Below are 72,089 nucleotides of genomic sequence, written 5' to 3'. Positions count from 1 at the left end.
TCTTGATAAAATGGAATCATCTAATCCATGAATACTGTATATCTCTCCAATTTATATAAATATTTAAAAAATTTTGTCTGAAATGTAAGAATGTTTTCCAGAATATATTAACTATGCTATTAGCACCCTTGTTTTCTACTGCTTTATCCAAGAAATGCCATCTGTAGTTAATTAAAAGGAAACCCTCAGTACCATTTTAAAATCTAATGCAATGAGGACTCTGTCATATATGATAAGCTTCTATGCTGATAAAAGCAGTGCATAGCTAATACTTGAATTCAGTTCCAGGTTATCTTGGCTCCACATAACTTTGTGGCCTCTTCCAAACCCTTGTGTAATGGATCCACTTGAGTTCAGCTCCCTGATTCTTAGAACACGTTTGTGTGACTTTGTGTTGTATGATCCAGGGCAAATCACTTTCTCTGTTACTTGTTTCTCAACTCTGAAGTGGTGAGAGGGTGGTAAGGTTGTCTGATTTCAAAGATATAATGAGGTAATGTCTAGGCACAGTTGGCGAGTTGGCTCAGTCACACAGGTAACTGTGTTGGAACACAGCCATCAGTAGAGACCACCTGTTGCGCTGATTCTCCTTCCGTCCTCCCCTTCAGCCTGCCAAGCCCTTTCCTGCTTTAGAGACTTCTATTCCCTTTGCCAAATTTTTAACTACTTCCAGGGAAAATACTTCATCTTTCCTATCATAACTGAAATACTTCTCCTTGGCAAGTCCTTCCAATCATTTCATCCAAAGGAGAGGCACCCATTTGCGGTCTCCATAACTTTTTTTTGTTCCCATAACTTTTTGTTGTTCCCTCCAAATCAATCATCATGTTTTTTGAAACATTTTTCTTTCATTTTTTTTGGTTTCCCTTTGTGTATTTGTTTTTCGTGTCTAATGTAAAGATTAGACACTGTGCTATTCTCTGTTCACTAATATTTCTAACTAGTATGGTAGAGGGCCTGTCTCATGTAGATATTCAGTTAATATTCATGAAGTAAATTAATTTTCAATAAGAAATAGGATAGTTCTCCTTTTACAAGTTTTTGATAGTGGTGCCTGAGCAGAATTTTCACGTTTTAAAATCAAGTGCTAAGTCCCATCTGGCAGTTCTTATTTTGAAATCTCACCAGAGTTGGAGATAAGAAAAATGGAAATATAGTTGTTCATATTCTTCAGAGAAACTTGCAACTGAGACGTGACTCTGAGGAGGTTTTGAAGGTGGCAGCTATCATCACCAAAAGGGTCCTCTTCTGCAGAACTAACTCTTTGAAAACAGTTCTTAGAAAATCATGGTTTCTGTTTGTTTCAGGGTTTGGAGTCATTATTTATTCATTCAACACACACATAATCATTTTGTTCTGTGAGGGCTAAGCACTCTTGAGAGCTTAGACAACAACTGAACAAAACAATTCATGTTACACAGCGATAGAATGACATAGATGTTTTTTAAAAGAATATTGAAGAGTTCCCAAGCAAAGATTTTAAGGAGGTGGTCCATCTACTGAAATTCTTTCTCTGTGCCTTTCCTTCAAAGACTCCCTGTGTGTTCTGCTACCTAGGCTAAGTCATAGTCCTGGTAGAGTCTGTATTTTCCCACTTCTGTCTTGTTCTTTTCACTGGCTTCCTCTATCCAGAAAAGATTTTTTCTCTTCCCACTTCTCTGCCATCATCCTCGTTGAGCAATGATCAGGGGTTGACTGACTTCCCACAAAACCCTCTCTCGTCCTGTGCTCCTTCGGGCATCATCTAGAGATTAGTCAGAACTGTATTTGTTCCTGAGCATGTCACTCAAATACTTAAAATTCTTTAAAAACTCCTCTTTTTTCTGGTGATAAAAGACAGAAGATTCACGTAGCCCTGTGCCACCCACCACTGGCCGCCCCCCAGCTTCACCTCATGACCTGTCATTTGCCAGTTGCCTGTCTTTCAAGTTCTCAACCATATCATGGTTTTTCCTTCTTCAGAGACATACCATATGCTCTTCCTCTGCCTGAAAGGCTTCTCACACCCAGCCAGCCACTATCTTACACGATCCCTACTCATCCTAAAAAGTTAGCTCACAATTCACCTTCTAAGAAACCCTCACTGTCATCCCTACCTATCCTTGGGGTACAGGCGTGTTTTATTACGTGAGCTCAAAGCACACTGAATTTCTCTTTCGTAGCATTGTATTGGAGCATTGCTTCATTAGTAATTCACTGTCTGTCTTACCTTCTGTAATATTAAAGAGAACAAGGACAGTTGTTTCTTCGCTTCTAGAATTCCACTACTTAGTATAATTTTTGCATAGAGTAGATATTTAATAAATGCTTGTGGAAGGATGACCTATATATTTTTATTTGCAAAATGAATGTTTATTTAGAAAGAGAAAAGAAATAGGTTAAACATTTTAAAAACTGACAAATACCAAATAACACAAAATACAGAAAAATAATGGAACATTTTGTTATCAGCTACCTCACATACTACTATAATATTTCTCCCCTGTACATTCTATGTCCTCTTTGGTTGTCTCTAAACATGAACATTTTGTATTTATGGATAGAAAAGAAAATGAATTTAGTCCTTCATCTAGCTTAATGAATTTTTTTTTAACTTTTGCTAACTGGGAAATATAAAACATACACTTTCACACATAAATGTACTCATTTCTATCAGTTTAGGTTTTTAAACATGGAAATTTGATAAATTTTAGTCAGTTAATACCCCTCAAAAACATTTCATACATATACAATTATGTATGTTACATTATCAAATATATCTTTGAAATGAAGATACTTTACTTTTGACTCTTGTTTTCAAATTTGCCTGCTTCGTAATTGGAAGACTTTTTCAAAACTAACTTTATGTATTGCATATCTCACATCTAGCTTCTCTTTGATCTTCAGACTTCTAGATGGGGATTCCAGAGTACAGGACTGTAGGGTAATATGGCCTCTGACCACAAGGCTGGTGAATCAGCCTAGTGGTGGTACGAGTATTTCCTAAAATCCTTCATATCGCATGTTACAGTTAATAATAACTTTACATGGGGCGCCTGGGTGGCTCAGTGGGTTAGAGTCTCTGCCTTCGGCTCGGGTCATGATCTCAGGGTCCTGGGATCGAGCCCCACATCGGGCTCTCTGCTCAGTGGGGAGCCTGCTTCCTCCTCTCTCTCTGCCTGCCTCTCTGCCTACTTGTGATCTCTGTCTGTCAAATAAATAAATTAAATATTTAAAAAAATAATAATAACTTTACATGGTCGTGATCTTGAGCCCCATAAATATATCCCCTTCACTCTGACTTAAATCTGTTCTCCACTCAATTTCCTCATAGCCAAATTCATAAAAATGACCTTCATACCAGCGCGGTGCTATCTTAAAGGAAGGGAAGACAGGAAATAAATAATGCTCAATAGATAATTTTCAAATTATCTTTTTAAAATTTTATTTTAATTTTATTTTTACTTGAGTATAGTTGACCTACAATGTCACATTAGTTTCTAGAAGCCTGTATTTATTTCCCACTTCAAACCTTTTAAATACATGGCCGTGGGAAAGCATTGGATTGACCTCTCAATGACTTTTGGAGCTGAAACCTAAATTTCATTAGCTTTATGATAAGCCTGCCTGCTCTGAGCTATTGTATATAATTTCTTGACATCTCACTCAAATGTTAAGAAACTAGCCCAAGATTTTTTTTACCTAGAATTTCCCTTTGGGGTAGGTAGATTTTACTACTTTATTTTTTAAAATCTTTTAAATTTAAAAAAAGATTTTATTTATTTGATAGAGGGACAGCGAGAGAGGGAACACAAGTAGTGGGAGGGGGAAAGGGAGCAGCAGGCCTCCCACTAGGCAGGGAGCCAGCCCCGAGGCAATGTGGGGCTCGATCCCAGGATCCTGGGACGCTTACCTGACAGAGCCACCCAGGCGCCCCTAGATTTTACTACTTTCATTGGTTTCCCTTTTTTGCTGGGGACCCAAATGCAGGGGGAGAATGAGCCCTTCCTAATTGTTTTATTAACTTATTTTTCTCTAAGTCTTCCTTCTCAACCTGTCCTCGTTTTTTTTCTACTTTCCTTTCTTCCTCTTTGATTTTACCAAGAACAAGACTCCTCATTTCCATGCTGCTTTTCAACCCCACGTTTCCAGGGGCATCCGATCTCCTGAATTAGGGTGGTGGGTGGGTTCCCTACTCTTCTATCCTGGGATGCAAAGTGAGTGATCATCCTAAAGCCTCAAGCTCTTAAGCCTACAGAAAGCACTTGGCAAGTACAAGGAAGCAATTCCAGGGGAGAAATGACAGCTTTTGTAGGGGGAATGGGCTTCATGATGGCCCTCAGTGCGTGGGGGTGCTTTGCTGTCTTATTCACAGCCTTGGAAATGTGCCTGGTGAAGTTGTTGATGTTTCACACAGTGGCAGTGACAAGGTAACTGTCTAATCTCAGAGCCTTCACCATAAGTCTCCGTGGGTCTTGTGTTTCTTTCCTTCATTTATTCTTTTTTTGTTTTTATTGTTTAAGATTTTTTCCTCTGTTTTTGTAAAAGATCTCAGCCCCTCAATTTCTTATCATGTCTTTGTTACGATTTTTTTCATCTTTATACTTTCTGTAGTATGTTGTTTTTTTTTTTTTTTTAGAGAATTTTTTTTTAAAGATTTTATTTATTTATTTGACAGACAGAGATCACAAGTAGCAGAGAGGCAGGCAGAGAGAGAGAGAGAGGAGGAAGCAGGCTCCGTGCTGAGCAGAGAGCCCGATGCGGGACTCGATCCCAGGACCCTGAGATCATGACCTGAGCCGAAGGCAGCGGCTTAACCCAATGAGCCACCCAGGTGCCCCTGTAGTATGTTTTTTTGTTGTTGTTGTGTCCCATTAGCCAACATATAGTAATCATTAGTTTTTGATGTAGTGTTCAGTGATTCGTTAGCTGCGTATAACACCACACGTGTCACCCAGTTAACCTGTCCCCCATTCCCCTTTCTTCTGTGACCCTCGTTTTGGTTCCCAGAGTCCAGAGTCTCTCATGGTTTGTCTCCCTCTCCCATTTCTCCCCATTCAGTTGTCCCTCCCTTCCTCTGGGATCCTCTGCGCTATTCCTTATGTTTCACATATAAGTGAAACCATATGGTAATTGTCTTTCTCTGCTTGATTTATTTCACTTAGCATAATCCCCTCCAGTCCCATCCATGTTGATGCAAATGGTAGGTATTCATTCTGATGGCTGAGTAATACTCCGTTGTATATATGGACCACATCTTCTTTATCCAGTCCTCTGTTGAGGGACATCTCGGCTCCTTCCACAGTTGGGCTATCGTGGACATTGCTGCAATTAACTCTGGGCTGCATGTGCCCCTTCTTTTCAGGACATCTGTATCATTGGGGTAAATACCTAGTGCAATTGCTGGGTCATAGGGTAGCTCTTTATTTTTAACGTCTTGAGGAACCTCCGTCCTGTCTTCCAGTTTTCATCAGGATTTTGCTAGCCAGATTTAGCAAATTAGGAAATGTTCCCTGTTTGTCTACTTTGTGAAAATTGAATTCTGTAGGCTGAATGTCTGCATCCTCCCCATATTCATGTGTTAAGTCCTAAGGTTTGGTTGTGAGCCTTGGGAGGTGACTAGGTCTTGAGGACGGAACCCTCAGGAATGTGACTAGTGCCCTGATAAAAGAGACCACCGAGAAACCTCTTCCAAAAAGTAAGAACGTAGTGGAAAGATGACCTTGTGGGCATCAGGAAGGAGGCCCTCCCAGACACAGCATCTGCCACCATCTTGAACTTGGACTTCCCAGTTTCCAGAACTATGAGAAGCAGATTTCTCCTCTTTACAAGCACACAGTCTGGCATCTTGATAGAGCAGCCCAAGCAGACAAAAACACTGAAGGATGAGTTTTCACTTAGAAACTCTATCTTCACAAGCATACAGCGGGTGCTCCATAAGCCGGGATAGATGTGAATTAACGGCAACTACCTCTGCTGTCTTCAGCCATTTCACGCCACTTGTGTGCCTTTACATTTGTGTGGTCAGCTTCTCCGAATTTCACAGCTAATTCCGTGGACTTCCTCCCAGCAGGCAATTCCCTAATTACTTGGACCATATAGTCTAAGTGGATGATACGACATGCTGAACTGTTCTCTTTGCCGTAGACTTCTGACTTTTGTGCGAGAAAAAGGAGCATCATTCTAATGTACAATTTCAGAGATGATGTGTAGTCAACCTGAGGGAAGTTGTGTATGCCTGAGTGTGTGTGTGTGTGTGTGTGTGTGTGTGCATGCATGTGTTTGATTATATATTGTTCTAATGTCCACAGGACGGACTGGGTGATAAATGTTGCCATTTCATCATGAGCTCGGCCCCATATATTCCACAGACATGAACGTAACTTGCCCGACTAGGATCCAGAGGTGTCGTGAAAACTTCTTATAGATGGGGTATAAAAAGGGCTGCCCTTTATTATGGAACGGACAGCTTTTTCCCTGAACCTTTCTCAGGTTTCCAGACAAGGAAGCCCGTATTCATAGAGAATATAGCAGGAGAGTGTGTGATGTGCCCCCCATTCCTCCCAAGCACCTTTGTGTCAGGGCTATCGCAGATGAAGTCCCGGCAGAGGTAACTGATACATTAATGAGGGGTTGAGCAGATGCAGAATTGCGAGCAAAGAGGATGATTTTAGAATTTCTAGTGTATGTTTGGAAAAGGAAAACTTCCAGACAAATATGCTATTTTTGCATTAGAAACAGGTTTTATTATTGAAGTATCATCATATAGTATGTACTGCCATGAAGAACATGTAAATAGGCAAAAGTAGGCAAGCTTATTTAATTCATAAAGTCAAGTATTTGGCAAACCTAGTATTTTTGGAAAAGGATTATGCCATCTTTTCCAGGGTTCCTTATCAGCACTTTACATAAATAGGGTGAGACCGTATGTTTATACTTTGCCTTAGATATCATTAATAAAAATCTAGTCACTTAAAAATGGATGATATATTATTTGTGGCTCTTTGATTTTTCACAATGAAGATATATATATAAATGTATATATATATATATTTATCTGGATTGTAAATTCTATAAATTCTTACAATTATTTTTTATTATTTATAATGCTGTGCATGTGGTAAGTACTAAGCAAATATTTGAAAACTTGAATCCCATCGGGCAGATTTTCCTATGCAAAATTCAGAGTTTTATTCTTAGTTACTTATTATTTTGACCATGACCTTCTTACCCACTAAACCAACATTTAGAAACAGAGAACAAGGATTGCAAATGTTTTCTGGATAGAGCCAGATAATAAACAATTCAGGCTTACTCAACTCGGTTGTTGTAGCATGACATCACCTATAGATGATATGTAAACTAATGGGTGTGGCTGTGTTTTCAGTAATTTTATTAACAAAAGCAAGGGATGTGCTATATTTGGTCATTATTTGACACTTAGCAGATTACATAGTCACCTAAATAAAGCTCAAGCCCATTCAGTTACAAAAATACGTTCCCCTTTTCTTCCCCCTTACCAGATTCAGGTTCTAATTTAATTAACAGCACTTGCTGGATGTTTTCGTTAGGGATAATGAAGTTGTGCACCAATTTAGGCTCACTGTTCCCACTTTTATATATTCCACATCGGACATCTGCAGAAATAGAACTTTTACGTTCTGGTTATAATTAATTTATTACACAAAGCAAGTTTCTTCAACTTTATTACAGATTCACAGTCTGTGGAATAAAACTTATTAGCAGCTCTCCTTACAGAATGGAAACAGAGCATACTAGTTTGCTTAAACTTGAGGAAAACATCAGTTTTGTATCAGCTTGTCAATTGCACCCATTGACCCCCCCTTCATCTGAGCCACATAATTTATTTTGGAAACTCTGTTGTTTCTGTTTCACTGAATTCTCATTTCTTAGATCCACTGCCATAGGGTAGCACCTTTTAATAAAGTTTCATTCCAAAAATGCCACACATGATGAAAAATAGTACAGAAAATAACAAAAAAGGAAGAATTCAATGGCAGTCAGTGATTCCTATACTCCTGGGCAAGACTCTCGGTTAGTCTTCTATGTGGCAGAAATGGTGACACCCGTTACATTTCTTAAAAGGATTCTGATCACCATTATTCACCCCACTTTTGTAAAAATGTCATTTTTAATGGAGATTTCGTTTGCTAAGCATTCTTTTTTTTTTTTTTTCATTAACATATAATGTATTATTTGCTCCAGGGGTACAGGTCTGTGAATCGTCAGGCTTACACATTTCATGTTTGCTAAGCGTTCTAATAAGTTATTAAAATAAGGACATTTTTCTTAATGATGTGTGATAGGAATTTTTGTCCTTTTCATCATTAATAATCATAACAATTAAATTTAATTAATTTACTTTTTAACTCCTGTGTAGTTCATAGCATTATATTGTTTCACGTGTATGATATAATGATTCAACAGTTCTCTACCTGACGCGGGGCCCGTCACAGTAAGTGCACGCTTAATCGCCTTCCCTGTTGCAGCCATTCCTCCCTCCACCTCTCCTTCGGGAACCAGCAGTTTGTTCTCTGTGGTTGTCTGCTTTTTGGTTTGTTCCTTTTTCCTTTTCTTTTTTTAGATTTTATTTGTTTATTTGATAGACAGAGATCACAAGCAGGCAGAGAGGCAGGTAGAGAGAGAGAGAGAGGAGGAGGAAGCAGGCTCCCCGCTGAGCAGAGAGCCCGATGCGGGGCTCGATCCCAGGACCCTGGGATCATGACCTGAGCCGAAGGCAGAGGCTTTAACCCACTGAGCCACCCAGGCACCCTGGTTTGTCCCTTTTTAACTTGTTCATTTGTTTTGTCCCTTGAATTCCACATGGGACTGAAATCATATGGTATTGTTCTTTTTGTGGCTGATTGCATTTAGCATTATACTCTCTAGAGCCATCCATGTCGTTGCAAATGTGCAGAAATGGTGACACCTGTTACATTTCTTAAAAGGATTCTGATCACCATTATTCACCCCACTTTTGTAAAAATGTTCTTCATGGTTCTTTCATGGTTGTTCTTTCATGGTTGAGTAATAGTCCAGTGTGTTTGTGTGTGTGTGTGTGTGTACAAATGCCACTTCTTTATCCATCCATTGATCCATGGACACTTGGGTTGCTTCTATAATTTAGCCATTTTAAATAATACTGCAATGAACCAAGTTAGGCTCGAATTACTATTTTCATATCCCTTGGGTAAATACGCAGTAGTGGCATTATTGGGACTGGATCATATGGGAATTCTATTTCTAATATTTTTAAGAAACTACATTTTGTTTTCCACAGTGGCTGCACCAGTTTGCCCAAGGGTTTACAAGGGTTCCTTTTTTCTGCACAGCTTGGCCAGTATTTGTTGTTTGTTATGTTTTTGATTTTAGCCATTCTGATAAGTATGAAGTTATATCTCATTCTGGTTTTGATTTCTGTTTCCCGGATAACTAGTAATATTGAGCATCTTTTCCTATATCTGCTGGCCAACTGTATGTCTTCTTTGGAGAAATGTCTACCATGTTTTCTACCAATTTTTTATTTGGATTATTTGGTGGGTTTTTTGGTGTTGTGTAAGTTCTTTATGTATTATGGATACTCACTCTTTATCAGATTCATCATTCGTAGATATCTTCTCCCACTCAGTAGATTCTCTTTTTTGTTGAAGGTGTCCTTCACTGTGCACAAGCTTTTTATTTCGATATAGTTCCAGTTGTTTATTTTTATTTTTGTTTCCCTTGCCTCAGGAGGCACATCTAAAAAAATATATCCAAGGCTCCTCTCAGAGATATTGCTGCCTGTGCCCTGTGATTTTTATGGTTTCCTGTCTCACATTTAAGTTTTCAATCCATTTTGAGTTTACTTTTGTATATGGTGTGAGAGTTTTGTCCAGTTTCATTCTTTTGCACGTAGCTGTCCAGTTTTCCCACCAATTTTGGAAGAATTATCTCCCCTCCATTGAATATTCTTGTCTCCCTGTGGAAGATTAATTTACCATACAACCATGGATTTATTTCTGGGCTCTCTATTCCCTTCCTTTGATTTTTGTGTCTGTTTTTGTGCCAGAACCGTACTTTTCTTGATTATTACAATTTTGTAGTATGTCTTGATATTTGGGATTATGATACCTCCAGTTTTGTTCTTTTTCAAGATTGCTTTAACTATTCAGGGTCTTTGTGGTCCATACAAATTTTATGATCATTTGGTCTATTATTATGGAAAATGTTTTTGGCATTTTGATAGGGATTGCATTAAATTGGTGATTGCTTTGGGAAATAGGGTCATTTTAACAATCTCGATTCTTGCAATCCATGAACATGGAATATCTTTCATTTTTTTGTATCATCTTCAATTTCTTTCATCAGTTTTTTATAATTTTCAGAGAACAGATCTTTTCACCTTCTTGGTTAAGTTTATTCCTAGGTATTCTTTTCAGTACAATAGTAAGTGGGATTGTTTTCTTAATTTCTCTTTCTGCTACTTTATTTACAGTGCATAGAAATGCAATGGGTTTTTGTATATGGATTTTTTTAAAAAGATTTTATTTATTTATTTCACAGACAGAGATCACAAGTAGGCAGAGAGGCAGGCGGAGGGTGGGGGGAGGCAGGCTCCCTGCCAAGCAGAGAGCTCGATGTGGGGCTCAATCCCAGGACCCTGAGATCATGACCTGAGCCGAAGGCAGAGGCTTTAACCCACTGAGCCACCCAGGCACCCCAATGTATATGGATTTTGTATCCTGTGACCTGATGAAACTCATTTATCTAGTAGATTTTTGGTGGAGTCTTTTGGGTTTTCTATATATGACATCATGTCATCTGTAATTAGTGAAAATGTTACTTCTTCCTTACCAATTTGAATGCCTTTTATTTCTTTTTTGTCTGATTGCACTGGCTAGGACTTCCAGTATTATGTTGAATGAAAATGATGAGAGTGGACATCCCTTGTCTTAGTCCTAATCTTAGGGGAAACACTTTCAGTTTTTCACTACTGAGTATAATGTTAGTTGTGAGTTTTTCATATCTAGTCTTTATTATGTTGAGGTGTGTTCCCTCTAACCCTACTTTGTTGCGGTTTTTTTGTTTTGTTTTGTTTTTTAATCATAAATGGATGTTGTCAGATGCTTTTCCTAAATCTATTAAAATAATCAAATGGTTTTTATCCTTTCTCTTTTTCATGTGATGTATCATGTTGATTGATTTGCAAATATTAAACCTAAGAATAAACTCACTTGATCATGGCAAACAATTTTCTTAAATGCATTGCTAGAATTGGGTTGCTCATATTTTGTTGAGGATATTGGCATATATGTTCATTAGAGATACTGACCTACCATTCTCTTTTTTGGGGTAATGTCTTATTCTGATATTGGTGTCAGGATAATGCTGGCTTCATTGAATGAATTTGGAAGCTTTCTTTCCTTTTCTATTTTTTTGAATAATTTGTGAGGAATAGGTATTTACTGTTCTCTAAGTGTTTAGTAGAATTCACCTATAAAGCCATCCGTTCCTGGACTTTTATATCGGGGAGATTTTGATTACTAATCCAAATTCATCGATGACAACAGTCTGTTCTAATTTTCTATTTCTTCCTACTTCAGTTTTGGGAGGTTGTTTCTTTGAATTTATACATTTCTTCTAGGTTTTCCAATTTGTTGGCACATAATTTTTCATAATATTCTTTTAAAATCCTTTATGATCATTATATTCTTATTCTCTTAGGAATCCTTATAATTTCTGTGTTGCTGGTTGTTACTTCTTTTCTTTCATTTCTGATTTTATGTGAGTTCTCTCTCTCTCTCTCTCTGTCTCCGTTTGATGAGTTTGGCTAAAGGTTTATCAGTTTTATTGATCTTCCAAGAGAAACAGCTCCTGGTTTTATTGATCTTTTCTATTGTTTTTGTAGTTTTTATTTCATTTTTTTCTGATCTAATCTTTATTTCCTTCCTTTTACTGGTTTTATTTTTGTTAATTGTTTAGTTCCTTTGGTGTAAAGTTAGATTGTTTGAGATTTTTCTTTCTTCTTGAGGTAGGCCTATATTGTTACATGCTTCCTTCTTAGAACAGTTTTTACTGTATCCCAGAGTTTTTACTACATTCACTGTTTTCATTTTCATTTGTCTACATGTATTTCTTTTTATTTCCTCTTTGTTTGTTTTTTTTTGTTGTTGTTGTTGTTGATTTATTCATTTTTTGGTAGCATGTTGTTTAACCTCCATGTATTTGTGTTCTTTCCCAGTTTTTGTTGTAGTTATTGTTTTTCTTGTGGTTGATTTGTAGTTTCTTAGCATTGTAGTTGAACAATATGCATGGTATGTCCTCGATCTTTTGAATTTGTTGAGACATGCTTTGTGTCCTAATGCATGTTGTATCCTGGAAAATGTTCCACATACACTTGAAAACTAATGTGTATTCTGCTGGCTTAGGTTGGAATATTCTCAAGATATCTGTTAGATCCATCTGGTACAATGTGTCATTCAAAGTCACTGTTTGCTTACTGATTTTCTGCATTGTTGTCCTTTTTTTTTTTTTTTTTTTTAAGATTTTACTTATTTGACAGAGAGAGACACAGCTGGAGTGGGAACACAAGCAGGGGCTGTGGGAGAGGGAGAAGCAGGCTTCCTGTGGAGCAGGGAGCTTGTTGTGGGGCTCTCCCCCAGGACCCTGGGATCATGACCTGAGCCAAAGGCAGATGCTTAATGACCGCCACACAGGCATCCCTTGATTTTCTGTTTAGATGATCTACCCATTGATGTACGTGAAGTGTTAAAGTTCTCTACTATTACTGTATTATTATCAGTTACTTCCTTTATATTCATTATTAGTGCTTTATGTATTTGTGTATTTCTATGTTAGGTGCATAAATACTTACAATTACTATATCTTCTTGTTGGATTACTCCCTTTATGATTATATAGTGTTCTTCTTTGTCTCTTGTTAAAGTCTTTGTTTTGAAGTCTATTTTGTCCAATATACGTATTGCTACCCTGGCTTTTTTTTTTTTTTTCCACTTCGCTTTGCATGGTGAATGTTTTTCATCCCTTTACTTCTAAACCACATGTGTCCTTAGGTCTGTAATAAGACTCTTATAGGCAGCATATAGATGAGTCTTGCTTTGTCACACTTCGTCTTTCAATGGAGCATTTGGTCTATTTACATTCAAAGTTATTATTGATAGGTATGTACTTATTGCCATTTTGTCACTTGTTTTATGGTTGGTTTGTTGCTCTTCTTTGTTTCTTCCTTTGCGCTCTACCCTCAGTTTGCTGGCTTTCTTAGGTGATGGACTTAGATTCCTCTCTCTATTTTTTTTGCATATATATTATTACTTTTCTGGTTTGTGGTTACCATTCGATTTATATATAATATGCATATGCAGTCTATATTAAGTTGATAGTCACTCAAGTTTGATACCATTCTTTATTCTCTCCCCACCCCACATTTTAGGTATATGTTTTTACACTTTACATCTTTTTTAAAAAGATTTTATCGGGGCACCTGGGTGGCTCAGTGGGTTAAGCCGCTGCCTTCGGCTCAGGTCATGATCTCAGGATCCTGGGATCGAGTCCCGCATCGGGCTCTCTGCTCAGCAGGGAGCCTGCTTCCTCCTCTCTCTCTCTCTGCCTACTTGTGATCTCTCTCTGTCAAATAAATAAATAAAATCTTAAAAAAAAAAAAAAGATTTTATCTATTTATTTGAGATGGGGAGAGAGAGAGAGCATGAGAAAGGGGAGGGTCAGAGGGAGAAACGGACTCCCTGCTGAGCAAGGAGCCCAATGCAGGACTTGATCCTGGGACTCCAGGATCATGACATGAGCCGAATGCAGTCACTTAACCAACTGAGTCACCGAGGCACCCACTTTATATCTTTTTATTATGTAACTCTTTTGACTGAGTTTTACAGATATACTTTATTTTGTTGCTTTTGTTCTTTCTACTCTCCTTACTCCTATTTATGGTCTTTCCTTTCCAAAGACTCCCTTTTAAGCTGGTTTAGTGCTGATGAATTCCTTTAATTTGAAAGGTAGAATATTCTTGTTGCAAGTGTTCTTTAATTTCAATGTTTTGAATATATTATGTCACTCCCTTCTGGCATGCAACATTTCTGCTAAAAAAAAAAAAAAAAATCTGATGCCTATGGGGTTTCCCTTTTATGTAACTGTTTTCTTTTCTCTTGTTGATTTTAAAATTCTCTTTATTCATTACTCTTTGTCATTTGAATTACCATGGGTCTTGGAGTGGACCTCCTTTGATTGACTTTTTTGTGAGGCTCTCTGTGCCTCCTTAATTTAGATTTCCATTTCCTCCCCCAGATTTGGGCAGTTTTCAGCTGTTACTTCTTCAAATGAATTTTCTGCCCCCTTTTCTCTCTCTCCTTCTGGAATTCCTACAGTACAAATGTTACTATGCTTGATAGTGCTGAATTTCTTTACTTTCTGTTATTATTTTTTCTCTTTCCTGTTCAGGTTGATTGTTTTCCCTTAGCCTATCCTCTATTTCACTTATCTGTTCATTGTTTCTTCTATTTTACTCTTTTACTTACTTTCACTTACTGAGTTCTTTATCTCTGATTGGCTTTTTTTATGTTTTTTATGTTTCTTCTCTCTCTGTTGAGAGTCTCATTGAGGTCTTCCACTCTTTTCTCAAGCCCAGTGAGTATCTCTGACCATTACTTCAAATTTTTCTATCAGGAATATTGCTTAACCCCATTTTTTGTAGCTTTCTAGCTGTGATCTTGTCCTGGTCTTTCATTCAGGGCATTTCCCTCTGTCTGCTCATTTTGTCTAACTCTCTGTGTCTGCTTCTGTGTGTTAAGAATGTCAGTTATATCTTCTGCTCTTTAATGACCTTTTGAAGAAGAGTTCCTATAATGTCCTGCAGTGCAGTATCCTGTCCTCTGTTCATCAGGACCAGCACTTCAGGGGTGTTTTCTATGTGTTGTGTGCACTCTGTGGTTGTGGCTGAGTTGCTTTTGCCTTTAGTCCAGTTGTCTGCACTTTCTCTCTTTTTTTTCATTGTAGGAAAAGTTTCATCCCTTCTTATTAGTGAACCAGTTTGGGGCTTGACTTGAGTCAGACCAGGGCTTTGCCAGAAATGCAGTAGCAGGGAACTACATTGTGCTTTTCCTGTCTTTGGGCCTTAAGGTAGAACCAGTGTCTGTGAGAAGCCCACTAGTAGGCCTACAGTTGAACTGGTATGTATGGTTATCTTCCCCTCTCCCTGGGGCAGGAGTCATCTGAAGTGGTGCTGGCTTTCAGGGCTGCTGGCACAGTGTCTGGCCTGGAGCACCGCTTTGATAGACTCTGTTCAAGGGTATTTGCTAGGGAATCCACAGGATAATGTGAGGACAGGGCAGGTGGTGTCATCAAGGTCAGCACTGGTCTGCTGTGAAGGGAACCTGTATCCACCTGGGAACACTCCTGCCTAGGCCACCAGGTTGGATGTGGCAGATCCGTAGAAGTGCCCAGGGGCTGGGCACACAGAGAGTGTGGAGCTATGCTGACTCCCAGAGATGTCCTATAGCTCGGCTGAGGGGTAGGAGATGGAAATGGCACCTTCTAGCTCATCTTTTCTTAAGTCTCCCGATGATCTTTGCAAGTACATACTTTGAAATTCGTAAATAAATCTTCCTCCCATATACCTCAGGCATTTTCCAAACCATTGCTTCTGTGCTATATCTGTTTGTTGTGCTGTCTCTTCAAAAGCTGGCATTCTGGGGACTCTGTCCTCTGGGCTCTCCCAGAGCCACGCCTGCTGATTTTTAAAATTGTTTATGTTAAGCTCCACTGATTTTTAGGCCTCTCTGGTTTCCAAAGCCAAATGTTATATTGATTTGTCTTCACTGTGTGGTTACCCCATGCCTGGGGTGCCTGGTAAGGGTATCTGGTCCTCTCTCCATGCCCACTCAACCCTTCCTCCCGTGAACAGTCCCAAGGGTCCATTTGTCTCTTAATGGCATCTTCACCCTATCTACCCTCTTCAGTGTGGCCTCTTTTCTATGTTTAGCTGTGGAGGCTCTGTTCTGCCCATTTTGGGGTCATTTTCTGGGTTATTTATACTGATGTGGATATTTACCCAGTTGTATCTATGGGAAAATGCAAGCTTAAGAGCCTCCTATTCCACCATCTTCCCTGGAAGTCCTTAATAATTTTATATACATTACTAAACCCATCTTTCTACTAAATGAACCATCATGATTCTGTTATATTGTCAGATTTTTTATTACTATTAGTACTGGCATTTAAAAACATAAAATAGAGTTAAAATATGAAATACAAACCTTAATCCATAAAGTACATTGTCTTAGAAAAATCGAACTACTTGTACATGAGCCAGCTGTTTATACGAACATGATAATTTTTTTTATAACCCAGAAGATGCTCTTTATACTATAGTTATATGTTTCATAGGCAAATTATTTGTTTGCTATGAGAAAAGCAGTTCAAACAGTTTAACATATTGAACTGAGTGATCCATTAAGAAAAAAATTTTTTTTGAGAAGCAAGGGATAGGTATCAACAAAATGGCCAAATAAGAGATATGTAGCGTGTGTCTTCCCCTTAACAATAATAATTTGGCATCCATCTTTAGAAAAATGTGCTTTCATGGAAGCTTTGGGACCCAGATAGAAGACTATGAAATGCTGGTGTAGTCTAAGACCAAAGAGAGCCATTTTGAGCAGACAGCTTGAAACCAAGCAACTGACTCGTGTATTGGTCCAGCTACAGAAAAGAAAGAACTGTTCTTCCTGACAACTCCACTGCAGCCTCATTTGGATTTGGGTCTGTCACCAACACCATTACACCAAGGGACCAAGGAGGAGTCATTTCTACCTAAACATCAGGTAATGGACATAGGGTCCTTAGTACTGGCTGTGGGCTCTGAAATGCCCCCAAACCTGACTTTAGCATACCACCCCCCGGCTGTGGTCTGGAAACTCTTGGAGGTAAGCCCCCAAACTCGAGGAGAGTTTAAATTCTGAAAGGACCCTGTCATTGGGCTCTAGCCTGTTCCAACCACAGTCCTGGTGGCACAGGAACCCGGCAGGAGACATTCCTATCTGTGCCCTTGGAGATCCTGAAGGGGCCCTATGATAGGCATCACCCCTTCCCAGCCGGAGTGCCATAACTGGCCTGCTGGCATAGGAACCAGGCAAGAACAGTTTCTATCTACATTACTGGAGGTTTTGAAAAGTCCCTCTCTGTGCCTCCAGTTTCTTCATAGCCATAGTCTGCCAGTAGTCCTGAGGGTCGAGGGTCCTAGCTGGGGATACTTCCAGCTGCAGCCCCAGAGATCCTGAAGACTACTTTACTCAGCTCTAACTCGATCACAGGTGCAATCCCCCAGCAGACCTGTCAGCCCCAGGACCCATTTGGAAGTACTTTGTCTACCCTCATGGAGATCGCGAAAGGGCCCTCTATTTGCCACTAGCCCTTCCATGTCTTGGTCAGGGAACAATCCAGCTCTCCCATGGATCTGGAAGGAGACACACCCATCTGTGCCTCAAAAGTCAGGTCTGTAGACCTCACACTCGGCCTTGGAAACTGAAACAACCCTGGGACACGGTCCCTATCCTTGACTGTGATCCAGGGCCTTTATTGCCCATCCAGTGTCAAGGCCATGAACCTGGCAAAAGCCATACTATCTTAACATCTAGTAATAGGCCCACTGTCTGAGAACCCTGAAAACATCAGTGCCACCCTACTGAACAAGGCAATGGGGGCAGTCCCATCTACCCAGTGACCAGATGGGATCTGAGTCCCTCATAACATGCCCACTAACTGCAGACCCCACTCCAGACCCATCTACAGCCTCCTCACATTTTCTGATCCAGCTTGACTATGATTCCAGAGATAATTGGATTCACCCAGGGAACAGACAGGAGAATGTCATTACCTGCTGAAATCAGTGTAAAGACTAGAAGAGGTGTCTCCACTCTTTCAAATGCACAAGGTAGAATAGAGCCCCAAAATAAATGCCCCCAGGTGGGTTCAGTTAATATCTTACAGGGGAGCCTGGATTACTTGGGAAAATATAGCTTTTTCAGTAACTGATTTGAGAAAACTGGATATTCACATGCAAAATAATGAAATTCAATCCCTCTCTTACACCACTCACATAAATTAACTTGAAACGGGCTAAAGACTTAAATCTAAGACTTGCACCCATAAACCTCTCAGAAGAAAACAGAAAAAAGCTCCTTAACATTGGCATTGACAATAATTTTGGGGGGTATGACATAAAAAAAAAACCCACAAAAAAGTAAAAATAAGCTAGTGGGACTACATCATCCTAAAACCTCGACAGCAAAAGAAAGTCAACAAGATGAAGAGAGACAATCTGGAATGAGAGGCTTCTAAGAGAATTAAATAAAATAAATCAGGCAGGAAAAGATAAATATGGTATGATCTCATTTATATGTAGAATCTGAAAAAAAATGCCAAACTCCTAGAAACAGAGAGGAATAGTGGTTTCCAGGGGTTGATGGTTGAGGGAAAAGAGGTGATATTGGTCAAAGGGTACAGACTTCCAGTTATATTGGATGAATATTGGAATCTAATATTCACTATTGTGATTATAGTTAATAATACTATGTTATATGATTGAAAGTTGCCAAGAAAATAGATTCTAACCACACACACATAATTTGTAATCATGTGGGTTAATAGATGTATTAACTAACATTATTGTGTTACTCATTTGTAATGTATACATGTAACAAACCATCATGTTGAGTACCTTAAACTTATACAATGGTATATATCAGTTATATTTCAGTAAAGCTTGGAAAAATAAGAATACGTCATTTTCATTTTTTTCATCATTTTCATTTTTACCTGTAAAGGAATATTCATTGAATAATTGTATCCAAAAATTGATATTAAAATTATTTTTATTATAAATATAAGATTCAATAACAGTGACAAAATTTTAACATATGAACTAAAGGACAGGCTTAAGAATATCTAGAAAGTATATTTCCAGCACTAACATCTAACTCACAAGTATGGAGAATCTCGATCTATTTATAATTCTGGATTTTGAAATGACAGAATTACTTTGTGTGAATAGTTATCGACCTCCGCAAAAGCATCTTTTTAATTGTATTGCATCAATTTTTAAGTTATTCTGAGTTATAAAACTTGAAATACTATCACATTTTAAATATAATTTTAAAATATGGATGTTGCTTACTGCCATTGGAAAGTCATTTTTTTAGGAATAGTTTTTTTTCTCTTTTTTTCAAAGATTTTATTTACTTATCCGATAGACAGGGATCACAAGTAGGCAGAGAGGCAGGCAGAGAGAGAGGAAGAGAAGCAGGCTCCCTGCTGAGCAGAGAGTCCGATGAGGGGCTCAATCCCAGGACCCTGGGATCACTACTGAGCCCCCAGGACCCTGGGATCATTACCGGAGCCGAAGGCAAAGGTTTTAACCCACTGAGCCACCCAGGCACCCCTTAGGAGTAGTTTAAAACAGAGAAAGTCAAATACATTTGCATTTGCATGTATCCTAGATTACATAAAATAAAATACCCATAGTATGGGAGGGTAGATTTCTCTCTTCCTGAATCTTTCTTCCAAAATTCTTTATTGATTGGTTACCTGAATCCATGGAAATGTTACTTAATGTTTAATTTTGTTTTCATAATATGTAATTTTTGCTCAAAAGCAGTAAGATTTTGGTATTCTGTAAATTCTCTAATCCTCTGAAATAATGTAAGAGACTGTAAATGCCTCACTCAACACTAAGGGAATATGGCTGAATAAATCATGGAACATTTAAATGGACTTATTTAGTTATAAGAATAGCCTCTTTCCACACCGTTCCCTAAATTAGACGGTGTATATTCAAGATCTAAAGCAATGTTTTCAAATAAGTGATATTTAAGCATATGAAAATGAATTATACTAATAAAATAACCAGCCTGCCTTCAAATTAATAATTTATAGACTCAGAATGAGAAATTAGGAGAGTTTTTTTCCTGAGCATTTATTTTAACATATTTAAAAATGCAATATGTATAGTATCTGTTGGAAATTAGCAGGTAAACATCATATGCATTTCAGAAGTATGGATGAAAATAAAAACAATGTAACCAGAATTTCATTCTTCAAAGAAATAAATACGGCTTCAGGTGAAAAAAAATTTATTAACATGAAAACTATCAGGTTTATGAGCTGCAAATTAAAACTGTCTTCTCTAATAGTATAGATTATTCTTTAGTATTTGAATGTATGTAATAAATATTTTGATCATCTTGGAAAATATTCATGTTTATTTTCAACATATTTACTGTAGGAGGGCTTTATTTGTTAATATATTGTATCTACAGAAAATTTTTTTTAAATAATTTTTTGGTAAGTACTTTTTTTGTTTCTTTCTAGAATCAATGCTTTTTTAAAAATTTATATCACTGTACTTGAAATATTCTTTGTTTTGCAAGACATCAAGGCATCCACTAAGCAACCTTAATGTTCATTTCACAGATTTGCTTTAAATTCCATCCAAAGATATATTTAAATTGCCAGTGAAGTCTGACAGTTGTTAATACATTTTACTTAATATTTAACTTTGCTTAAATATATCTTATGGATCTTCTAGTTTGATTTTATTATAGGTATTTTATTGTTAATAAACATTAGTATAATTATGAGGAGTATAATATACATATATTTTATGTATACACATGCAAAATACATTTACATATACATACAAAATACATTTACATATACAGTATACATAGTATAATTAGGAGGAGAAGCAGAGTGATAGATGAAAAAGAACACCATGTAACCACAGAGCCTTGGCATTTCTAAATGGAGAATAATACAAAGAAACAATTTTTACCAAGTGAACAGAAACTAAGGTACTGTGGGTGGTATCAGCCTAAAATATTTGTAATTGAAGTCCTAACACAGAGGAAAGAAAGGTAATGTAGCAGAAAAATACTGTTTATAGAAATTATGGCAGAAAATTAAAAAATCTGATGAGAAATGTAAATTGACAGATTCAAGAATGTCAGAAAATACCTAAAGAATGGAAGAAAAAGGAAAAAACCCCATTCCTAGGCAAAGCATAATCAAGCAACTAAAAATCAAAAATGAAATTTTCAAAGGATTGAAGAAAGAAGTATGATACTTTAAGGCTAACATCAGTTCAAAAATCTGTAGAGAAGTCATCAGAAATTGTGTCGATAATGTAATAGCATCTTTAAATTGCTGCAAGAAAAACAAAACCAGGGGAGCCCGGGTAGCTAGTGGGTTAGCATCTGCCTTCAACTTGGGTCATGATCTCAGGGTCTTGGGATGGAGCCCTGTGCTGGGCTCCCTGCTCGGCAGGAAGTCTGTTTTTCCCTCTCCCTCTGCCTCTCTCCTGGGCTCATGCTCTCTCTCTCTCTCACTCTCTCTCTCAAATAAATAAAATGAAATCTAATAAAAGAAAGAAAGACTCCCAAAACTGTTGAACCAAAGATGATACCTCCAGGGAGAATAATTGAAAGGATGTGGAATAAAGATATTTTTAGACTGTAAAAATTATAAATAATAACTAACAGAATTCATCATCAGCACATATAGTACATGTAATGCTAAAGGAAGTTCTTTAGGCTGATGAAAAATGATATGAAATGAAGCTGTACCGGTAGAGGTGGGTACAGCTCGGTGCTGACAAATTTATAGCTATAAAATTTATATTAGGCTAGAACATTGGTCTAAAATTAAAAACTGGGGGCACCGGGGTGGCTCAGTGGATTAAAGCCTCTGCCTTCAGGTTAGGTCATGATCTCAGGGTCCCGGGATCGAGCCCCGCATCGGGCTCTCTGCTCAGCAGGGAGCCTGTTTTCCCCCACTCTCTGCCTGCCTCTCTGCCTACTTGTGTCTCTCTCTCTCTGTCAAATAAATAAATAAAATCTTCAAAAAATAAAAATAAAAAACTGGAGTTGCCACATTTAAAAGCTAGAAAAAAGATAAATACAAAAAGCCTAAAAAGAGTAATAATACATATATGTGAAAACAAAGTCAATACAGAAATTACCATAGACCAAAATTGATCTTTTGCAGTAATCAACAAAATTGGTGGGGATTCCATCAAGATGGTGATGGTGATAGGTTGCCCCTGATGACTCCTCATAGGAATGACTAACACTGGGCTGTGGCAGAAGCACCCGCTGCACCAGGGAGGCCAAGACAGACCGCTTTGGAAGGTAAGAGAGTAGCTCCATGTTGACCACACTGCCTGTCTCCCTGGTCAGCGCAGTCCTATGCTGAGAGAGTCTCCCTGAGCCTCAGTACCTCAAGTGGGAAAAGAGAAACCAGGAAGGATGCCCAGCTCCCCAGTCCACAGCAATGTGGGCCACATGCTGGAGTCCTCCCTCTGGTCTTCAGTCACAGGGCATGGCAGAGGAATCTTCCTGGGCCATCCACAGGGAACGTGACTGTGTCGGAGAAGGGGGTGGGTCTCGCAACAGCCAGGACACAGATTTGGCAGCTGGTGTTCATACCTGCCGTGCCCAAGTAGTGATCCCAGCCTGGAGTCTGGCTCATCTGTAGAACCAAGCCAAGGGCACACATCACCTTGTCTCTCAAGGATGTTGGTTGTCTACACAGTCATAGATCAAGTCCTGGGAAAGGAGGGTTGGAGACATGGGATCATGAGAGACCTATGGGGGATTGTGCCTCCCAACATCAAGGTGGAAGTGGAGTATTATTGCCCAGAGCTAACGGATCAATAATGGAACTGAGTGTCAAAGAGTAGATCCACATAAATATTGAAACAGTCTGTGATGCCAGATTTGGTATTATAGATAAAAAGTTGGAAAACAAGGATCCGACAAATAAACGGTGCTAGTAAATTGGTTATCTATGTAAGGGAAAATGAAATTGGATCCTTACTTACCATTATATTGTAAAATCAATTCCAGAGGAAATAGAATATTTTAGAAGAAATGAACTATTTTTAATGTAGAAGACATAAGAGAATGCTTTTATGATTGAGGAGGGTAGAGAAGGATTTTTAAAAATAATTTTCTTAAAGATATAATTTATTTGAGAGAGAGACATATCACAGGTGCAAAACGGGAGGTGGTCAGAGGCAGAGGGAGAAGCAGAGTCCCTGCTGAGCAGGGAGCCGGACACAGGGCTTGATCCCAGGACCCTGGGATCATGACCTGAACTGAAGGTAGATGCTTAACAGACTGAGCCACCCTGGCACCTTGAGAAGGACTTCTTTTTTTTTTTTTTTTTTTTAAGATTTTATTTATTTATCAGAGAGAGAGGGGGAGAGAGCGAGCACAGGCAGACAGAATGGCAGGCAGAGGCAGAGGGAGAAGCAGGCTCCCCGCCGAGCAAGGAGCCCGATGTGGGACTCCATCCCAGGACGCTGGGATCATGACCTGAGCCGAAGGCAGCTGCTTAACCAACTGAGCCACCCAGGCATCCCGAGAAGGACTTCTTAAACAAGGCATTTCATAAAGCAGTTTTTGGTACACATTAATCTAATGAACATACTTTGTTCATCAAGTGATACAACCAAAATGAAAAGGCTCAAAGTGTCTTTACAATTTAAAAGAATATGTTCTAAACAATTTAAGAGAATCAAAGTCCAGAAATATGAGATGAATTAATGGTTTATCGTGAACCATGATTGAAAAAAGCAAGAAAGGCTGAAGAGACAGGGAGAGAGTGTTGAATAAAAGCCGTGCACGGATGGCCATTTTACATGGAAGAGACCGCGTTTCAAGGGCTATAGATTAAAAACCACAATACCTATTATTTCATACTTTCCATACTGACAGAAATTAAGAAATCAGAGACTATGAAAATTCATAGACTCCTGGTGCAGTTTATGCTGTTTCAAACACATGAACTCTATCATTACATAGTAAATGGAAGTCATATGTAGCCCACAAAGTCTTGTACATATGGGGCAAATGCATCCCCTAGTGTATGAGAGTGTATAAACAGTAAAAGTAAAATATTGGCCATGATTCACACGTCCACTGACAGTAAAATAACAATGTTGTAGTGTATTCACAAAATGGAATAATATACTACAGTGGAAGTGAAGACACTAGAATTACATGACTTAAAATGGATTTATGTGGGAGAAAAAGGAGTATGAAATGGTATAGTCACAGAAAAAAATAGTATGATTTTATTTCTATCATTTTTTTTTAACACTTTGTTCCTTTTATCTTTTTTTTTTTTTCAGATTATTTTTTTTTTAAATTTTTTATTTTTTATAAACATATATTTTTTTTTTAAACAGCTCATCTGTTGTTTATCATTGAGTTAAAAACTTCAGAGCAAAGCTTGTAAATAACACAGTTCAGGACAGTAAAACCTGCAGTGGGAAGAAGATACTTCTGTGGTATTTGTATATTCTTTACTCTGCTTGGAGCTGATTTCGTGGGTTTGTGTTCTGCAAGCAATCACAAAAATCTTGTATCCACGTATGCTATACTGTCTTTTTTTCTCAGTAGATAAATAAGAAGTTAAGAAGGGTCTGGGGAACGACAAGCAGGATGAATGAATCATATATAGCCATATCTTTGTAATATTTTTGAACACCAAAAATGGATAAAAAAGATTTCAGGTAGGAAAAAAATATGAACCTTTAAAGAAACATGCCACCATAAAGTAATTAGATAACTGTCCCTTCCAGTGGAAGCTGGATGACAATAAGACAGCTCTTGGTGCACTAGAAAAACATAGAATTTTATGGAAGTTAAGTATAGAGGAAGATGTATATTCCATATTTACTTTGTGAAAAAAAAATGTTTTTTGGGAAACTGCGTAAGCAAAATAAAAGTGATGTCCATGCTCTCTTCGGCAGCACATACACTATAGTAAAAGTGATACCAAAGCATGGGAGAAATTCTTTGCAGTGAGCAATAGAACCAAGGAAGCGATGACATGAGAAAAAAAATTGCAGAATGAGGGCCAAACTAGTATTTAGGTGTTATTTGACATAAATTTAAAAAGAGCCTAGTTAGCCCAAGAAGACTATCTTTGAAAAGTGGAATTCTTTTTATTTGAAAGATGGGGTAAGCAGGGGTTTCCTGGGTGGCTTAGTTGGTTAAATCTGCCTTCAGCTCAGGTTGTGATCTCAGGGTCCTGGGATCGAGCCCCACGTGGGGCTCCCTGCTCCGTGGGGAGTCTGCTTCTCCCTTCCTCTGACATGCTCTTTCCCTCTCCCTATCTTTCTGTCTCAAATAAAATCTTTCAAAAATAAAAGATGGGGTAACAAAAAGCCAAAAAATTCAGTGATTTCAAGGCATAACAAAGATAAAAACAAAAACGGTATGATGAAGTCACGATCCAGAATAGAAATAAAAGCAAATGGAAATGTGACATTATTGTCACTAAGGGTCTTCAATAAGGACACATTAGCCCTGGCAATAACAACAGAAGCCTTGTCACTGTGACAGCAACGGTCTCCATCAAGTTAAGACACACGTCTTGTGATACTGCTTGGGGGTGGGGGGCTGATTCCACAGTAATTAATAATTTGCTCTATTTTTTGGTCACATTAAACTGTGCCATTGCACTGTGTTCAAGTTTTGGATATTTGAATTTGGGCTGCATAGAATAGAAAGTTTTGAATCTTGACAAGATAAAAATCAAAGTTGTAGAAAATGAGATGACAGGATTTGGAGGGTGGTTGACGTAGGCTTAAGGAGAAAGACAGGATATCCTCTTCTCATACTGTGACGAGTTTAAAAAAAGAAGAAATATTAAGTGTTATGTTACATAGCTTTGTATTTCTTCATGTTTGTATGCCCCAAACTTTTGTATTTGAAGCCCTAACCCCCAAGGGGAAGGTATTTGGCTATGGGGCCATTAGAGTGTAAACGTAGTTGCATGAGGGCGTGAGTGTGTGGAGTTCTCAAAATGGAATTATTGTCATAGTGGAGACAGCAGAAGCTGATTTACACACTCTGGCTCTCTTGTTCACACTCGTGCTCTCACGCACGCTCTCTCCACTAGGTGAGGACGCGGTGCTGGAAGCCGGGAAGAGGGCTCTCCCTGGAAGCAGAATCGGTCCCACCTTGACCTTGAACTTCCCGCCTCCAGAACCCTGAGGAATACATTTCTATTGTTTAAGCTCCCCAGACGAAGGAATTTTGTTATGGCAGCCCAAGCCTATGAAGAAGAGAATCATAAGTGTTTCATTGAAAACGACGAAGGTGATGGTTAGAAAAAAGTTAGATTGATCAGAAAAATGGCTAAATACTAAAAGGAGAGAGAAATGAAAGTTGAGGATTTTTTTTTTTTTAATCCACATATTTCATTGCAGCCTGTAAATGGATAATGTGTATAGCTGGTGAATCGAAACAGCACCGTGACCATGGTATTTGGAGAAAGAGTGAAGCATCGGAAGAATCAAAAATATAAATAATTGAAAATGATTGTCTCTGAAGACTGCTCAGTGGAAAGAAGGGAGTAAGTTGATTCAGTCTAAATTTTTCTGTATCATTTAATTTTAAACAGTTGCATGTGGCACTTTGAATCAGAAAAGGAAAACCAAACATGCAGAATGCCGTTTTATCAATGGCCCTGTGAGGGAAATTTTGCATAAACAGGGATTATAAGTTCCTGAAATAGAAGAGCTGCATTTCCCATTCCCCGCCCCCCCCCCCCCCGCATCTCATCATCGAACATAACCCATAACTGAGTGTTTTGCACATGGTGGGGCTTAACAAATACAGTTGACTTACAAAGTTTATGTTAATAGCAAGAGAGATGCTGCAGGGGCACCCCACGAGTTGCGATCCTTGCGGTTTACTTGGTCCAAATGCTTAGGTAAGGACAAAAAATTGATCAGTTTGGAGCCTCGCTCATTAAATTAATAATGAAGGCCAGGGAGATGGGGACCATAGATTCTGTCATTTCCCTTTATAAATGAGAAAAACAATAAGGATGCTTATGACTTTGGGGGAACAAAAATATTAAAACCTAGACTTGTCTTGAGAAAGTTAACTCATCGTGCACAGAAAGCTGAATCGATTTTTAAATTCTATTTCTTCTTAATTGACTTTAATTGCTAATTCTTGTCAACAAGGACAAACAGGCCTTGCATTTTAAATGAAAGGATGCAAGCCATATTCAGTGCCGCCTTGAAATTTCCAGACCATTTCAGATGCACTAGCCGTAGTGGTCTTTGCTTCTACAGTGAAGCAAAAGAGAATCACATGAGATTCTATATTTCACATATTCTCCAGAAAATCCTATGCTGAAGAATGCGTCTTCCATGAAATAGTAATCTTTTTTTCCTTTGTCATGCGCGTACATTAAAAAATGAAAGTGATCTTAGCATCTCAGCATTAGTTTTGTTTCTACTTAGCACTATATTAAAAAAGGTCTGCTTTTATTTGGCATCTCTGGGTAATATTCATCCTTTTTCAAACTGGCTGAAACAAATTCTCCAGGCTCCTACCCCCATATGACACCTCTGGGACTTCGTATAAAACTGTGAAACTTAAAACCCGTCATTTCTCATACAGTTACGTAACAGGAGCACAATTCTGGTTGCTGCATCTTTCAGACTCCACTGATAATCTCATCTAATGCTCAGCAATCGCACTGATCAAAAAGTCGTCCACAAAGAGACATAGGGAGCTTTGAGTATTTATTCACTGACTCAACGGAAAGCAGTCAATTAAGCATGTGCAGATCACAGTCCAGCCGTGATGCCAGTGCTAATAGCAGTTTCTTTCCATCAAGTTTCTCCTCTTTAGCCAGAAAATCATGAAGCCACAAACACACCCGGTCAAACCAGCCATTTGTTCTTACTGTCCCATCTCAGGTGAATCCGCACATTTTGATTCCACGTCCCCCCTCCAGAAGGAGAGAGTACTCCTGACAGTTTCTGTCCGTTCAAGGATTATTGAATTTTAGTTAAGATCGCTTCATGCTAGTTGAGCAATATGTGGGTAGAGCAAAAAGAGTTTGGGGGCACTTAATACAGGAAGGACATTTTCTTTTTCAGAAAGTTCTGAAGCTTTCTGAAGTTTCAGGGGATGCCTGGGTGGCTCAGTTAATTAAGCATCTGCCTTTGGCTCAGGTCATGATCCCAGGGTCCTGGGATCGAGTCCCGCATCGGGCTCCTTGCTCGGTAGGGAGCCTGCTTCCCCTCTCTTTTTCTGCCTGCCTCTCTGCCTACCTGTGATCTCTCTCTCTCTGACAAATAAATAAATAAAATCTTAAGAAAAAGAAGATTCATGATGTTTTTTACTCTTTGCAACATATTTCATATTCCATAAAATTGTAGGCATCTATTTTTTCTTTAAACATATGTATGTGTCTGTACATACACACGTGCATAAACATTATGTGCTAAAGAGAGATGAACCTTTTTTATACTTATTTTTAGTTAGGTTTCCTTAACTAGATTGCTTCCGTGATGTAGATGCTCCTTATTTTTATTTGTAGAAAATCTGCCTTTCATTTTTCCACTGTTGAGCATAGGCCGAGCTCACTGGGAAGTGAAGTATACGATATTCTACAAGTAAAGAACAAAATTCCACATCCAAAGCAGCATTATTCTTTGAATTTAAGAAATGTTCCTGGTGGTTTTTTGCCCCTTAGTTCCTTCCATTTTTTTAAATTCATGATGATGAAATGATTATTAGGAACTCATAAAACTGTATGCTTTGCTAGTGACAAAACCTGGTGTACAGTATTTTGATGATCATTTTAAAAAAAAATCTATAGTTGCATCTAGAGAGTTATCCTCATAAAAAAGTAAGACAGTAATGCTTGGATTAATATTAGTCATACATATCCGTAGGCACTTAATAGCAAAAATATTAGCCATGAAAAAATGAACCTTTTTCTGAATGACTAAATATCTGGTCTACATCTGTGACATATTTGACAATTATATTAAGCAGAGCACTTTGAAAAAAAAATCTATTATACAGTAGCCTAAAAAGAAATGCGGACTACCAGAAAGCGTGTCCAACATGATTCTCTGGTTAAAATAGGTTGATAATTGTATCTGTGAAGTAAGAATAATGAACAGAATTTTCACCAAAATGTTAACTATGATTGTTTCTGGATGGTGAGCTTTTGATAAATTTTATCTTGTTTCAGCCTTGTTTTTCTTTGAAAATATGCTATTGTCATAAGAAAAAGAATGATCAAAGGAAAGTATTTTTCTTTGACTTTTTTTGAGATTTACACGTTAAAGTTACCTTGAAATGTTGTAGCATAGAATAATTATTCCCCAAATCTAAAGATGCCTCTTAAAATATTCAGTTACACAGCATGTAAGAATATCCTTTAGAATATCTTTAGTCGAGTGTGAGGGTGTTTACCCTTTGAAAGGACAACGAAATCACCAAAAAAAATCACCCTTGTTTTACTTCCCCCAATGCAGCTCTTGCTATGCACTGGGAAAAGGGCCTCCAACAGCCGTTACTGGGGAATGGAAACCATGTATGTTCGGCCGCTGATATTAAAGGTGAATTTCTTTTCTGAGGTCAGGATGAGTAATAAGCAATTATGCCATTCAGGGTTGAGTTAAAAGTACTTGCTGTTTATATGACCTTCCATGAGTAGTTTAGTATATTTATAAATATTTGCCATCCGTTTGCCTTTTGTCATTGACTAAGGATTGACCTGTGTCTCTTGTCACTGACACCGAACACCAAAATGAATTGAAATTCTGTCTTTAGAAATAGGTCTCCTTGATACTGGGACATTTATAAATGGGCCTTTAAAGACTGCACTTTTTCTTTACACTTTGTTTCAATTTCCTGTCACTCTCAAGTGGAGATTTTTATAATACTAAATTTATCACATCTTTCCAAGATCATTTCTCTGGCGCTAAGCTTCTGGTGTACACTTCATCTCTGCAGGAATCCGTTTTACGCTGTCCCCTTCCAACTCACAGCAAAGTGTGCTATGAAAGCACTCTCAGACAGGATGTGGCATTCCTTTCTTTAAAAAAAAAAAAAAAACAACAAAACAAAACCCTAAAATTAGAGGGAATCATTGGTTTTAACAGCTAAGTTTATTAGAAGTCTGGTTATGACGGAGGTTTTGAAGAGAAGCCATTTCCAGAAAATATCAACCTCGGTTTCTTTCCTGTTTTGAGATACAGAAGTTCAGATGGAGGAAAATATTTAATTGGTTTTTGTCATTATTTAAGCGGCAGCCTACCTAAAGTTCTTTGTTCTGTCCATCCTGTCTTGAAAGGCTTTTATCCATCTTTATTTTCTCTTTTCTTTTTGTGAAGGAGTTTATGGCAACTTGAAGCTCTTCTCTGCTGTGTGAATTATGTCTCTTACTGTCATCATTTTTTGCACTTTCTGCTTTTTCTTAACATCTTTGTAATTTTTATAGCCTATTATTTTTCATAAAGACAGGCAACTCAGTTTCACTTGACACAGTTATACAAGTTCTAAGATGTTTTTTTCCTCATGTCACAAATAAGCTTATGATCGTTGCCTCTAGCACGAGTCAAATTAAAGAATTAAAAGAGGAAAAGAAAACAAAATCTTAATTTGGGAGATTGATAATTACTTGAGTTTCCAAACCTAATACAAGCGAAATCTGCATTTCGCTTTCTATATGCTTCAACATATTGCCACCATCACCGAAACAAAGCTTCAGTTTCCAAGTCAACTTAACGAATTTAAAAGCCTACTTCCGTGTTTAAATTATACATTTTAGTCCATTCTTCAGTTTATTACATTCCTTTTAATATGTATAGAACAGCACTATTGCCACAAGAAGATAGCGTCTGGAACTTAAATGTCCATTGGGTAACAACTATCGGCATTTTTCCTCTGTCGAGGTCATGAACCCAATTAATCCTCATTGCAGAAAGGATAAAGGAAATACCAGTGATCATACACACTAAATGTTATCCAAATCTAATCTGACAGTCATTGCTGATTGAACTTTGTATACCCTGAAGCCTGAGAAAGGAGTCTTAGCAGGCATATAGATCTCTCTGTATTTTACTAATGGCTAGTCCAAATGCTTTTTAGCATCAGCAGAAATGGAACTGCAGAGTTACATGTGGGATTAATTTTTACTGCGTAGGCTATATTGAGTGTGAATATCTAAAAGCATTTCATGGCTTTATAGGAGAATGTACATTGTCTTTACTAAAAAGAAAGGAAAACCTGCCTGTGTTTCTCTAATGCCCTGTATATGAAATTGATGACCCATGGAATAAAATGTTAGTAAGTTCACCCCAGTAGATGATTAATTTTTTTCCATATTTTTAGCAAGTAGGGATTTTAGTGATCTCTCTAATTCTAGCCTTTCACACAGTTCTGGGGTCATATTAACCTATAAATAAGTTTTTGCTGGACTTTATATAATTACATAAAATTTTATACATGTGGTCATACATAAGATTTCAGATGGTTGTAATCATAGTTTATACATAATGGCATACCTACTATTTTCATGTATTCATTCCTCTTAGTATGGATTCTTCAAAACCGTAATTTCTAGTATGGTTCTCAAAACTAAGTTTTCTTCTAGTCTCCTTAACCTGTAGTCCACATATTGGAAAATATAGTAAAAGATATACCTGAGATTAAATCCAAGAATTCATGTCAAAGTGTCAGAACTAAAGTAAAAGCCTTTCTCACTACAGTGAGTCCATCCTACTGTATTTCCAGTCTTCCTGCAGTGGAATCTACATCCAAATTGGAAATGAAGAAGCTTTCCCCTTTCACATCTAAATTTTTATCCAGTATTTTCTGCCTCCCAAATGTCACTCAGATCTCCCTGCTCTTTCAACACTTGCTGAATGCTAATCACTCCTTTCCTGAATTAGGGTACCACCCTCCCTCAAAGTTTTCCCTCTTCCTGGGTGTTCCTCCGTTCTCTTCACACCAGTTTGAATTGCTTTCTAAAACAGTAATCCTTCCTTCTCTGCTCTTCACAGAGAAAAGTAGCTCCTTTTCTTCTAGAGGATAAAATTAAAACTTTTCAGCATAGCCTGCAAGGTCCATCGTTAATCTGGTTTCTATCCAGTTTTATAGTTGATCAATAAAACTTCTTAAATACCCTCCATCCTCAGTAGAACGCATTCTTATTTATAATGCTGTGTCTGTGGTGGGCAGTCCTGGAAGATGCTAATATATCATGCAAAAGTCTTCACATTGTGTCCAGTGCCATTGGGCCTTCTTGTTCCCAGATTTCCATTCCATTCTCCAGTCCTTAGGATTCCTGGTCAGTCTTTGCCTGATTCATAAGCAGGAGTGTATGCAGGGTGAAAGTCTAGGAAATCAAAGAGTAACTCCTGGAAGACTGAAATTAGAACAGATATTTCAAAATTTTCATTGTTTGAGATATAACAGGATTTTTTTAAATTTTTTAAAGATTTTATTTATTTTATGTATTTATTTGACAGAGATCACAAGTAGGCAGAGGCAGGCGCGGGGTGGGTGGGGAAGCAGAGGCTGGATCCCAGGACTCTGGGATGGTGACCTGAGCTGAAGGCAGAGGCTTTAACCCACTGAGCCACCCAGGCGCCCCATAACAGGATTCTGACCAGCCAGAGTGAAAAGACCTTTGAGAACATCTCAGGTACTCATTTGAAAGGCTATGTCATAGAAGTCAAGACCATTCTTCTAAGAATAAGTTCTCTCCTCTAGGAGTAAGATCAAAATTAGATACAGACACACCCTAACAAAACCTGTCAAAGCTTAAAAGGATCAAGGAAAGCCACTAGTATTTTGACTAGTATCCACTGGTAATTTGACTTTCTGCTAAAACAACATGACGTTAGAGTAAGGTAAACTTTAAAAAATTACCCATAATATAAAGTTGGAATAAAAAATTGCTAGACAAAGCAATAGGAAAAATTGAAAAGCAATCTGAAGATAAGAAAGTAAGTAACAGATTTCAGAGATAATCCAAATATTAAAGAGATCAAAGATTTTCAAACTATAATAAGTTAACTAGAAGGAAAGATAGACAATGTGGTTGAAAGGAAGTATTAAAAACAACATTAGAATCGACATGCATCAGTCCAGCAAACCTTCAAGAAGTATAAATGCCTGCCTGAAATGAGGAACGCATTGGGTGGGTTTAACCTCAAAGGCCCCCAACTAAAGATAAGATTCAAAAACCTGAAGCAGTTAAAGTAAGGGGAAAAAATAATTGAACTAAAGCACAGAAAGAAAACATAAAAGTAATAGGAAAAAAAACCAGAATATATACATGTAAAAAAAAAAACATTTTCTAATATAATTTAAGTCTTAGGAAGAAAGCAAGGGGAACATAGCGGACTCAGTAGAGCATGGGACTCCTGATCTCGGGGTTGTTTGAGCCCCTGTTGGGCTGAGAGCTTACTTAAAAAAGTAAGTTGGGCTGAGAGCTTACTTAAAAAAAAAAAAAAATTTAAGAGTAATAATAAGGCAAAAATAATTCTGGGAGACAATTCTGGTGAGATATTTGCCACTGATTGAAAAAGCTCATCAAACCCCAAGCAGAATAAATATAAGTAAAACGCCACACAGATATATTGTACAAAATTGTTAATAACAAAAGATTAGGAAGACCAACAGCAACAGAAATTACAGAAACCAAGAGATAATGAAATGGGAACTTTAAAGTGATAAAAGAAACAAAAACTCCCCATAGAGAATACAATACCCTATGAACATGTCTTTGAAAATTGAAGTAAAATAAAGATGTTATGATAAAGAAAATGCAGACCTCATCACTAGCAGGTCACATAACAAATACTAAATGCTTCTTTTAGAAACATGTAAGTGTAGGAAGGAACAAATACCATTAGAATTTATAAATACATGAGTACATATATCCAGGAGTATGAACTATTTAAAGCAATAATAATACATACAGGGAGAATGTTTTGGTTTATAAAGTGTGTAGAAGTAAAAAATATAGCGAGGAGCAAAAAAGGCAGGAGTCTAAACGCAGTTTAAAAATACTATCTTGTGCATTGTTTGATAGGAAAAACATTGTGTTCTTAGACACTACAATAAATTAAATATGTATTTTGTGATTTTTGTTGACAATTACCAATAGAGCAATACCAAAAGCTATAATGAAAAGCTAATAGAGACAAACCAAGTAATAGGAAAGATATGATTGATAACAAAAGGAAGCACATAGAAACAAAGGTCACATGAAACAAATACAAGATGGTCAGTGAGATGTCAGGTTGTCATAGGAAAGGTACTTGTTGGTCTGTCTGGGGAGCTGACAATATTCTATATATGTATATAGCTATATTGCTTGATGTGGGAGGTATTCAAGATAGATTTCTATTTGATGGACATTTTAGCTCACAGTTTTTTTAAGAAAAGTGAAAAATAAACAATATTTAATATCCAAGGATTCACATTCATGCAGAGCCACAGTCATCAGCTCACATCATTGGGGTAGCATGTACCCCTATTCAAGGGAACGTGGATTTCCAAGATGGCAGGTAGACTTCTCAGGAAGCCTGCTTCATATTAATGTGCTCTGTCTTTTGCGATCCATTTTCCCATCTGTTCCTTATACACTCCGCTTCATGAGAGTCCTCACCCTCATTTTCTCCTGAACGTCAATCTGAAACCAATTGCTAGTGAAACGGAGCCGCCAGTCCTAGGTTGCTAGCATCCTTGCCATAAGCATTGACTTCACAGAATGCTAATACCTTGGAACAGGGACTAGATCACCTACCGATACTAAATGAGGAATACATGTCTAGTGATCATTTTTCTAAATGCCTTTTTAAAATTAAAAAAATTGTTTAAATTTAAACAATTTTTTTTTTCAGAGACCTTAAATCTTCAACCAGAGCAGTTGATGAGATGGCAGAATCCTAAACAGACGTCAGGACAGTGGTGCTGATGATGGTATTATTTGTTGAATCCTTCACTTGCTATAGGCCAGGTATGGTTTAGATGTTGGAAGGTTCTATGTGGCTCCTCTGGTCTTCAGTGGAGCCCCTGAGGGGCTCCATCTATCCCACAGATGGAGAAACTGAGGCCCAAAGTAGTGAAGTGGCTTTTCTAGACTGTGTGGCAAGTAAGTTCCTGATTTATTGAAACCTTATTGAAGCCTTACATCAGGGTCAGGCTTAGAGTCTGTATCCGGTAGCTTTTCAGATTCTACACATGCCATCTTAACAGTATTAATATAAGTAGTGTATCCTTATGAAGCAGTAGTCTTGAAAAAAGTACTTATATTGAAATATATATTGAATATACTTTGAAATATAATATATTAAAATATTAGGGTTTTATAAGGCTAAATATTACATAATTCATATTATATGATTATATTACATAATTCATATTATATGATTTTGTAGATTGTATGAGTGATAAAAGGAGGCTAATCATACAGTTTAACCGAACATGTTGTTTTTCATTGTGGATATTATATATTTCACTTTATAAGAATCTTGGCCTTGAGATTCTGTGGCTTTTATAAAATAATTAGATGACTCAAAGGGCAAAATAGAGCTTAGACAGACAGATTCACAGATTAGACCATATGCCTTCTAAGTAGACTGTCATAATATGTAATTTTGTCATGAAACATCTTCTAGTAAAATATCCAAGAGGTAACCTCTTTTTAAAACTTCCGTTTATGAGTTATGTGGGCAAGATTTAAAATAAACCATTTAGAATATATATTGCTCTATTGCTATACATTTAATTATTTTAGGGTTATCCACATTTTCTAAGAACACTAAATAAAATGTATTGAGAGAATACAGCTAAAGTAATAAATAACTGACATTTCTACTTTCAACATAGTTTAATTTAAGTAAACTTGACCTTATTAAATTGAAAAAGAGAGTATGGGCTCAACTCAGTCTTGCTAAGATTTCAAATTTTAAAGGAAGAAGAAAAAATGGTCGGGGTACAGTGGAATTCTAACAAGAGCTTGTTGGTTCTCATCATCTCTGAAATGTGAAAAACAAAAGCCAAGTTGAATGTGATTGCGTGTGTATGGGGAGTGGGGTCAACTCTAGACCCTTCTTTAAATGCGAGAAGCTATTAAATGGACAGTATTAATCAGTGAAAAAACATATCAAAGTTATTTATCAAAGTATTGGGAGTTCTGGCTACTGGGGGGAGGGGTAACAGAGGACAAAAGAGAACTCTTGCTGGGAGCCATTGTGATGAAAACCAGCCAGGGTCGGTGCTTCCACCAACTCGCAGGGTCCCTCTGTCTGCACGTGCGCATCTCAAATATAGCCAAGCCTGCCTGTTCTTCAGAAGAAAATAAAAGACAAGTGAAGACGGGAAAATACGGGGCAGATAGAAATTTCTCAAAGCACCTCTAGCACCATGATCTAATTTTAGAGCAATTTTATCACCCCCGCCCCCCGAAAGAAGCCCATACCCATTGGCAACCCCTATCCCAGCCTGCAGATTCAGGCAATTTATAATCTACTTTTTGTCCATATGGATTTGCCTATGCCGGACATGTCACATAAATGAACTTGTGGGATTTTGTGACCGGTTTCTTTTATTTACCGTAATGTAATGCCTTCAATGAAAAAGTGGTATGACACATGGATTGTATCTCAGTGAAACTCTTTTTAAAAATAAGATGGAACATCTCATAAAAAATGGCTAATGTTCACGCCAGAAGAGCTAAGGTGTCTTTGCTTCTTCATCTGAAAGGCAAGTGGCTCTTTCTGAGATGGTAGAAAGTCTAGGAATCAGGATAATTAGCAGCATTCAGCTATTAGTAGCTTCCCTACCTGAATGCAGTGATCAGTTGGGCATGTAAAATTATAAACTCAAGTATCATCAACTCAAAATAAAGAGCTAATAGTAGTTAAGTTTCTAGGGATCTTAGGAGCAGAAGCCACCCAGTCAATTAAAAATAAATTAGGCATCCAACCAGATCTAAGCAGGAAATTAAGTGCCTCATCAGCCTGTTCAGAATTTTATAAAACTATAACCAACTTTAGGGGAGCTTATTAGATCCCATCCAGAGGTAACTCGAATAAGTGACCTTGGTTTTCTTCTCTTCAGTGATCTTGCATTCAACATAGTATGAAAAATTGGCAGTAGGGAAATGTAGGATGTGAGGGGAATATATTAATACACATAAAGATTTGGATATTTGATCCAGTAGGTTGTGTCCGTAATTTAACTGAGCTCTGAGTTTGTTTTATGTGGAACTAAAAACCTCGAAAACCAGCTAACAAAAATGAAAATATTTATAAATGCATTAGGAACACTTTAAAGGCAATCTAACAATAAGTTTGCAACTAAAATGTGTAAATCAGAATGTAATAGCTTATTTTATAAATTGGTTCTCATAGAACTTAGACACTGTGGCACCATTATGGGACCACCAGAATGACTCCACTTAAGAATGCACAGAAGTGTGGAAGTTTCTCATGATTCCATTTGATTACATCTGATATTTTTAATTAAGTTTTAACAATCCAACTATGAATTCAGTGTTGAGATGCCTATCTATTTATGCACATGTAAATATAAATACATATAAATATAAGTGAATATATATTCATTTAAAGACCTTTTGAAAATTGGATCCGAGCACTAGCTGCTGGTCATAAAATAGAAATACTAATATTAGTGCCCATAAAAATAAAGAGTTAAATGAGATTCCTAAGCCAATGTCAAAGGTCTGGTGTTGTGTCTGTTGTTTTATTCGTTGCGGCTTAACACATACAGAGAATGTTACCTAAGCTGTTGAGTATGTTAGCCATTTTAAAATGTCTAGTTCCTCCCATTACATCTTTTAAGGTAAGTAGTACCGTGGGCACATACTAATTGTGACATCCTTTGCAACTCTTTGCTAGTAATTGAATTCTAAACATTTGGGTAAAAACAGTACAGTACTAGTGAGAGTTTAAGCCAAGGACAAGGCCTCGGGCACTGTTGTGCTCTCTTCTAGTGAGTCTTTTCACATAAAAAATAAGTATTCCTTTTCCACTTCCAACCTTTTGGGACCTGGCAGATTTTTAAGAATAGGCCTCAAATCAGAAAGGATTATGAAGCTATGTCTGCTACGTTAGCTGGCATCTTATGTTTTGTTTGTTTTTGTGGAGATTTAAAATTTGGTTTGTTTTTCACTGAGATAGTCGGTGGTGAGCACTAAGTCACTTACTGATCTGCAGTTCATAGCTCCTTGTATTTCCCTTGAACTTTATCTGTCTCCGATGAGCAAAATATAGATGATAGTCCAGCCTACAAATCATTTTGTTGTGCCAAGTTTTAATAAACTGCTCAAGCACCACCTTCAATCAGGGATTAAAGAAGTCCAAAATCCTGGAGGCATGACTTAGAAAAAAAGATCCTAGAGCAGTAGAGCCAAATAGAAATACAGCGCACATGACAACAACCAGCGTAGTTTTAAACATTTAGTAGCTACATAAAAAGTCAAAAGAGAGAGGCAAAATTAACTTTAAAAATATATTTAGCCCAATATATATATGCAAAATATTATCACTTTATTATGATTACACATTAATTACACAGAAATCAGCTTATTCTTAAAATGCATTCAGCTTCACCGCCTGTTCAAGGTGTAAAACATTTTTTTCTCTCTAATGGGTGTGTGTGTCAGTCCATCCAATGGTTCTGCCCCCCCCGCGTTTCAAAATTCCAGTTCAGCAGGTCCAGAGAAAAACGTGACTGGGCAAGTGAGCAGTTTAAACTCTTGGTTTAACAGTGGTCAAAAAGTTTTTCAAATTATTGTTCCTGTTGATGTGAGTCAGGGACAAAGAATGACCAGACCCCCAAGTCTGAACCACCTTGTTCTTTCTCAAGAGAAAGAATGAAACCTGTGCTTGTGTGAGGGCAGAATAGTTACTTTTTACATACGATGTGTCAGAGTTATACATAGTAGTTCATATCTGGGATATTTCTTCTATCCTGCTGTCTTGTCTTTCACAGCTTGGGACATATTACTTCAGTTTTAGTAAGTGTTACTATCAGATAGAACATGTCCCAAATCACTGCTCTTTTTGTTGATCACTTTATTTTTTTGGATGCACTCACCATGGATTTCTTTATCTTTTCTTGGGTGTTTGAGGTTTGTCATCATCTCCTCGGGGCACAGCATCCCATCACCTTTGGTAAAAGGCTCATGTCTTATATTAAATAACCATTTTCACTTCATCTTCATCTCACCCCACCTGAAAACTTGCATTCTAATGTGTTTAATATATAGCATTGGATTTGTATATATCCTTGAAAAGTACATAGTGCTGATTTGAATACTGTCTTTAATTCATTTAATTGTTATTGTGACTCTGATTGCTGCTTGCGCACTTTCTGTCTCAACAGGTGACGAGAGACTCAGCACTTTAAGTTCTGCAGGTGGCCTAGCTAGAGACCCAGAAGAGCCTAAGGCAGGGTTTCAGTCTGAGTCTAAGCTGTAGACAGCAGACTTCTCAGCCTACATAATTGAGTGAGTGAGTTCCTTATAGTAAATCTCTTTATATTTCTGTGTCTTTCTAGGAGAGCTGGTGGTGGATGTGTGTGTGTGCGCATGTGCATGTGCGTACACATATATACATACCCATGTACACAGATCTCCTATGGTAGTTTCTCTGGAGAAACCACATTAATATGGGTTTTGACCTAAGGGTAGTTGTAGAACAACAGCATGATGAGGATGAGTTCTTGAAATTGGTTCTGGGGATTTTGGAATTGGCTCTCTAATATGTCTAATATGATTAGATTAAAATGGTAAGTCTATTACCAGTTATAATCCATGACCCATGACATGACTTGGCAATAGAAACATGCAAAATATCTCTGTTGGATCCTTGTAATCAACCAGTTATAAAAAGCAAGGAGCTGGGTGACTACATTTGTTCTGTTGAAATGTTTTTGGAAAATTAACAGATATAATGAGTTTGGCTGATATCTCCTCGGTTCACTGGAGAAAGTGGTAAAAGAGAAGGATAAGCCCAGGGATTCAGATTCCAAGCCCAAGTGATGCGAAGTTGGCCTGAGAGACGTGCTTATGTCCTGAGCCTCCAGGCTGAGACTGGCTGGACATCACTCTGAACCCCATCCTCTGACTGGCTGAACTGCAAAACAAGTTGAACTATTAACCTCACAGGGCATCTACTCTTAAAGGGAGGGCATTGATTGGGAAAGAAATGGATGTAGTCCATTGGATTGAGGATGTGTGGAAAGAACCACAGAAGAACCTGTGGGAAGAAACTAGAGACAACCCCTAAATTCGGATGAGTCTTCATTTCAGGGAAAATGGCCTCCCTACACCCAGCCCTTGGTGCTTCTCTACCGCCATTGCCTATGGAAACTGTAATGGCCTCCCCTGAGGTAACCACCATGCAAGACACTGCTGGTTCTCCTCAGGACTTCACCACCCCTCTGTTCGTCTAAACCTATAGCTATACTCAAAGCCCGGTAGGACTGTCAAGGTGAGGTACCACATGTGATCGTGCAGAGTGTTGTACACCAAAGAAACCACTTGAGTTTCTCATTTATGCAGACAGAAATCCAGGAAACACATGTGAGAATGTATGTAGAAAGTGTGCAATAATGGTAAAGGAACACACAGTTGGATTAGGGCTAACTTACTGATAGGAGCTCACTAGACAGAAGTTCTGCACTTAATGTTGCAGTTCAGGAAGTTAGGATGAAGTGTCACAGTTCGTGTAACAGGCTGGATGAAACTTGGATCAAAAGCTGGCCCAAGGTGGTCAGCAGACACAGTAAAGACGTTTGTCTTCACTTATCAGAGAAATGCAAATCAAAACCACAGTGAGATACCATCTCACACCTGTCAGAATGGCTAAAATCAGCAGCGTGAGAAACAACAGGTGCTGGCGAGGGTGTGGAGATAAAGGAACCGTCTTATACTATTGGTGGGAATGCAAACTGGTGCGGCCGCTATGGAAAACAACCGGGAAGATTCTCAGAAAGTTAAGAGTCGAACTACCTTATGGTCTATCAGTTGCACTACTGAGTATTTACCCAAAGGATACAAAAATACAGATTCAAAGGGGCACATGCAACATGATGTTTTTTTTATTGCAGCATTATTTATAAAAACCAAGATACAGAAGCAGCCCAAAATGTCTCCATCAATTTATGAATGGATAAAGAAGATGTGGTATTTATATATAATGGAATATTACTCAGCCATAAAAAAGAACAAAAACTTTCTCTTTGCAACAACATGGATGGAGCTAGAGAGTATAAGACTTAGCACACTAAGTCTGAAAAAGACAAATACCGTATGATTTCACTCATGTGGAATTTAAGGAACAAAGTAAGTGAGCAAAGGGGGGAAAAAGAGATAGGGAAACCAAGAAACAGATTCTTAACTCTGGAGAACAAACGGATGGTTACCAGAAGGGATGAGTGAAATAGGGGACTGTCCAGGTGAGCACTGGGTGATTAAAATAAATCAGAAAAACAAAAATGCCTGCCCACAGTGAGTGACTTGCCTTAGTTTAATAAGAGGAACAGATTGAGATGCTTAGAAAGATGGAATGTTAGCGTGGGTTTATCTTTTAAGACTGACTCACCCACACTGGGAGTGTCCAGACCTCTCACCAATACTGTGAGAAGTCAATTTGTGAGGAGAGTCTCAGAGTCCTTGAAAAGCAATGCAATCACTCTTCTCTCTAGGTCAGACCTCCAGGGGAACCAGGATACAGTGGGAGTAATTGGATCCCAAAGCGACGAGAGCCACGTAGCCTTACTCAACCACGGAAGGCAAGGTGGGCGTGGCTACCGTAATGGAGGACAGAGTCAAAGCAGCACCGGAATATTCTGACTCTCTCAGACCGATGGCATTGGCTAATTGATCATGATGCTCCTAGAAGTAAAATAGGAAGCCTACTGAATTCTCAATGTGTATAAGCAGAAAATTTCTATGTCCAGTGAACAAAAGTCTAACCTGAATCATTAAAACAGTGAGTCGTAGCCCCTGAATCAATTCCCAGCCTTCAGCCAGTTAATAGACATAAAACCTCTTAAATGAAAGGCAGACCGGGTCCCCTTGAACAAGGACTGTGCTGTAAGAATGGATAGTCTTCATCTGTTTCCTAAGCTTCCCCAAAAGGTCTTACATCCTTTTCCCAAGGTAACTGTGCATTGGGGAAAAGGGAATACTGTATTCTTGCTCTGAATTGTTGTCAACTCCAGGAGACCCAAAATATCACTGGTCTACCTGTCAGAGCAGGAACTTATGAAGGTCAGGTGGTCAATGCAGTTTGGGCTTAGATTCATCTTACATGGGGCCAGATGGGTCCCCAGACCATTCTGTGATTATTTCCCAAGTTCTGGAGGGCGTAAGTGGAATAGATATACTCAGTAATTGACAGAATCCCACATGGGTTCCTTGACCTATGGATTGAGAATTATTATGATGAGAAAGGCCAAGTGGAAGCAACTACAACCACCTCTTCCTAGGGAAATAGTAAGCCTAAAATAATACTGCATTGCTGGAAGGGTTGTAGAGATTGGTGCCATCATCAAGGGCTTGAAAGATGCAGGGGTGGTGATGCCCACCACATCCCCATTCAGTCTATGTACTTGGACTGTGCAGAGGACAGATGGAACTTGGAGAATGATGGTGGATTATCATAAACTTAACCAGGTGCTGACTCCAATTGCAGCTGCTCTACCAGGTGTGGCTTCATTTCTTGAGGGAATTAACGTATCACCTGGTATCCGATATGACCTGGAAAACCCTTTTTTATTGAGACCTATTAGTAAAGACCTGCAGAAGCAGTTTTCTTTCTGCTCGCATGACCAGTTATATCCCTGCACTACCTTACCTCAGGGGTGTATCTATTCTCTGCTTCATAATTTAATTTATAGGGGCGCCTGACTGGCTCAGTGGGTTAAACATCCAATTCTTGATTTTGGCTTAGGGCATGACTTCAGGGTCATGAGTTCAAGCCCTGCGTCTGGCTCCACACTCAGTGAGGAATCTGCTTTGAGATTCTTGCTCTGTTCCTCTCCCTCTGTCCTTGGCTTGCATATGCACAAGCTCTTTCTCTCTCCCAAATAAATAAATGGATTTAAAAATATATATATAGTTTTCAGAGATCCTGACTACCTTTGCTTCCACAAGATATCATACTGATCCATTGCATTGATGTCGTTATGCAGAATAGACACACTGAGCAAGAAATTGCAGTGAATGAAAAGCCACATATCCACAACAGGCATTTGTTGGTTTTAAATTACCATATATATATGGGCGCATTTGCTACATTTAGCCGTAGATGTGTTGTCTTCTTGGGAGTTGGATTGTTAGAGAAGATACAGGTTTTTTCAAAAATAGAAATAATGAGGACAGAGATTTTGGAAAGCAGTTGAAATATCTTTGAGTTACATAGTCTTTTTTTAAAATGTCTTGCAGTAATAAAGCGATTTCCCTCTTTCTAGTTGGACTTTCAGGTTTGCAGTAGAAAGACATATCATGACTTGTTTTTCTGTGGCTGATCCATTCCTCTTTTTGAATCCATTGGTTATAAAGGTTTCTAATTTCACAACCATCATTTCGGGTTTGACCATCACAATGTATGTCATGTTCCTTAGATTGATTGCCCGAATTCCAGAGGGAAGTTAGAGAATAGTGAATCTAGTCTTACTAACTTCTGGTCGTCATAATCTGGAAGACTGCAGAAATTTCATAATCGACAAAAAGACAGACCCATGCGTGTATCAAAAGCATGAAATACAGTATTGTGTTCTCTGTTAATATACAAATGAATGAATGAGAACAAGGTTAAAAACTATAGGTTTGAACAACAAATAAGGTTTGTTTTCTTAGGAAGTGGGGGAGGGAGATGTATATCTTCTGGGATGTTTGCTTCCCACAAAAATGGAAGGTTTTAGGAAGGTAAATGACCTCTGTTTTATTAGTTACAAGGAACTTGCTGGTAAGTGGAGCTGATTATTTAGAATAGGGTCTTCAAACTGGAATTTACGTAGGTTCGGAGGCAGCCAGACATCGAGGAATAAATAGTCTAAGGGAATTCCTCAATGTTCATGACACAATTTTCTTAATGTGCTTAGCTCCCACCTGCTCTTTCATCACTCTGCTTTCAAAAAAACGGCCTTATCACACCGTAGAAGAGAAGCCCTGACTTCTCACCTACTTTGACATATGGTGCAGTGTCCTGTGGTGTCTAAAATTTCCTTGTATGTAACAGACACTTCAAAATATTTCCGTCGGCAAGGGTTGGGGAGAGAGTGAATTACTTTAACAACTGGGAGATAGAACCTTTTGAAGGTCCGTTGTTCTCCATATCTTTAAACAATTTGAAGGAAGATTGGGCTTTCATCCAGTAGATCATTAAAAATATCTTTGATTATAAATTACTGTGTGATTTGTGACTGTTAAAAAAAAAACCCTTTCATTTTCATGAATTTAAGTGAAAAATGCTTTAAACATTTTTTAAAATTAATATTTATGTTTTATACTTTTTTATTTTTTATTTTTTAAAGATTTTATTTATTTATTGACAGAGATCACAAGTAGGCAGAGAGGCAGGCAGAGAAAGAGAGGAGGAAGCAGGTTCCCTGCTGAGCAGAGAGCCCAATGCAGAGCTTGATCCCAGAACCCTGGAATCGTGACCTGAGCCGAAGGCAGAGGCTTTAACCCACTGAGCCACCCAGGTGCCCCTGTCTTATACTTATTTTAAAAAGCAAAAGAGAGAATTCATGCTCAATAGCATTTCCTTGAAGCAACAAGTTCTGTTCATTAGTAGATAAAAGAGTTCACTTGAAAAAAATAAGATAGGACATTCCATCTGTTTAATAGATACATTTAAAATAGAATTTTCAGGGCACCTGGGTGGCTCAGTGAGTTAAGCCTCTGCCTTCGGCCCTGGTCATGATCTCAGGGTCCTGGGATCAAGTCCTGCATGGGCGCTCTGCTCAGGAAGGAGCCTGCTTCCCACCCCCTCTCTCTGCCTCCCTCCTCCCCCCGCCTGCCTCTCTGCCTACTTGTGAGCCTTCTCTCTGTGTCAAATAAATAAATAAAATCTTAAATAAAATAGAATTTTCTCTTAAAAATTATTAAAGTTAGTGACATATTAATACTTTACTGATACTAATAAAATTGCAATGATAAATCAACCCAGAAGAGATATTTAGACCTTATTATTATAAAGCATTTTAAAAAATGCATATAATATATGTATATGGTTTTGATTTAGAAAAATAGGAGAGTGTAATCAGTAAAATAGTTTTGAGCATGAAATATTTCATGCAAATAAAATTCTATGGAGAAAATAGAGTGGAGATATGGAGAGAAAATAAGTAATATAAGATTTCTGGCTTTTAAAGATACTCATATCTCTATGTATAGATACAGATATTGAGTAAGTAATAGTATCAAAACCTAGTATATTTTGATTCTGTTGGATACATTTATGTGCAGTTCATTGTAAAGAGCAAATATTTGCAGTTGGCCAACAATTTCATCATTTACAACCATTTAAATTTTAACAAAATTTTAGATATCTTGATAAAAACAGGTCAAGAAATACATAGGCTTTCAAAATACTTCGAGTAGTTTAATCAAGCAAATAATTGTGGTGTCAAGTGCTTTACAAGATACTAGGAGTGCAAAATCAAGAGTGCACAGATGGAAAGAGAAAAAGATAGTACCCAGAACAGCAAAGGGAAATATTTATGCTGAGAAAAGACATATAACATTAGGAGAAGCAGAAGATGACTTAATGAGTAAATGAAACCTTCTTTCGCCTCCTCAAAGAATAATTGGGTGGAAGTGAGGCAGAATAAAAGGAGTGTAAGATTTGACATCAGAATTAAGAATAATTCCTTTACTATTACATATTAACTCTTTAACTATGTACCAGTCACTGGTGAGACTCAATTTTCCCAAATGTAAACAGGAAGTCTGCCTCTATGACTTATTAAAGACTGAACATAGTGATAAATACGACTCACCTCTACTGCTTGAGGAATATTTACTAAATTAATGAGAATTCCAATAATTAGGAATACAGTATACTTTTTATTATGTCCTATTGGAGGCATACATTTTTTTTTTGTCAGTGCCCCAATTAAAGAATCTTAATTAGGAATTGTTTGTACTAGCAATCACAAATCTGTGTGGACTTTGCCTAGCATCTGCTCATTGGATTAATGCCCAGAAAAAAAGATGGAATATTCACTGTTTCATACACCTGAACACCTTCTCTTTGGTAAGAAAGAGGAATGCATTGATGATGCCAATAATATGTCCTATACATGAAATTATTAGGTGTGTTAAAATCTTAATGCTTAAAAATACATATTGTTAGCATCTATATGTAAAATATTTAAAATGTATCATTCTGACATTTAATTTGCCATAAGGGAAATCTGTGCCGATTAGAAATGCTGGTTAGCCAATGACCGTAGAACACTCAACCTATATTTTTGCCAGACTCATAGTTAATATTGAAAAAGATGATATGTTGTCTTATGAGACCAAAATACCAAATGTGATTGAATTATTTCTAAGAATTGCTCAGCACTTGAGAACATGTCTAATCAGAGTTCTGAGATACAAAAGTATTATTATTTGAAAAAGAAATTATCCTACCTATTGTGTGTCAGGCAACTGTAATTTGACTTGAGTAGCAAAACAACTTCCCAGCTGTTAGCGGATAGCATTTAACAATAGTAATTTTTGTTGCAATAAAATAGCATTAATACCCAAAAGATTGTTATTTCTTCTGCTGAGTTCACAACAATAAAAGCGTTCATTCACATCCTCTAAAATTTGGTAACATAATTATGTAACCCATTTCAAAATATTTTTTTTTTATTTTGAACTTGGCAGATGCTGCTATCCTAAGAGATGCTATTCTATTTTGAAATTTAGTACACAAATTTGGAAATACTAACTGGACCTCAGTTAGCAGTTGTTTTCTGAGACTTTGACCTGAACCTTATGCTAAAGATGAAACTGAGTAACCTTTTTGTTTGCTCAAGGTCATTGTCTATTCTGCATTCTAGAAATATGGGAAAGGAAAAGCATGTCTTTGGCCAACAGTTGGAGGCCCCTTTATGCATCCTTACCTGAGCATCAAAGATCCTGAGACAAAATGTGATAAATTAGCTACTCAGATAATCAAGACTTGTCTCCTTTGCTATATATTTTTATAAGTAAGTTTCAATCCTTTCTTTTAAATGAAACCAAGTAAGATAGTTCACCAGTAATTGGTTAACTTTAAATTATTTTTTATGAAGTTTCTGGGAAATTCAGCTTAAATCATTAAGGAATTAGAGATAAAACATGGTCAAAATGTTTACAAAAATCAGTGTTTTGTTTATTCCTATTATTTAGGTGAAAAATACCTAACATTCGAAGGAATACTTTTCCTGGTGTGACACAAACTTTATTGGATTTAAACACAGAATTAGAGTTTTTTTTTTTTTAATGTCCTAATAATAGCTCCAAAGCCATCATGGGTACCTTCATTAGATTTTATCCTTTTTATAGCTAGTTCTTATCATCCTTTCCCAGCAAAGTACTCAAATTGCTTTCAAGTTCTTTTTTCTCTTAACAATTTTCTTTGTTTATTGACTTACTTATAGTCCGTAAGACTTTTCAATAACTTTTGGAACCAAATAGCCAAAGCAAACACTGAAAGTTTGTAGCCCGTGATATATTTATGATTAATAGTACAAAAGTTAAAATCTGTGGTATCTTACGAATGTATAAATGCCGAATATATTAGTCATGATAAATACTCAAATATTTGAGCATTTATCATGATATATAACTATAGCTATAGTTACACAATTATGCAAGCTATGTTTTTCAAAGATTTTATTTATTTGTTTGACAGAGAGAGAGAGTACAAGCAGGGGGAGCAGCAGAGGGAGAGGGAGAAGCAGGCTCTCCACTGAGCAGAGAGCCCGATGCGGGGCTCCATCCCAGAACTCTGAGATCATGACCTGAGCTGAAGGCAGATGCTTAAATATAATTTTGCAATTAGGCAAACTATTAAAAATGTATTTAGTAGTAGAATAATGTAAACATTTTTAACTAAACACTGGCACATAGCACCATTTTATAATAGCAATACCTTTGCATATAAGCGAACACAATTGAATAAGTAATTTCTCACAGATTCAAGCATGCATGAAACTGGATAAGCTAAGAAACTGGAAAGGAATGAAGTTCAAAATTACTTTTGCAATTTGCAAAGCCAGTCGGCAAACTGCTGCTGAATGGATTAAGTCTCTTGAATAGTGGTGCAGGCGAGTTACAACAAAACATGTTAGTAGCTGTCAGTAGGCAATCCCTTGTTGATTCCATCTGAGTAAAGAACAGACTTCTTGGAAAACTAGGAGTTTTTAACTAGCCTTTTCACGGACAGCTCCCAGTGAGGAAACTAAGTTGAAGCCATTTTCCCAAGTCAATTTTTCATTCAATGGAGGAAGAAAACCCAAAACTTTTTTTCCTTCTTTTTGGGAAAAGCGTGCCCAGGCCACTCTGTTGCTTGGCAAAGCACTTTATTCAGGCTGTCCCTCTTACTTTCTTATCAGTTAACAATTTGTATTAATTTCCTTAAAAATTGATGCTAGATTTTATCATAAACTCCTCTCTTCTGTGCCAGTTTTTAATTTTTCAATAGAGTAGAAAGTTTTAATCCTACAGGACCATTGAAAGGATTTCACAGTGAAAACCTGTATCATAGGAACTTAGATATACCATTAATGTGTGTCACATAAATCATGTGACTTAGCATATATCCACATTGCTTTTGATGCAATAAAAGTACATTGCAGGACTCCATATACTCTCACCAAAATCTTTAATATTTATAACATTACCTGGAATACAGCATAGTTTGGATTTTTTTCTTTTGATGAAAAAGTTTGCACAAATGCACACATATTAAATGCATATTTGCTAAGTGTTCACAAACACATCCTTCTTTCTTACCAAGATATGATGCATTATGATAACCTAAGAAAGTTTTGTGTTTGCTTTATCTTTGCAGATCACTGATCATCTTATAACTCCCGGAGGCAGTGATATTTCCCACCACGACATAGAGTGGATATACCTGCTCTGGTCGCTTTTAGAGTCTTACACTGTGCACTTCTATGGGTAAGTCATTTTTCACTCAGCAGAGTTCTGAAATTCGCCATGTGGACCCATGTCTCAGTGATATTGCTGAGTAGCATTCTCTCGTGAATACGCACGATTTGTTTATATTTTCTCCTTTTTATGAACTGCCTAGATTTTGGCAATTTTGTTTTTAATTATTATAAATAAAGTTCTCGAAATGTTTTTATGCAGTGTTTTTGTGCGTGGGTAAACCTATCTAATACATATCTATAATATGTATTATATAATATATATAATACCTATCTATAATATATTGTATATAATATATATAACCATATACATATAGTCTTCTTTGATAAACACTGAAGATAGGGATTTCTGTGTTATAGGCATACCTTTACTTTTATAAGAAACTGCCAGAAGTCTTTTTTAAGTGACTTTACGTTCCCACCACCAATATCCGAGAGTTCTGACTGTTCAGCATCCTCAGTAATATTTGGTCTCAGCAGTCTTTTTTCATTTAAGTCATTTTGGTGATTACCATGCAGAATTTTTAGTTACTGTTTTGGATGTTTTATTTCGTCTTTTAAAGTCGTTTGGTAATCAATTTTGCACTAAATACCAAGTCTTCTCCACATTCTAGCTCTTCATTGACAAATTTCCCATAAGTTGACTTGCTGTAAAATATTGAAAAAAAAGGATATGAGTTTCACGATCAACACATGAATGTCCTATTTCATGAGAAAAAGTAAAAGTAAAAGTAAAGCCAAAACCTTAAGAAATAAAGAATACAAATAATACAGCAGAAAAAGTTTTTTATGAATAGAATTATTAAAAAGAAACTTTAATAATCAAGACTTAGCTTAGAAAATTGTTTTCCAAGTTCTCTGTTTTTTTAAGGGACTGCTAAAAGCATCTGGGTACTCAATTTGGACCAATTCTAGCAAGTTAAAAAATTGAAAGTTGGAAAAAGTGCTATTCACAATAAAAGACAATATGAGTAGGTATGATGTCATGAAGTTTATTAGCCTCTCAATCCTTTGATCAGGACAAAGCTCTGTGAAAAACAACAGTACTCCAGAGTTATATTTATTCTATATTACTAATATTCATTTTTCCCCATTTATTTCTTTTATAATATTCAAGAAATATAACCTTGGAAAATCATTCTTAAATGGTAATGTTATGTCATCTACCTGAACACATTACTGCAGTGTAGTCCACAGACAAATCTTTACAATATGGTTGAGGACAGATTTTATTGCTGTAGTGAATGGCTTCTGGACCAGAAAATGTGTACCTTGCTTTTAAATCTTTTATAATGTTCTCTTTCTTGCTCCTACTGCTAGGGTTTGCTCATTCTTTTCTTAAAACGCTGTTCCCTTTATTGACTCAAAGATTACTATCAGATGTCACCTGTGCTACTTAACCGTATATCATAATGCCCATTAAACTATGTGCCTATGAATGTATGGAAATAATACTAAATAATGCTGGGCACAGAGGCTCAGTGCATCCATGCATCAGTGTAAGTAATAAAATGTTTTACTGACTAGAGATGTGGTGCTTTAAGACAGGGTTACAAAAAGTCCCCAGTGCCTTCTTTAAGAGAATATGTCAAATGATTTCATTGGATAATATTGCCATGTAAACTAACAAAAATGAGAGATGTACCTAAACTATCCTTTCTCTTATTAATGTGAGAATTTCTGGAGTTTAAGAATTTGCCAAGACCCTAATTGTGTCCTTCTGTCTTTCTCAAGGAGTGACAACAGCTAGGTGCAGGACATTACTGCAAATACGGGATGACTATTATAAACCATGAGAGCATGATTATTTGGTTTATAGCAGAAGAACCCTCCAGTAAGCTACCATTACTGATTAGTGAAGAGCATTGCACCACTAAAATCAACAAAGAGCCGATGAATATGTAATCCATAAAATTCGAGAGCTAAACAGAAAATTATTATCTAATTCTTACATAATGTGGCCTTAATAAGAGTCAGTATTGCAAAAGAAAAAAAATAAGAGTCAATATCGCAAAACTGGTGAAAATTTTTACAATGAAAAAAAAATGTGTCTAAATTAACAGATTTTTACCTACCCTGGAATATTGATCAGCCCTCATGGTCAGAAAGACTCTTTCAAATGTACTCTAAATGTTTTATCCGAATGTGAGGGTTAAAATTGCTTAACATCACCCACAATTTTGTTGTAGGTCTTTGTAAATATTAGGTCATTTCTTAGCCTTAGTGGCTATTGGTAAATACAGGCCATATAAAGTTCTAAAAATAATTTAAAGCCATTTATTGTTGAAATGGTTACTTTGGTAATCATCTGGGTTCTCCTGGTACATGGTAGAATTTTCCTTTTCTACCACTTTGAAGGTGAATGTGACAACATGACTTGCTTTGGTCAAAGAACCATGATGAGAAGTGGTGTGCACCACCTCCAGACAGAGGTGTGAAGATGCAGGAAGGGGTTTTCTTAAGTTTCCTTTCTACTGCCCCAGGGCCTTGCAGTGCTCTGGATACGTTCCCTCATTCATTCTGGGCCCTCAAGGACGCATGGAATTTAATGGAAACCCTAGCCAATCCAAGATGTCCATAAAGCTCAAGCAATCCAAGATGTCCATAAAGCTCAACCTTTATGGGGGAGTCATTTGCTGCTACAGAATTACCTGGACTATCTTGACGGCTACCACTTTTGGGTGCTGCCGTAACAAAACATAACAAACATGGCATTGTCTTTGTGGTCAACTGGAAAACAAGAAGGGAGCGGATGCTGTGGGTGGAGTGCTGCTGATCCAACATGAACAGTCGCTGAGCATTTGGAAAACTGCTGCCTCCCTTAACTTGGGAGGGTTAACCACGTGTCTAAAGAATCCATAGCTCTTGGGAAAATGATTGCAAAGTAGAGTGTGAATTCTTTGTGTTCACTGGTAGGGCTGAATTTGGAGAATCCAGTATAAAAAGAGGCAATTCAAGCAAGGAGAGTGGAGTTTTAACAGCGGGAATGAAAGAGAATAAAGTGCAGAATTGTAGGGTCTTGCTGGGTTAGAAGTGGCAAATGTTCCTCCATCCCAAATGATAAATTATAAAACTGAAAAGGTAGTTGAGACTTGAGGCCAATTACAACTCAGCCTTGTGGTAAATAGCAAATCGATGCAATAGTCATCTGACCCATTGTTAAAATATCTAAATAAATTAAGATGCCTCAAGGCAGAGACATTTATGCTTGTGGCATAAATTTGAATTTAAGAAGTGGCTCAGAGAAAGGCTCAATAGGACTCTTAAATCTAAGTCTCTTAAAGTCAAGGTATCCACAATTAATTTGTGATAAAAGGCATAGGAAGAAGAAAGCAATATATGTAGCAAATCTAAGAACTGTCTAGAAATAGCTGTGGATGTCGCTGTTAGCTCATGGAGGTCAACAGAAATAAAATGGATAAGAAGCCAAGTGAGATTTAATTGATTTGCAGAAAGAAATTAAACAAATAACCCACAAGCCATAACCAAGACTCTCAAAGATTTTGAACCTCCAACTTTCAATGACAATGAAGTAGTCTGAGAAAACTGATTACCTCAAGGAAAACAAAAATATAGTCTAATGCCCACAACATACAGACAAGGAGAAGAATGGAAAATGAAGGATCTCCTGGTACAAAGTCAGAGAACAGAGATTGTAATTAAAGACTGTTGGCATGGTCTCTGACCTTGACCTTCCGGTGGGATCCAGAATCACTGTGACCCTCTCATGTTCTATCTTCCTCAGTGTGAGTGTATATCATGGCTGCACCTGCCCCAGTTCTGCTATTTTATATGGGTGTATATGGCCGCTGATTTTTCTTTTTCTAGTTCATAGGTTTTTAGATGGAAGCTAGACACATGATGAGTAGATGATGAAATATAGTCATCACTCAAGTTCATGAACTTGTAGGTGGACCCAGAGACTAATAGACTTTGAGTATCATCTGTCACAGGGTGAGCAGATTGGCATATAGGGAGAGGATACGCTGAATATTCAGTGGCAAGAAAGTCAGACTGGAGTCATCTTTAGAGTTCCCCTAACGTCCCAGTTCCCTCCAGGCACAGATGACCTTCCCTACCACTTCAAAGTCGAATGAGGCCACTTGAGTTGTAGGTTAGTATGAAACGAATTGGCATATGCCTGTCTCAAATGCAAGTTTTAATAACCTTTGTGCACTCCTTATTTTTCCTTTCCTCCTCTCTGCTCTCTTTTTCCTTGTGCAGTGATCCCAGTGGTGGCTGCTCTTCAGCTGAAGTTCACGAATGAAGACACTGGAAAAATACGCTTTCGTAACCTGAGAGGCACGTGGAGCGTGAATGAGAAGTAAGCCCATGTTGCTTTAAATCATTAAAATTTGGAGGGTGTTGGTTACTGGAGCATGATGTAGATGATCCTGCTTGACACATTTTACACTGTTGATCTGACGTGAAACAACTGTAAAGTACTAAGTTTTATATCAGGGGACTCTTCTAGCTGTTGTGGTGTTCAGAATATCCTTGTTCAATTGAAATAGCTTCAGCATAAACAGCCTTTTAGAGAGTTGCAGGAGAGGAGATGGAATATTGAAAGTAAAGGAACTTGGGGAAGTGTTTGATTACCAGATTGGTAATAACTTACTGAGCACGTAATCAATGTCAGAAAAATCAAGACTGATTTGTTTACTATTAAGCCTTAAAAAAGTTTTACCCCTCTACGTAAATGACAAGAAGACTATGACAGGCTGTAGTATTTGTAACATATACAATAAAGGGTTAATACTTTGTTAGTGCAAACCAGTAGATGAACACTGGGAGCAAAACAGAAATAACAACTCAGAAAAGACAAAAAGGTGAAATGTAAATATTGAAGGCTGGGTCGATAAGTAATAGAAATCCAGTGACAACAATGAAGTGGTGGGGATTGTGGGGGGCGCGTATTGTACAGGGCACTGGGTGTGGTGCATAAACAGGGAATGCTGGAACACTGAAAAGAAATACGATAAAATAAAATGGAAAACAAATGGGTGCCTGGGTGGCTCAGTGGGTTAAAGCCTCTCCCTTTAGCTCAGGTCATGATCTCGGGATCCTGGGATTGAGCCCCGCATCGGGCTCTCTGCTCAGCAGGGAGCCTGCTTCCCCTTCTCTCTCTGCCTGCCTCTCTGCCTACTTGGGATCTCTGTCTGCCAAATAAATAAAATAAAATCTTAAAAAAATACATTAAAAAAATGGAAAAACAAAACAAAGAGAACTTCCATAGTTTCTGTATGAAAATAGGCAATATCTTCAAAACGATAAAGATATTGTTAGAGAGGTATCCTCACAGGCTAGTGAAGGCTCTTTTTAACAAAGCAAATTTGATTGATTTATTTTTAAGTATGTTATATAAGATTTACTGTTGTAAATGTTATATAAACATATATAAAAATCATAGTTATGACCTTATAATTTTATTTCTAGAAATGTATCCCTAAAGAATAACCATAAATATCACAAAACCCCACATTTGTGCAAAAAGATGTCCACCATTTGTACATTAACAGTTTTAAACAACTAAAAACAATGTAAAAGTCTGAAAGAATTGAATTCCTGAGTAATTTATGTTGTTTCTTCTTAAGGGCTCATGCAGTTCTTAAATTGTGTCTATAAGAATTTCAAGAAAATGTGAAAATTCTTATATAATCTTTCAATTCAAGCAGAATAGATAATTAACCACAAAATACGAAAGTCATAAGTATATTTTATCCTTAGAACGAGGATTATAAATAACTTGAATTTTATTTTTACACACAGTATTAATGAAATTTTCTCCTAATATTTCAAGATTAGTTTCTTAGAATAGAAAATAGAAGCAAAAGCCCATTAAGTCTTTTGAAAACAGGAGGGAAAGAAAAAATAGGAATATTGTTAGTTTAATGGAAAATAAAAATATGTGGCTCTTTTTAATTCTAAATATGAGTCACTGACAGTAAGCAAATAGTAAAATATGTCTGTGCTAAAAAATACTAGCTGAAGTACGGGAAAAAGTACTTCCTGAAGACCAGCTGTATTCAGAGACATCCTTCTCCTGCAAACTTCTGAATCACGTATATTGGAAATGTTACTTTGCCCCCATGGTCATTTCCTTGAGTGGAGTTTAATGTTCTTTCTGAAAAATAAATGTACTTCCTTAAAAGTATCTCTAAACTTAATTTAACTGTTCTAAACACTCTGCTCTTCATTTAATTTACATGTAATTTGAAGTGGGAAGGCAAGATAAAAGCTTTCTTTAAAAAAGTGTTAACTTCATTTTGTATCACTCAATTTTTAAAAATTAGTACGTAATCCAATGAACATAGGATAGTTAGTATCTTGTGTTGATTATACTTAAAATATGCATTGTATCAATATAAAAATGAACTTAATTAGGAAAGGAATCAAATAAGTGTCCCGATCATTATTTTTATCAATTGTTTCCTATAAAAAGCAATGAAGATTAATTGAAAAGAGCATCATAGTTATCTAATTACTCTAAATATGAACTGAGCTGACCACAGGAAGCATTTTATTTACAGAAAAAAATGTAGTAATCAAACTTAGCATTAACTTCTGGAGTTTCAAGTTTTTTTACATACTTTTGCAAAGTATGATATATAATCTTACTATACCAGTTTCAAGATTTGCATTAAAAATAACAGAATAGCTATCACATTAATAAATCTTTGGGGAAGTATCTTCTCACCAGTTATTTTATAGTGTTAACACATTTTTATTTTCTTTAATTAGAAATGACCTTAGAGGTCACATGATGAGATTAAGAAACTAAGGCTAAATTATTTGTCAAAAGCTACATTGCAAATTAAAATCCAAGCTGGGTGTGGAATTCAGACACATTGTAGTTTGTTCAATCTACTGATTCACTAACACAATTTTTTAAAGAAGGAAACATATGATTTTCCCAGTTTGGTGAGTAGACATGGATTTTTCCCAGAGCTGTGCAGTGCTTGGAATGTTATAATGTTAATAATGTTTTTAACGATGTTTGTTGGTCTTTAATAATGTTTGTTGAAGTGAGTTAAACTAAACTACTTTAAAATCTATGTTCGTATTCAGAGTAATTTCTTTAGGAATCATTATGAAGGTAATGTTTTTGATTTCAGTAGATAAGAATAAAATCTACATTTCTGCATAGAAAAACAGGTGCTCAGTGCCTGCAGAGTCAACAAAATTACAACAAACATCAATTAATTTGAAAAAAATGTACAAATCTATTAGGAAAGAATGATTGGTCAATATTGCAGGAAAAAAAGAAAATTGGCTTCTCATATTAATCTTGGTAAACTTTGTCCTATTCCATTGTAATATTTTATTGGCACAAATATGTATATGTCTACAAGCTATTTTATCATTTAAAATATCATTTTAGCATGAAAAAATACCAAATTAACTTTTAATCTGGATGTTAATGATACTCATTTTGCTAATGAAAAGTCAGATCTAATTCACTACTGTGAATGATATTTGCTGATTAAACTATCATCTTTCCATGAGTAACTGAAGCCAATATACATAAAACCAAATGCTGTATCTATATATACATGGAGTAAAGTGAGCCAAGAAAGTGAAATATTTTTCAGAAGCATACAGAATTATTCCATTCTCAAGTATTTGTATAATATTTATTATCTAGATAACACCAACGCCAAGTCTCTCTTACCCTGAGAACGTATAGGTAAGTGATCTACGTGATTATTAAACATGTGAACATTTAAAAAGAAAGACATTGTTGGATCTGAGTCCTTGTTTTGCTATTATGGACTCTGTGATGTTTCCAAGTCAATTAATTTCTTAAAAGTCTCTGTTTCCTCATCTGTAAAATGGGAATTGCAATCATAGTTAAGTTCTGGAGTTACTGTAAAGGTTCAGTGAGAGAATAGACTCAAATACTTAGCAATACTTTCAGCATAAAATAAATTCTTGATTTTCCATAAATGTTATCAGTTCTATTTCAAAAGGGGCATTCATAAAATTGTGTTATATATAAGAAGAACAATAACAGTTTAAAAATCTTACTGGCTAAAAAGAAATAAAAATGTGATTAATCATCTCTAAGAAAGAACAACAGGGGGAAAAGCCAATCCCATGCTTCACGCATAGCACTAGAAAACAAGTCAAGTGTTAGCGTTCATTTGGCTGAAGCTACTTATTCTCATTCTCTTCAGCCTTTGCCTTCCCAGAAAGTAATCTAAAATTTATCTATATTCAAAATTAATTTTTCTGCACGTTCCAACCATATTCCTGCAAGTTTACCTCCTGTGCCACTGTCCTGTCCGCAGGCACCGTCAGATTGACCCATCAAGTTTAACTGCACTTGTCTCTCATAATCTCCCCAATCTTAGGCTAACACTTGAATTGCTAAACAAAAGCAATTATAGATAGTAGAGAACAAGAATGCACATAACTGACCTTTAAAACTCACCAATTCAAGTCAGTATCCAAAATTTTGTCATTTTTTAAACACTTTTAAATTTTTTTTTTTTTTTTTTTTTTTTTAGTTTTTTGAAGGTTGCTTATCCCACCTTTTGGGAATGAGAATGTGTTTGTGATTCTGGGTTGGAATGGGTGCCAAAATTTCCCAAAAAAGAACCCTTGAGTTCATGGATGTGACATGCATGTTAGGCACCAAAAGGAATTCCAGCAAATCTGTGTTCAAGGAGGTAAGATGTGCCACCGTCCAGTGCCTGGCCTGGAGCAGGTGGCAAGCGAGCACAGGACTTGCTTGCTGAGTCTTCAGGCAGACACGGGCAACGATATCAAATGAGCAGAATTCGCTATTGCCACGTCAGCCAGAATGGGGCAGCTCTCTTCGCTGAAGAAAATCCTATTTCCATACTTCTCAAAAATAGCTGTAATTTATAAAGAATGACAATTAACTCATTTTCTGTTTGACAGTTACAATTTTCTAGATTTTATCCATGACCTAATGTAAAATAATTTGTCATGGGTATGTAAGATATTTATTTAAGATATGTTTGTAGCTGTCTAAATTTAGAGGACAGAAGAAGGGAAAGTATGGTCTGTGTGGAACTTTTCTGTGGTAGATAGTTAGGATTGCCTCCCCTCATGAAGGAGAAGCAATCCCCTAGTGACTATTTGGTTTAACATACAGAGTTAACCAGGGATAAATTTGTACTGGTCTCCTGTGCTGGCCAGAAAAAAATATATATTTTTTATATACTTTGGGTTTATATTATTATATATCTCTAATTACTAAAGGAGATTATGCATATGAATCAATTTCCCCAAACAGATTTTTGGGAGAAAAGAACTTTCGAGAAGGTAAGTCACTATTCTTGCTGTACCAGCCTTGGAGGAGATGAACCTCCTGGAGCAGGAGTAGTGAGCTCTAGTATGTGATGGTTGGGGAAGAAGTAGCAGCTCAGTAGAACAGCCGCAGTACGCAAAGGGGTGTTTAGACGATGCTGTGAAACCCAGCAGCTATCCCGTGATATTATTACCAGGTTAGATAATTGGCTTAAGAAGACACAGACGGGGGGCGCCTGGTTGGCTCAGTGGGTAAAGCCTCTGCCTTCGGCTCAGGTCCTGATCTCAGGGTCCTGGGATGGAACCCTGCATCAGGCTCTCTCCTCAGCAGGGAGCCTGCTTCCCCCTCTCTCTCTGCCTGCCTCTCTGCCTACTTGTGAACTCTGTCAATTAAAAAAATAAAATTGAAAAAGAAAAAAAAAAGACACAGACAGGAAGTGTTAGAGAAGGGACCTGAATTAACAGGGTGTGACCAGAGAGGATCTGGACTTAGAAATTCAGAATCGCCCCTAATAGTGAGAATACCTTGCCCCACTTTTAGAGAGGATGGGCAATTCAAGATACTTCTGTTTACTTTTCACAATTGTTCCTTTTCCCCTTTCACACTGGTCCATGAAGAGCCTGAATTATTATTTGTGTAAGCTGGTACTAAGTAAGCCCCATGTGGTCAGTACCAGCAGGTGGCTTAGGGACAAGGGAAGTAGGCGGGCGCAGAGAGTCTTCTACAACAGCGAGTAAGACGCAGTTCAGTTCTTTCCCCCAAACTACGATGTTAATCCAAAACCTTCCTTTGTTCCATTTTTAAAATACATGCTCTAAACTTTTTTCTGCCCTTTAGCCTACTGTACAAGGCCACATGCGAACCATAAAAGAAAGCCCCTTCTATGTAGAAATAAGCAGGCACTTAGAAACTCAATGAAAGATCATACCGTTTCCTAGTGGACAAAGTGCTTAACTCCATTAGTGCCATAGGCTGATTAAATCACCCGCAGTACATTTCGATGGTGTTTCAGCCAATTAAGCCAGCCCAATTCATCTCTGCTTTCTGGGGTCATAAAGACATTAGAAACAAATTTATGATTTGGCCTGTTAGTGAAATGACTTGTGGAGTTGTTTTTAAATCAGAGTGGCTAAATTAATAATTTAAAAAAAAAGTTTAAAATGATCCGAAATGGGTAATTTTTTAATATTCAAAGGCATCATGATATGGTCTTAATTACATTCAGAAAATGCTTTTTTCTTTCTTTCTCTAAGCAGACTTAGAAAGCAGTGAACTGAGCAAACCAGCCATCCGGAACAGAGGAAGAAATAAGCTGAATTCATTCTCAGTCAGGTGACCCCATTGTGGAACTATCTCCTCATAGCATTCAGTTCCCCGGCATGATAATTCCACCAAGTCGCTCACAGGAGAGGGCAGATTCGATCCCTGAAGCAACATGTGTCTAGTAAATGTGCTTTAGCCTACTAGGTTGCTCAATTTCTAGAACCCTGCAGAAAACCGCTGCTGATATCCCTGCTCCTCGCGCATCAGGCCCACCTTAGGACACCATCCGTCATCAGAGGTTTGACCAAAATGAAAATAGAGAGTTGGCCAGGTTTGGGTAAAAGAAATGTGTATAAATTGATGGCAGCCCATGCTACGTGAATAAATAAATTTCTATTTTGTTATGCTGGGAAGACCTCTGAGTCTTTATGGTTCGTAACATAGTTTTACGAAGCTGGAGAGACATTTTGTATTGAAAGATCCGTGACTAAGGATAAGACACTAAATATATTTTTCTACCATAAACCACTCTCAGAAATGTGAATATGGTGGCATCTTGGATCCATCGTTAGAGCACCTCTCATAAATAATCATTGGATTTGTCGTAACATCAATTTGCCCAGTAATTGGTTACATCATAAGTTTGCTTATTTAAAAAAAAATATTTTGTGTATTTATTTGAGAGAGAGAGATCACAAGTAGGCAGAAATGAAGGCAGAGAGAGAGGGAAGCAGGCTCCCTGCTGAGCAGAGAGTCCCATGTGGGGCTCCATCCCAGAACCCAGAGATCATGACCTGAGCCAGAGGCAGAGGCTTAACCCACTGAGCCACCCAGGCGCTTCTTGTCTGCTTATTTTAAGGGACACTAGTATCAACAGTGACTTACACAAAATAGGATTTGTTGTTGTTTATTTTTTATATATATACTTTTTTTTTTTTTTTTTTAAATCCAACACTCCACAGATCATAGATGCAGGCTGTATTTGAAAAACTCATCCGAGGACCAGTCGTCTTAGTGCTCCATCATTCCTACGTGGTTTCCCTCCAAGCCATTTGTTCAAGATGGAGAACCCACCAACTCTGCATTTTAGCTAGCAGAAAAAGGAAAAGGAAAACAGGTAAGAACACCCCTTATGCTTAAGAATACAATTCAGAAGACACATATCTCACCTGCCTTACATGTCATTTGCATAACTGATTCATAGGGAAATACCTCGCTCCAAAAGCAGATGGTAAATGTTGCGGTATCTGGCCAGCCCTGTACTCAGCTGAAACAGCCGTTATTGTGGCGGGGGAAAGGGGAAAATAAATATCGGAACACAACTAGCAAACTGCTCTACCAATGGGAAGGATACAATAGTCACTAGACAAGAGGCTCCAGGTGTCCGAGAAGGAAGACTTCACATGGTACAGTGTTCAGGGACGGTATTCCCATCTAGTCTCCAGTAATGAGGTGTTGAAAAGTGCATCTTCTGATAAAGCCTCAATCTGCAGGGCTCCGCAGACTAACCACGAACAAATGCAAACGGACACTTCTGAAATGGATTAATGTGCATATCGACAATCTCCTAATGGCTTTCATCCTTTCTATCACATTTGACCTTGCCTTTTGGAGGCATTTGATAAATGATTAATTATTCATTCTAGAACTTGATCCTTGAACAACTAAACTACTTCCCGGAAGCAAATATGGATGTGTATTAGAGCATCAGAATCAATCAATTATTCATTGATTGTATGCCTTGTATTTGCCTAGCGTGTGCCAATCTCTAACTTAGGCAGTCTGGGAGATATAAAAATAATGGAATACCTGGTCTCTGACCTCAAAGGACTTACAATTAGAATGAAACAAATAACTGAACAGGATGTGTGGTCTGGGGTGGTTATAGCTGACTATCTTGGTGTCTGTCTTCAGGGTCTCCCACTCAGCCCTGTGAGTCTTGGCCAAATGATAACCTATCTCCAGAGCATTGGGAAGGAAAGCTGATTCAAACAAATGATCAAATCGGAAAATAAACAACAATGAAAAATTCGGTGGTAGTGCGGGAAAAAGAAAAACACCCCAGATCCAAATTTTAGATTATAATTTGAATATACTGTTACCATCCTACAGGAAGAAGCGAAAAAAAAATACATGACGCGGATGTGAACACGTCTGAGGGTTACTGATGGAGAGTAGAAGGGGTAGCATCACGCGCTGGAAGTGCAAGAAGGGGAACGTGGAAAATGGGGAAGGAAAGCTGGAGGCGAAGATTCACCTCTCGGAAAGGAGAGCAGGAGGAGACCGCAATAGTTGGTCAGACCATCACCCACGAATCAGAGGAATGAACGAAAAAGAAATCCATGTCTGGACTTTCTAAATATGGTAAGTGTTGACCCACCAAAGGGTGCCTTCTCAATGTCAGAGACCGGTAAAACTTTCAAACATGAGAGCCCAAGAGAATCCTCTTTATTTCCTTTTACTTTCATGTTTTTAAATATGTTTTTATATGGAATAATTATATGTACACAGCTTAGGATCTTGAGGAAGGGCTGGGAGTCAGTTTGTCATAAGCTTTTTCTTTGGTTAAAGGTCAACAGCCGACCTCAACTTTATGGAGAAATATCATGTGATAGCAGCAGCTGGGTGGCTTAGTCGATTCATTGTCTGATTCTTGATTGTGACTCAGATCATGACCTCAGGGTTGTGAGATGGCTCCCCATGCTGGGCTTCATGTTCAAGGGAGTCTGCTTGAGATTCAGTCTCTCTCCTTCTCTCCCTCCCTCCCACCCTGTGCCCCTCCCCCCCTCACGTGTGCATTCTCTCCCTCTCTCTTTCAAGTAAATCTTTAAAAAATATATGTCACGTGACAGAGAAAACAAAGGCAATTCTGCTAGGGGGTAGGTTTAGAGGGGATTTTATCATTTCCCTTTTGCTACTTCTCCTGCATTGCTCCTTTTATCTGTTCCTTTACACGTAATATTTGCCATGATTGTTGTATAGCTTGGGGACTGAGTTTAAGAAAAAGTTTGTTTGACTAGCTTTGGGGTGTTGTGTGATGATTGACAATTGGGTGTTCGGAGGCAGATACACTAGCTATCCCAGACATAGGGTTGGCCATTTGAGAGAGAAGAGCATAGGGTGAAAGATAACGTGGAAGACAGACAGTAAATAAGGTAAAGGTGGTTGAGAATTTCATTGCAGAATTAGCTCACAGTGTCTCAGTGTGTACCAAACCCCAGAGTTATTTGGCCTATATTCTGCGAAGTCCTTTGGACTTTCTTGGGTTCTCTTCTGGTCTGATAATAATGCTCCTCCATGGTAAAGTGACAAAGGAATAAAAAAAAAAAACTTAGAAATTCTTGTTCAAGCTTTAAGTTCACTAAGAAAATTGTTTTTTATTTATAAAGCCATCAAATTTTAATATTTCCTTTAAAGACATTTGAAAAAATGTTTATTCTCATTTTAAATATTCAGTTAATGTCTTATACATTTCTTTTTAAAAATTTTTTAAAGATTTTATTTATTTGAGAGAGACAGAGACAGAGAGCATGAGCAGGGGGAGGGGCAAAAGGAGAGGAGAAGCAGATTCCTCACTGAGCAAGGAGGCCGATGCAGGGCTTGATCCTAGAGCACAACCTGAGCTGAAAGCAGAGGCCCAACCCTCTAAGCCACCCAGGCACCCCATGCCTTATACATTTCAAAACTCCACTAACAAATTAGCATTTTTTAGGAGGTATTGAACTACCTCCTAAATCAGGTAAATCAGCATACAAAACCTTCTAAGATACTAATTATTTTTAGGTCATAACATGTAAAAGCTGTTTTCAGGTTATTAGAGAAACAGGGCCCCTGCGTGGCTCAGTTGGTTAAGTGGCTGCTTTCTGCTCAGGTCATGATCTCAGGGCCATGGGACAGAGCCCCGAGTTAGGCTTCCTGCTCAGCAGGGAGCCTATTTCTTCCTCTTCCTCTACCTCTCCGCTCTGCTCGGGCTCTCTCTCAAATAGATAAATCTTTAAAATTTTTTAAAAAATAAAGAGAGAAACAGCAGGATGATGAATTTGGTTCAAAAAGGACAGAATTACTACATTAAAAAAATAGACAATCCAAATGAACCTGTATCTATTAAAAAAGTAGAATGAGTAACTAATAATCTTGCTAAAGAGAAAGCACCAGGCCCAGATGGGTTCACTAGTGAATTCTACCAAATGTTCAAGGAATTAAAGAAACCATTTCTCTAATCTCTTTCAGAAGATAGAAATAGGTAATACAGCTCTTTTCTTTAGGTCAGTATTGGCAGAATATCAAAACTGAACAAAAACATTTCAGGAAAACTACAAACCAATATCTCTCATGAGCATAGATGCAAAAATACTTAACAAAATATCTGCAAATCAATACAACAGTGTATAAAAATAACTATACACTATGACCAAGTGGGATTTATCATTAGTATGCAAGATTGGTTCACTCTTACTATGTCAATTAAAATAATTAATCACATCAACAGGCTAAAGAAGAAAAATCACATGATCATATCAATAGATACAGAGGAGCATTTGACAACACCCAACATCCAATCATGTTAAAAACTCTCAGCACCTAGGAATAGAGGAGAATTTCCTTAAGTTGATAAAGAATGCATACAATAAACCTATATCTTATATCATGTATAATGGTAACAAACTCAAAGCTTTCCTACTAATATCATCACTGCCCTCATACTGGAAACATCATATTGGAAACACCAACTAATAAAACAAGGAAAGGAAAAAGGTGTATGGATTAGGAAAGAAGAACTTAACCTGTCTCTGTTCACAGATAATATGACAATCAGTGTTAAATCTGAAAGAATCAATAAAAATAAACCTATAATTGTAATGTTATTATGAATTTATAGGATAAAAGGTTAATATAAGAAAGTCATTAGCTTTCTTATATATGAGCAGTCAGCAAGTCAAACTTGAAATTAAAAACACAATATCATTTAAATTAAGTTTTGGTATAAATCTAACAAAATATGAAGTTTTTGAGAAAAATTATAAAAACTGATCAAAATTGAATTAAATGGGTAGTTCATATTCATGGATAAGAAATCTGAATATTTTCAAGATGTCAGTTCTTACCAACTTGGTTGATAGATGCAGTCTCAATCAAAATCCCAACAAGTTATTTATAGATATTGATAAAACAATTATGAAGTTTATATGGAGAGTCAAAAGACCAAGAACAGCCAACACAATGTTGAAGAACAAGGTTGGGGGACTGATACTACCTGACTTCAATTTTCTATGAAGCTACAGTAATAGAGACAGTATATTATTGGTGAAGGATTAGACAAAAGGTCAATGAAATAAATTAGCCTGGAAGTAGACCCCCATAAATAAATACATCAACTGATTTTTGACAGAGAAGCAAAGGCAATGCAATGAAGCAAAGACTATGATTTCAGCAATCGTACTGGAACAACTCTATCTGCAGAAATGGTGAGTATAGACACAGACGTTACAGCCTTCAAAAAGGTGAAATCAAAATATGCCATAGACCTAAATGCAGAATGCAAAACTAGAAAAACTCCTTTAAGAGAACATAATAGAAAATTTAGATAACCTTGGGTTTTGTAATGATGTTTTACATTCAACTCCAAAGGCACAGTTCATGAAAGAAAGAAATTGAACAGCTAGATTGCAATAGAATTAAAATAAAAAACTTGGGCTCCATGAAAGATGCTATCAAGAGAATGAAAAGACAGCACACACCAGGAGAAAATATTTGTAAAAGACGTATGTGATAAAGAGCTATAAAATATACAAAGAACTCTTAAAACCCAAAAATAGGTAAACACACAAACCAGTTACAAAGTGGGTCAAAGACCCTACCTAAATGGACACCTCACCAAACAAGATAAAGTTGGCAAACAAGCGTATGAAAAGTGTTCCCACATCAAATATCATCAGGGAATTGCAGATTCAAACAACAGTAAGACACCCCTGCTGTGCACCTATCAGAATGGCCAAAATCTAAAACACTGACAGAGAAGCAGAGCAAAAGGAAGTTGTAACAGGAATTACAAAATAGCATAACCAATTTGGAAGGCAGTTTGGAGATTCCTTAAAAACTAAACCTAATCTTCACCATATAATCCAGCAATTGTGCTCCTGGGTATTTATCCAAATGAACTGAAAACTTATGTCCACACAAAAGCCTATAAATGAATATTTATAAAAGCTTTGGGTATTTATAGAAGCTCTATTGCCAAAACTCAGGAAAAACCAAGATGTCCTCCAGTAGATAAAATGATAAGTAAACTGCTTTATATTCAGACAATGGAACAGTATTTAGTGCCATAAAGAAATGAGCTACCAGGCCATGAAAAGATATGGAAGAAACTTAAATGCATATTACAAAGTAAAAGAAAGCACTGTGTAAAAGCTTCATACTGCACGATTCCAACCATACGACATGCTGAAAAGCCAAAAATCTGGAGACAGTAAAATGGTGAGTGATTGCCTAGGGTAGGGACTTGAGGGATGAATGGAGCATGGAGTGATTGTCAGGACAGTGAACTGCTTGATGCTATAATGCTGGACATGTGTCAATATTAATTTGTCCAAACCCATAGAATGTACAAAACTACGAGTGAACCCTAATGTGAACTGTGGACTTTGAATGATAATGGTGCATCAAGGTTAAGAGTTATAAAAAGTGGACCGCTCTGATGGGGATGCTGATAATGGGGAAGGCTACATATATGTGGGGGTGGGCATATTGGGGAACAGCTGTGCCTTCCTCCTAATTTTGTTATGAGCCTAAACTATTTAAAGAATGTGGTCTTTTAAAAGAAGTAGAGGAGATCCAGATGTATGTATGATTACTAAAAAGAAGAAAATTGGAATAAGACTATGAAACTACATGTAAAACTGAATGATGTACTATAGAGCAGTACAGTTAGAACTGTGTTCTTTTTTTCTCGCGCAGAAACCATTTGCATGATGGCACAACAAAATTAATTTATGTGGCTCTCAGCCAAAAACCTGTTCGATTGTCACCTATTTTCAACAAATTAACCTCTACCCTTAAAGAACTGTGAATTGTCAATAATATCAATAATACCAAAAATATCAATAATAATAAATAAAATAAAATGCATACGTGTAGGGGCGCCTGGGTGGTTCAGTTGGTTGAGCGTTTGCCTTCAGCTCAGGTCATGATCCCAGGGTCCTGGGATCAAGTCCTGCACGGGGATCTCTGATGAGCGGGGAGCCTGCTTCTCTCTTTGCCTCTGCCCACCTGCCTGCTTATTTTCTCTCTCTCGGTCTCTCTCAAATAAATAAAGTCTTTAAAAAAATACATACTTATAGAAAATGAGATAATATTTGGACTGGCTTGTTAGTCAAGAACATGAAATGACATAATGTGATCCTTCCCTTATTTCCAAGTTTCAGATACTTAGTTTTTCTTTAATAGTGAACCACTCCCATGATTTAAAAAAAAAAAAATCTTCAGAGATTTTTAAACAAAAATAGCTGGTATCAGCAGAAGGTGCTGGTTATCACACCTTGTGACGTGGTTGGCAAATCAAAATCCATACAGTGTTGATTAACTACTAAGACCATAAAGGTAATTTCCATTTAAAGATTTTGGAAAAGGAACTAGGATTGCATTTTTTTTAAGTTTTTATTTATTTATTTGACAGACAGAGATCACAAGCAGGCAGAGAGGCAGGCGGAGAGAGAGAGGGAAGCAGGCTCCCTGCTGAGCAGAGAGCCCGATGTGGGGCTCGATCCCAGGACCCTGGGATCATAACCTGAGCTGAAGGCAGAGGCTTTAACCCACCGAGCCACCCAGGCGCCCCTAGGATTGTATTTTTTAAAATATTTTTTGTCTATTTATTTGACAGAGAAAGAGCAAACATAAGCAGGGGGTCAGTAGAGGGAGAGGTAGGAACAGGCTCCACACCAAGCCGGGAGTCTGACATAGGGCTAGACCTGGGGATCATGACCTGAGCCAAAGGCAGATGCTTAACCAACTGAGCCACCCAGGTGCCCAGTAAAACTTATCTTCAAATATGACATGCCAGAAAATTCAAACAACGTTTCAGCAACTAATTCATCAAATTATATTCCATTTTTTTTTTAAAGGAGAACTAATTCTGGTTGTCCTATTTAAATAACTACAGTGCCATTAAGAGCAAAAAGAAAATCAGTAAAAACATTTGCTCCTGAACTCTGAGTGACTTAAATAAAGATGACATATGAATAAAAAAGGGGGAAAAAGGATTCTTTAAATATCTAACAAGGTGGGTAGGGGAAAAGACCTTTCAAGATACCAACAATGTTCTAAGCAAGTAACTGGAGTGAACTGTTTTTAATCCTTTATTCATTCCTACTTGAACTGCTTTTTGTTCTACTAGGTCCTGGGTCTCTAGTCAACGTTCATGAAATCCTCTATATCTGCGTAAATTTGTCTTGAAATTGCGGACTCAGATTCTGACACCTGTCTGTGCGGTGTCCGCTCAAAATTCTGTCCCATCGGTCTTTTCCTGAAGTAACGATAGTTTATACACGAGCTGCTTTAGTCCTATCCCTGAGGTCTGAGCTCTGAGCCCTTTGTGGGAGAACACATTTCTAATCTCCAGCTTTTAGCAAAGTTTTCAGGAAACACGAGAGATGGGCGGAAATCACCAAGAGGTGACGACTAGATACCTGTGAGTAATTTACAACCAAAAATGTCAAGAATGGAAAGGAATAAATAGACTCTGTCACAGATGCAATGAATGGTTCATAAAGACTTCATTAGTGTTTCTCCTGAGAGAGAGACATTTTATAAGCAGTGAGGGCATTCCTAAATATTCAGGGGTTTCCTCTAAAACACACAGCCTTGGAACAACTTTCATTAATAAAAATTTACCTGAGTTATAGTTAACCTTAGGAAAACTGAGTTTCTCTTTTAATAGGATTGCTTTTTTTTTTTTTTTTTTTTTTTTCAGGAAGCCAATGCATTGTGTTAAGAAAGAAATACAAAGCATCAAAAAATTATTTCTAGCATACCACTTTCTTTTTAAGATTTTATTTATTTATTTGACAGAGAGAAATCACAAGTAGACAGAGAGGCAGGCAGAGAGAGAGAGAGGGAAGCAGACTCCCTGCTGAGCAGCTGACTTCTTGCGACCTCTTATACCCATTCAAATCATAGTTTCCTCATCTTTTCACATATGTAAAACGATATTTCCCTTTAAAGATAACTCCTCTCGGGGCGCCTGGATGGCTCAGTGGGTTAAAGCCGCTGCCTTTGGCTCAGGTCATGATCTCAGGGTCCTGGGATTGAGTCCCGCATCGGGCTCTCTGCTCAGCAGGGAGCCTGCTTCCTTCTCTCTCTCTCTCTCTCTCTGCCTGCCTCTCAGTGTACTTGTAATTTCTCTCTGTCAAATAAATAAATAAAATCTTTAAAAAAAAAATAACTACTCTCTTTTTCTATGGAAAACACAGTTCTTGCATATATACTCTTATTTCTGCCCGGCTCCTAATATAATCTAAATCTAAATCATTAAATTAACTTGTGATCAAAGTAACTACCTCTGGTTTTACTAGGAGCTTGGTAATTGAGAACTGTCTTTACTGTGCAGGCTTTCAGAGATCAGCCATGAGCATATGCATGTAGGCAACAGACTACAGCCCCAAACTTTGCAACGGCACAGTTTAAGAGGCAAAAAGAAAACAATAGAGTAGGCCAGAAATATAGCTATTTCATAACATAATACCTATGGGAAAGATAGATATAAATTCTATATGCAGATATATCACGTGTGGATATGTTTGTGTATGTGTGGTGGAGGAGAGCTTGTATGTGTCTAGTAACTGACGTTTTCTCCACTAAAAATCGTAGAGGCATCTAAAATGTATTCATCATTTAATTCTATTAATATGCAAATTTGCCTATTTATCTAAGGATCTCAGAAATTAAATTTCAGTTGGCTTATTACATAATTGCCCTTGCTGGAGAAAAATATTTTCAGAATCATAATTCAATTTTTATTAAAAACACATTTACATTTTTCTTCCTTGTAAATATTATATCGACATAATATTAGCTTATCTGATCAGTAAATAAGTATAAGGAGTTTAAGAATCAGATTATTTAGTCTCACATAAGAAAATAAAGGCAACTTTCATTTTAACACCTACAAAATAGGGGCGCCTGGGTGGCTCAGTGGGTTAAGCCTCTGCCTTCGGCTCAGGTCATGATCTCAGGGTCCTGGGATCGAGCCCTGCATCGGGCGCTCTGCTCAGCAGGAAGCCTGCTTCCCCCTTTTTCTCTGCCTGCCTCTCTGCCTACTTGTGATCTCTCTCTCTCTGTCACATAAATAAATCTTTAAAAAAAACCCTACAAAATATATTCCTCCATTGTACATTATGGGGGATAAAAACAACAACCCAGGATTTCCCCAGGGATTCATACCTATTCATATAAACATGGATTATTACATAAAGCTACTTTTGAGCTGAAAGTTTTTGTGAGAATATTTTTCCCCTTCAATATTTAAACATTGTAATCAGTAAACATTTTTAGATTTTTTTTTCTAAGAATGATTGCGTTCTCTGTATTTGAAATATATAAGCTATTATCTTCAATAAAACAATACAAGCAGTACTCTCTAAGGAGGATTTGTAGTATAATTTATTAAAACATTCCAAGATAGAAAATATTTCTAAAATATATGATAAGAGATAAAAGGTTCTTCTCAGTTGCAGGCACATAGAGCATAGAGAGTTTTACATATGCTTTTACAACTTTGGATATAGTTTAAATGATACATTGGCCGTGAGGAAGCCAGACCATCCAAACTGTGCTAATATCAGAAAGAAAGAAGAAATGACAAAAGATCAGTGAAGGTAAGTTTTATTGTATTTGGGATTCATTCCAGGGACAAAAAACTCACTTGAGTCTGGGAAGTTCATACCTTCCTGACACATTTTATTTACTTACTTACCTATTTATTTATTTATTTGTTTGTTTGTTTGTTTTAAGACTTTGATTTATTTGACAGAAAGAGAAAGAGCTCAAGGAGGCATAATCACAGAGACTGGGGAGAAGCAGGCTCTCTACTGAGCAGGGAGCCTGAAGCAGGGCTTGATCCCAGGACCCTGAGATCATGACCTGAGCCGAAGGCTGATGTTTAACCAACTGAGCCACCCAGGTGCCCCTTACCAAAGCCATTTTAAATGGCTTTGGGAACTGAATCATTTTGGGTGTCTTAGTGGGACCTCCATCAACTGTCAAAGATGATTTTCAAAAAGTTAAATAACATAATTCTCTTGTAAATGTAAACTAAGCATCTGTCGAAGATTTATTTAATTCAGTAATGAGGGAACCAGCAATCTGGGAAAGGCAGTTGCTTAACAATTTTTACAAGCTTGATCAATTTCATTCATAAAGAGTGTATCTGAAGATATTAACTGAATTCTGTATTTTAAATTTTGGTCATAGAACCATGGCTACATTGTTAACATAACCCATAATTGTGGATTCAAATATAAGCATCTACTATTTCCATCCAGATTGAATGGAATCAATAGAATTTTATTAGCAGAACAATAGAATTTTCATTTCTGTCGTGAATATATATAATTTTTAAAAAATTCTAACTCCAAATAATTTTTAATTGGATGGGATATTAAAGAACGCAAATACATCTTTCAACAGATTTTACAGATTTTAGATGTTTGCCAAAACTTGCATGCTTCCATATTAATTCTATACAAATCATATCCAGTAACATTTGGGTTATAACTTGAAACTAGTGTTTTATTTTGTCTTCAATTTACTTTAAAATATTTAAGCATAGGCAACGTGGTATTAGATTTACATTGGTTGATTTAACTTAAGCCAGAGGTGCAGGTAGATGCTTTAGTTGAGAATTTGGACAGGAAGAAAGAGCTGCTAGGCGAGGGCCGTGCTGTAAAGCGACTACCACTAGCACGACCTTTCTCTTTGCCTCTGATTACACCAGATGGTTTATCTTCAATTGGAACTCTTTGTTTTGCTGTACCATGTTTTGTGTGATACACTTTTGTGTAATACAAATTAGTTTATATCATTCTTAAGTAGGATGTCATTTTATTGTAGAAATTGTGCTGCGTAAGATGTAAAATTTCCCAGCTTGTTCCTTTTTGCACCACCAAATCACAGTGGCTAGGCACAAAGTACACAGAGACTGTGAAAGGCAACAAACTGTAGAGAAAGGCGGTATTGAACATGACGCCTGGTTCCCCTAAATTCTTCATCTTTGCTCTGTTGGGTCACGTGATGGTTGCTAGAAATTCTCTTTGTGTTCGTTTTCTCTGATCTTATGTAACAGAACTCAGCAGCCTCCAGCCTTCCTTACACATTTTTTTCCATGAACTAACTTCAACTCGTTTTTAATGGCAGATCTGAAATTTATAGTATTACTATATTACTGTGCAGTAATAGTATAGTATTACTGCATTTAAATTCAATATAGTATTACTGTATTTAAAATTCAAT

Source organism: Mustela lutreola, chromosome 18, assembly GCF_030435805.1.
Source record: "Mustela lutreola isolate mMusLut2 chromosome 18, mMusLut2.pri, whole genome shotgun sequence".
Taxonomy (NCBI): domain Eukaryota; kingdom Metazoa; phylum Chordata; class Mammalia; order Carnivora; family Mustelidae; genus Mustela; species Mustela lutreola.
The sequence above is the reverse complement of the archived record's forward strand: the minus strand, read 5'-3'. Positions refer to the sequence as shown.